The sequence below is a fragment of the Oncorhynchus nerka genome, linkage group LG23 (genome assembly GCF_034236695.1).
Source record: "Oncorhynchus nerka isolate Pitt River linkage group LG23, Oner_Uvic_2.0, whole genome shotgun sequence".
Classification (NCBI taxonomy): Eukaryota; Metazoa; Chordata; class Actinopteri; order Salmoniformes; family Salmonidae; genus Oncorhynchus; species Oncorhynchus nerka.
In genome coordinates this window covers 45,401,279-45,466,661 of record NC_088418.1, presented here as the reverse complement: position 1 = coordinate 45,466,661, position 65,383 = coordinate 45,401,279, and the positions used below count along the sequence as shown (strand labels likewise).

General features: G+C 44.2%; 2 protein-coding genes across 3 annotated transcripts; both read right to left on the bottom strand.

Moving 5' to 3' along the window:
- Window positions 1-33,018: 33,018 nt before the first annotated feature.
- On the bottom strand, window positions 33,019-50,472 carry LOC135563968 (uncharacterized). 2 transcript variants are annotated; one of them, XM_065008150.1, is made up of 6 exons: window positions 50,055-50,472; window positions 46,870-47,017; window positions 38,181-38,228; window positions 37,259-37,474; window positions 36,945-37,079; window positions 33,019-33,326 (listed from the first exon to the last, which is right to left on the bottom strand). In XM_065008150.1, the coding sequence occupies exons 1-5, from the start codon at window positions 50,199-50,201 to the stop codon at window positions 36,949-36,951; spliced, it is 690 nt and encodes a 229-aa protein (XP_064864222.1). In that variant the 5' UTR covers window positions 50,202-50,472; the 3' UTR covers window positions 33,019-33,326; window positions 36,945-36,948. The 2 variants fall into 2 exon arrangements, 1 of the variants encoding a protein (XP_064864222.1); XR_010460720.1 differs by lacking the exons at window positions 36,945-37,079; window positions 37,259-37,474; window positions 38,181-38,228 and having other exon boundaries at window positions 50,055-50,442.
- Window positions 50,473-54,172: 3,700 nt separating this feature from the next.
- Window positions 54,173-65,039, bottom strand: LOC115106915 (interferon-related developmental regulator 1). Its single transcript, XM_029630125.2, has 11 exons — window positions 64,815-65,039; window positions 63,026-63,130; window positions 62,704-62,785; window positions 62,329-62,453; window positions 59,874-60,031; window positions 58,759-58,809; window positions 58,354-58,532; window positions 58,017-58,125; window positions 56,146-56,280; window positions 55,686-55,910; window positions 54,173-55,092 (listed from the first exon to the last, which is right to left on the bottom strand). The coding sequence occupies exons 1-11, from the start codon at window positions 64,843-64,845 to the stop codon at window positions 55,006-55,008; spliced, it is 1,287 nt and encodes a 428-aa protein (XP_029485985.1). The 5' UTR covers window positions 64,846-65,039; the 3' UTR covers window positions 54,173-55,005.
- Between the last annotated feature and the right edge of the window lie 344 nt (window positions 65,040-65,383).

Below are 65,383 nucleotides of genomic sequence, written 5' to 3'. Positions count from 1 at the left end.
TAAATGACATCAAGAATGATAGTAGATAGGAGAATGATCCAGCACCTTAAAGCACCTTAAATGAAATTTGTGGGAAAAAGGCAAACTCAGCTCAATCACTTATTGAATCAGATGGCTCATTCATCACAAAACTGATCTTGCCAACTACTTTAATGATTTTTTTCCATTGGCAATATTAGCAAACTTAGGCATGACATGCCAGCAACAAATGTTGACACTACATATCCAAGTATATCTGACCAAATTATGAAAGCCAAGCATTGTCATTTTTAATTCCGTAAACTGAGTGTGGAAGAAGTCTATCAATAATGACAAGCCACTGGGGTCTGACAACTTGGATGGAAAATTACTGAGGATAATAGTGGATGATATTGCCACTCTTATTTGCCATATTTTAAATTAAGCCTACTAGAAAGTGTGTGCCCCCAGACCTGGAGGGAAGCAAAAGTAATTCACAACCTAAGAATAGTAAAGCCTCCTTTACTGGCTCAAATAGCCGACTAATCAACCTGTTGCCAACCCTTAGTAAACTTTTGGAAAGAATTGTGTTTGACCAGATACAATGCTATTTTACAGTAAACAAATTGACAACAGATTTTCAGCAAGCTTATAGGAAGGACATTCAACAAGCACAGCACTTCCACAAATGACTGATGATTGGCTGAGAGGAATTGACTTCAGTATGGCTTTTGACATTATCATTCATAGTCTGCCGCTGGAAAAACATATATGTTATGGCTTTACACCCCCTGCTCTATTGTTGATAAAGTGTTACCTGCCTAACAGAACACAGATGGTGTTCTTTAACTTCTTGGTGACAGGGGGCAGTATTTTCACTTCCTGATGAAATGCATGCCCAAATTCAACTGCCTGCTACTCATCCCCAGAAGATAAGATATGCATTATATTAGTAGATTTGGATAGAAAACACTCTGAAGTTTCTAAAACTGTTTGAATCATGTCTGTGAGTATAACAGACCTTATGTAGCAGGCGAAACCCAGAGGAAAAAACATTCAGATTCTTTTTTTTTTTAGGTCACTCTCTTCAATGGGTTTTCATTGGGAATCCAGATTTCTAAGGGACCTTCTTGCTGTTCCTACCGCTTCCACTGGATGTCACCAGTCTTTAGAAATTGGTTGAGGTTTTTCCTTTGTGTAATGAAGAAGTAGCCCTGTTCAAAACGAGGGTCACTCTCACTGTTTGTTAGAGGCGCGTGACCAGAAAGATAGCGTCAGTTTGTTTTCTTCCTGTATTGAACACAGATCATCCTGTCTTCAATTTTATCGATTGTTTACTTTAAAAAAATACCTAAAGTTGTATTACAAAAGTAGTTTTAAATGTTTTTGCAAAGTTTACAGGTAACTTTTGAGATATTTTGTAGTCACGTTGCGCAAGTTGGAACCAGTGTTTGTCTGGATCTAACGTGGCAAATAAATGGACATTTTGGATATATATCGACAGAATTAATCGAACAACAGGACCATTTGTGATGTTTATGGGACTTATTGGAGTGCCGACAGAAGAAGCTCGTCAAAGGTAAGGCATGATTTATATTTTTATTTCTGCGTTTTGTGTCGCGCCTGCATGGTTGAAATATGCTTCTAGGTGCTATCCTCAGATAATAGCATCGTTTGCTTTCACCGAAAAGCCTTTTTGAAATCTGACATGTTGGCTGGATTCACAGCGCGTGTAGCTTTAACCCTTTCACACGTACCATCACACGGGTGTGATCGTTCTACAGTGGTCCCTGAAGCGTACGATCACACCTGTGTGTTTAGAACACTCATTTAGAATGCTCGTTTAGAACGGCAGTTTCGGAATGACGCAACAATCAGCGTTTGAGCTGGCCACACTTTTTTCAGAAACTATTTACACAAACACAGTCCTTACAAAGTTATGTCCAGAATGTCAGCAGTTTATTTTTGGATGGATTGTTCAGATATTCACAGAAGATATAGCATAACACAATCATCCTAACCGGAAAAATGTAGGCTACATTTGTCCTAGCGCTGAGGAAAGATTGACCCAACACAAGCAGTCATATTTTCTAACTCTCGGCTGACGTAAACTACAATATGAATTAGCTAATAGCAATTACTGTATATAATTAATCACATCACGGGTGAGTGAGCTCACCATTGATCGAAATAACTAGGTAAAACACTTTATAGAAATCGAAAGTAATCCGACATTAGTTTCAGTGCGCAGCCATGCATTTTTTCCTCACAGAAACCGAAGATAATAAGAGAAGACGAGATGAGTTTGGTCTGTTTGTAGTATGCATGTTGAAGGGGTGTGTCATCTACCGTCGTTCACATTCCACCATGAATTTCCGGAAGTCCTCAAAAAATTAGTGAACTCTTACTCACCTCATTTTGTTATAACATCTTTGGTCAAACAGACGTGAATCCCAGAATGCATTGTATGTCAACAAACATGGATACACAGCTGGAATTAGCTTAGCTCATCATAATCAGTACAACCTTCAAAAAGGTATTTTACACACATAATATGTGCCCATTACAATCTGTGCAAGAATCGGAATGCATGATTTGTCACCTAGAATTGAAAACATGTGAATAAAATCGTAAATACACAAATAATTACCACACAAAACATTTTCTGATAGTGATTTATTGATACAAGTAGCGCGTGCCGGCAGTCAACCACGTAACCTCCCACTCTGCGCCATTCAGTGTTGTTGCAGCCATGATACTATGCCTTAGAGATGGGGTGGAAATGCAGTTGTTGTTCAGTCACTGCATGGATATTAAATATGGGTTATGCATATTCAGTTTTTTGTCCTCTAGTAAAACAAGTTGTTGAACCAACTACCAGTACTGCAATAAAATAGATTAATATTACATATTGGCATATGTGTTTTCTTGCTGTGTTTTCATCCAGTACAACTGTTAAGGAGTGTACGTTAGCATACAAAAGCTGTCCTCATTCTTCAGCTCCAAAGATGTCCAGCTCCAGTTATGATATTGACAAATAATGTTTCTGGTTTCTGAAAGTACAGAATAAAGAGGAATTATTCATTAGAATACAATATAAGGATATAGCAATAAAACAATACTACAAAGAAGTAACATAATAAACACTGCTATAAAAAAAAAAAGTTTATTGCATTGACAAAATCACAGATTTGAGTTATAACAGTAAGAAATTAACTTTTGAGCTCCACAAGGGGGCAAGGCAGGGCAGAACAGAGCTATGCTGAATAGACCAAATAAACAAACCATGGTCATATCTTTTATTTATTTAACTAGGCAAGTAATTTAAGAACAAATTAGTATTTACAATGATGGCCTACACACCGCCAAACTCGGACAACGCTGGGCCAATTGTGCGCTGCAATATGGGACGCCCAATCACAGCCAGTTGTGATACAGCCTGGATTTGAACCAGGGTGTCTGTAGTGCCATAGACCGCTGCGCCACTTGGAAGTCATAAGGCCAGGGTAGCTTCAAAATACAACACAAGCTAATAGTTTTCTGACGCAACTAGCATCGTTTTACAGAGCTAATAGAATAATGTAGCTAGGTAAGCATGATTGACAATAACACCATAAAGGTTATAACATGTGTAACGTTACCTCACGTGTCCGCAGTTATAAGGAATATATTATGATCTACAGCTACAGCAGAAACTATTATTATAACTATTATAACGTAATAAGGCACTTACTTTGATGGAAACGCAGCCTGGATTTGAACCAGGGAGTCTGTAGTGACGCCTCTAGTACTGATGTGCTGTGCCTTTGACCGCTGCACCACTTGAGAGTCATAAGGCCATGGTAGCTTCAAAATGCAACACAAGATAATACTTCTCTGACGCATTTAGCATTGTTTTACAGAGCTAATAGAAGAATGTGGCTACGTAAGCACGATTGACTATAACACCATAAAGGTTATAAAATGAGTAACGTTACCTCACGTGTCCGCGGTGATAAAGAATATACACAAATATATTATGCTCCATACATACAGTACGCTACAATAGAAATGTGGAATAGAAAATGTGAACACGTGTGCAGATCCTGTTCTGACGGGAGATGAGCAAATGTCTGCAGACGTGAACTGCACAAACAATTGGGTAGTGCTTGGGGAATTTTGTCCGTGTCAGAAATGTCCCAAAAATGTAATTATCCGCAAAAGTAAAAATGACTATTTTTATGTGAATGAATGAGGAGGCGTAACACACCTAAATTCAAACTGTTTTTAGAAAATAAAAACTTGTTTGAAAATCATTTGAAATTGAAGTTAAAACAACCTATAAATATAAACAGGCTGCGTGCTTTAGTTTGAGGGCAGCGCGGATAAAATGTACTGTTACGTATCAATCACATTCTGGAATGGAGAGAACATTCTAACATCACGTGCATAAAAAAACTCACGCTGGGGCGACCGTTAGAGATATTTGGAACTCACGCATGAAAGGGTTAATTTGATATCTTACATGTGTAATTTCATGAAAGTTAGATTTTTATAGTAATTTATTTGAATTTGGCGCTTTGCATTTTCTCTGGCTTTTGGCCAGGTGGGCCGCTAGCGTCCCACATATCCCAGAGAGGTTAATGGAAGCTTCTCCAACAAAATCCACGTAGAATCAGGAATTCCCCAGGGCAGCTGTCTAGGTTCCTTACTTTCTTCAGGTTTACTAACGACATGCCACTGGCTTGAGTAAAACCTCAACACTATACACGTCAGCTGCTACAGCGACTGCAATGACTGCAACACTTAACAAAGAGCTGAAGTTAGTTTCAGAGTGGATGGCAAGGAATAAGTTAGTCCTAAATATTTCTAAAACTAAAAGCATTGTATTTGGGACAAATCATTCACTAAACCCTAAACCTCAACTAAATCTTGTAATCTATCATATGGAAATTGAGCAAGTTGAGGTGACTAAACCGCTTGGAGTAACCCTGGATTGTAAACTGTCAAGGTCAAAACATATTGATACAACAGTAGCTAAGATGGGGAGAAGTCTGTTCATAATAAAGCGTTACTCTACCTTCTTAACAGCACTATCAACAAGGCAGGTCCTACAGGCCCTAGTTTTTTCACACCTGGACTACTGTTCAGTCGTGTGGTCAAGTGCCACAAAAAGGGACTTGCAATTGGCTCAGAACAGGGCTGCACGGCTGGCCCTTGGATGTACACAGACCTAACATTAATAATATGCATGTCAATCTCTCCTGGCTCAAAGTGGAGGAGAGATTGACTTCATCACTACTTGTATTTACGAGAGGTAATGACATGTTAAATGCACCGAGCTGTCTGTTTGAACTACTGATGCACAGCTCGGACACCCATGCATACCCCACAAGACATGCCACAGAGGTCTTTTCACAGTCCCCAAGTCCAAAACAGACTACGGGAGGCGCACAGTACTACATAGGGCCATGACTACATGGAACTCTATTCCACATCAAGTAACTGATGCAAGTAGTAAGATTAGATTTTAAATAACAGACAAAAATACACCTTATGGATCAGCAGGGACTGTGAAGCAACACAAACATAGGCACAGACACATGCATACACACACACGATAACATATGCACTATGCACACACATACACACGGATTTTGTATTTTTGATGTGTGGTAGTGGTGGGAGTAGTGGCCTGAGGGCACACAGTGTGTTGTGAAATCTGTGAATGTATTGTATTGCTTTTCAAATTGTATAACTGCCTTAATTTTGCTGGACCCCAGGAAGAGTAGCTGCTGCCTTGGCAGCATAATAATAAATACAAAAACAAATACCAACCTGGTTAGCTGTGTGATAAAATGAAACTGTTTTCAACACATCAACTGTTTTAGACTTTTTTTAACCACGTAAATAAGTAAACATTCAAACAGTACTGAGTGAATGAACAACAAACAAAATTGGAGTGAAAGCTGTCATCACCAGTGTCAAGTTGACATACATCTAACAGAGTTCTTAGCGTAACAGTTAGCGTCACCGCCCTGGGATTTGAAATTCCTGGCTTTTCCTACCAGAGGGGACATTTTGACCATTCTCTTTTTTGAATGGACACACACACACACACACTGGCTCACACACGCACGTGATGCCTGGGTACTAGTGTGGGCGTCTTGCTACTACGGAGGAAGGTACAGTGGAAGTGTTTAAATGATACATCTTTCCTACAATGGGCGAAGATGTAACATGCTTTTCCAAAAAACACCATGCAAAGGTAACGGTCTCTAACTGCGTTGTTGTAGCATGTGTCAATACTGATAGGATCGAAAGAAAGTAAGCACTGCTCTCAGATAAGCTTTCTCCATTCAAATCGTTCTTTAACATTGGAATTATTTCACAATACTGTCGACGGATCAGCTACTAGAGAGATATTACCACCTACGGCTGCAAATATTGAGGAGACTTATTCTAATCACCTATTTGGCATATCATTGGCATATCATTGTGCATACACATCAGACAGTAGCCTACAAGTAGCAAAATAGAACATGAAATACTGTATATTTCAATATGATTGAAATTGGCCTATAGCTTACTGTTTATATTTTGATGCAGTCGTTTAGGTTTTCATTTGAAGCATCTTTTTATACGTCACTTATTTGTATCAATTGCGAAGACATTGGCACCTTTGTATTTGTAGTCAACTTTGTTCTGAAGTTAACACGTTCACAGAGAGACGGATAACCCATGTGATTCTATGTTTAGCAGAGATCTTCTGTGTAGAAAGTGACACGGGATGGCAAAGAAGCGTCTAACCAAGCACTTAGCTGTTCTATGAGAAGTCTGAGGCAGGCGTTAGCTTACGAGCGTTTTCAAGTGCAACTTTGATAAGGATGGTTTTGGTAAACAACTCAGAGATTTAACGATGCTCCAACAAAAATTCTAACAGTTAATTTAGCCTTATAATGCTCATGGCAAACCGGGTCCAGGGGGGGGGCCTAAGAGGGTTTTATAATAAGCATCAACCAGTGGGTCTTCAGGTGGGTATACAGAGATTACCAGTTTACAGAAGATTATAGAGTGCATTGACTTGTCCTATTGGTGGCAAATCTGATGGCCGAAAGGTTAAGCACATCTAGCCAGTCGAAATCTCCTGTCAGTGTTATCTCCCAGAGGCCCACTTTAAGTTCACACAGACACAATAGAGAGTTATAAGAACCCTTTATTCTGTTGCATAAAACAACCATTTGATGCAATACAAGTATTATAACATAATCTTGTAATTTACACCATATTACTTCAAGCTCTAAACCCTCAGAGGTAGTAATCACACCTGTGGGGAGAGGGGCATTCTTCTTACCAAACCTCATTACCTTTGTTTGGGAAGTGTTCAGAACAAGGCTAAGGGCAGAGAAAGCTTTAATGTAGAGTGTTTAACACAAAATCCAGGGAAGGCCCAGCTGAGTACAAGACTGTATCATCTGCATATGAATGGATGAGAGAGCTTCCTACTGCCTGATCTATCTTGTTGATGTAACTTGAGAAGAGCATGGGGCCTAGAATTAAGTCTTGGGGTACACTCTTGGTGACAGGCAGTGGCTAAGACAGCAGATGTTCTGACTTTATACACTGCACTCTTTGAGAGAGGTAGTTAGCAAACCAGGCCAAAGACACCTCAGAGACACCAATTCTCCTTAGCCGGCCCACAAGAATGGAATGGTCTACCGTATCAAAAGCTTTGGCCAAGTCAATAAAAATAGCAGCACAGCATTGCTTAGAATCAAGGGCAATGGTGACATCATTGAGGACATTTAAGGTTGCAGTGACACATCCATAACCTGAGCGGGAACCAGATTGCATACCAGAGAGAATACTATAGACATCAAGAAAGCCCGTCAGTTGATTATTAACACGTTTTTCCAACACTTTTTATAAACAGGGCAAAATATAAATAGGCCTATAACAGTTAGGATCAGCTTGATCTCCCCCTTGAAATAAAGGATGAACTGTGGCTGCCTTCCAAGCAATGGGAACCTCCCCAGAGAGGAGAGACAAGTTAAAAAGGTCAGAGATAGGCTTGACGATTATAGGGGCAGCAACCTTAAGGAAGAAAGGATCTAAACCATCTGACCCAGATGTTTTTTTGTGGTCAAGTTTAAGGAGCTCCTTTAGCACCTCGGACTCAGTGACCACCTGCAGGGAGAAACTTTGTAGCGGGGCAGGGGAAAAAGAGGGAGGAGCGTCAGGGCTAGTCGAATTAGAAAGGGTGGGAGATGAGAAAATGTTGGGCGGGCAAGGAAGCATGGCTGAGTCAAATAGGAATCCTGACTTAATGAAGTGGTGATTAAAAAGCTCAGCCATGTGCTTCTTATCAGGTACAATCACATCATCAACTTTAAGGGACATGGGTAGCTGTGAGGAGGAGGGTTTATTCTCCAGGTCTTAAAACATTTTTGGGATAGGGGGCAGCATTTTCACTTTTGGATGAATAGTGTGCCCAGAGTGAACTGCCTCCTACTCTGTCCCAGATGGTAATATATGCATATTATTATTAGTATTGGATAGAAAACACGCTGAAGTTTCTAAAACGGTTTGAATGATGTCTGTCAGTATAACAGAACTCATATGGCAGGTGAAAACCTGAGAAAAATCCAACCAGGAAGTGGGACATCTGAGGTTTGTAGTTTTTCAAAACTTTGCCTACTGAGTACACATTTAGATATGGATGAGGTTGCACTTCCTAGGGCTTCCACTAGATGTCAACTGTCTTTTGAAAGTTGAATGAGGATTCTACTATAAATGAGGGGCTCATGAGACCTGTTTGAGTCAGTGGTCTGGCATAGTGCCTCGGTCTTATGACGCGCGCTCCCGACAGAGTTACCTCTCGTTCCAGTGCCTTTTCTGAAGACAAAGGAGTTCTCCGGTTGGAACATTATTGATGTTTTATGTTAAAAATATCCTAACAATTGATTCCATACATCGTTTGACATGTTTCTAAAGGACTGTAACGGAACTTTTTGAGTTTTTGTCTGGATGAAATGCTCGTGCCTCATGAAGATGGATTACTGGGCTGTACACGCTAACAACAAGTGGCTATTTGGACATAGATGATGGAACCTTATGGAACAAATCAGTCATTTATTGTCGAACTGGGATTCCTGGGAGTGCCTTCTGATGAAGATCATCAAAGGTAAGTGAATATTTATGGTGTTGTTTCTAACTTTGTTGATTCCAAAATGGCGGCTATTCCTCTGGCTGTTTTGGGTTCTGAGCGCCGTTCTCAGATTATGCTTTTTCCGTAAAGTAAAAAAAAAATCTGACACAGCGTTTGCATCTTTAATTCTGTGAATAACACTAGTATCGTCACGTTCTGACCTTAGTTCTTTTATTATGTCTTTGTTTTAGTATGGTCGGGTGAGTTGGGTGGGTTGTCTATGTTCTTTTTTCTATTGATTTGGGATTGCTGTGTTCGGCCTGGTATGGTTCTCAATCAGAGGCAGCTGTCAATCGTTGTCCCTAATTGAGAATCATACTTAGGGAGCCTAGTTTCACTTTTGAGTTGTGGGTGTTTATTTTCCGTGTTGGTGCCACACGGGACTGTTTCGGTTTGATTACTTCACGTTTATTGTTTTGTTCAGTGTTCATTACTTTATTAAAAAACATGAACACTTACCACGCTGCGCTTTGGTCCTCACCTTCTTCCATCACAGATGATCGCTAGAAGTATCTTTTATCAATGTTTATTATGAGTATTTCTGCTAAAATCACCGGATGTTTTGGAATCAAAACATTACTGCCCGTAAGGCGCCAATATAAACTGAGATTTTTGGATATAAATATGCACATTATCGAACAAAACATACATGTATTGTGTAACATGATGTCCTATGAGTGTCATCTGATGAAGATCATCAAAGGTTAGTGATTCATCTTTATCTATATTTCTGTGTTTTGTGACTCCTATCTTTGGCAGGGAAAATGGATGTGTGTTTTTTGTCGACTTGGCGGGGATCTAACATAATCATATGTTGTGCTTTAACTGTAAAGCATTTTTTAAATCGGACACGATGGGTAGATTAACAAGATGTTTATCTTTCATTTGCTCTATTTGCTGTATTTGCTGTTAATGTGTGAAAGTTACACATTTAGAAAAAATATTTTTGAATTTCGCGCGCTGCCTTTTCAGCGGAATGTTGTCGAGGTGTTCCGCTTTATTGAGGTATCAGGGAAAGTTGTGTGCTTAGTGTGCAAAGAGAGCATCGCTGTCTTGAAAGACTACAACTTGTCCCGACACTTCCAGACGAAGCATGCAGAGAAATATAGGAATACATTAATGCTGACACAGGGATCTAACCAAAGAAACAGACAGATATAGGAGGGGCAATCAACACAGTGATGGAGTCCATGTGGGTCCAATGAAGGGCAGGTGCGCATAACGATGGTGACAGGTGTGCGTAATGATAGGCAGCCTGGAGCCCTTGAGCTCCAGAGAGGGAGAGTGGGAGCTGGCGTGACACACAGGCAGTTTGTCTTACTGTTGGAAGAGACAGAGTCGGGTGTTGCAGATCTCCCCTACCACACAAATGTGAGATGGCTGAGTTTGGGGAAGGTGTTTAAAAGGGTGTGGGACCTGAAGTCTGAGATTGCTGAGTTTTTGCAAATGAAACGAAAATATGTTGATTTCCCTCAACTGCAAGATAAAGAATGGTTGGCTGATTTTGTCTTCACTGGGGACATCATGGCCCTCATGGATGAACTGAATTCCAAATGACAAGGGAAGGGCCTTTTTGCACAGCCTTGTCATGTACAGCCTTGTCAAAGCCTTCAAGGGAAATGACTCCTCCTGACCCGCCAAGTAGAAGACAACAATCTCACCCACCTTCCGACACAACTAGTCTGTTCCCTATCAGATGACCAACGGGAGAAGTATACCTCGCTGCTGCGTGCTTTGAAAGGTGAGTTTTCACATCGTTTTGAGGATTTCAAAGTGTTTCAAATTTACATGCAGTTGGTTTCCTCTCCTTTCACCTTCAATGTGGATAACGCTCTCATTGGCCTGCAAGTTGAGCTTATCCATCTTCAGTCTGATGCAGTGATTGGAGAACTATTCAAAATGATGACACTGACGAGGTTCTATGCATCTCTCAGAAATCCTACGCATTGCGACGTCAGAAACTATACCTGACTTCACTGCTCTAGTCAATGCCCATCAGTCTTCACTCCTCACACTGATTGAGTAGTTTAAATGTAATGTTGAGCTTTCTCTCTTTCTTGTGTTTTTGTGCATACCCGTTAACAAGAGTTCTGTCCGTGGTGCTGAATTCACAGTGTACTTTTCCCTCCGTGTACTTCATTGCATGTTTAATAATGAAAATACCCACCAAAAGGAGAACATGGATGTGGTTTATTTCTTTGCATGTTAAAAAAATAGTAAAATAAGTAGTATATCTGGACGTGATTTACAGTAGATATATCTGTCAACACAGTCATACACATGATGTATAATCCTGTGATATGATTCTAGCCCACGATGGCAAAAATATATTCTAATGTGGCCCTCCATGGAAAATAATTGCCCAGGCCTGGAGGAAAGGGTCTGAACACTTATGTAAATATGATATTTCAGTTTTGAATTTTTAATAAATTTGCACCAAAAAATTGCTTTGACATTATGGGGTATTTATTGTGTGTAGACTGATGAAGGAAAAAACAACAATTTAGGCTGTAAAGTAACAAAATGTGGAAAAAGTCAAGGGGTCTGAATACTTTCCAAATGCACTGTATAATATATACATTTACAAACTGCACTATATCCAATGAATACGTTTTATTGTAAATGTCATATTTTGTAATAACTCACTATTGTTTATAGGTAAAGTAGTTTTAGGCCTTTCTTCAGTAAACTTTAAAGCACATTTTCATGTCTTTAGTTAATGGGTACAAATGAACTATTTGAAAGTACTTTAAGCTAGGCTGTTTGAGAATGTTTGAATCCTAAGCAAGAGACCAACATAGCTACTGTAGTAGGTCAAAGCTGTGTGCTGGAAAACCTTGGTTGAGCATTGGTGAAGTACGCAATGTGGGTGTCATGTGAATTTCCTGACTTTTTTGGCTTCAAACCAATGCCTACTTCTCACTTAAAACATGTTTTTAATATAAGTAACATTGACTGATTGAATGTATTCAAAGAGGCATGGGGTGTCTCTTTATTAAGTACACGCATTTCTGTCTTTGGGGAATTGGACACTTCAAAGCAGTCAGTTATGAGAGGAGCTTTTGATTTGTCAGGATTAGAGAAAGGCAACCCCTAACTGACATGATCAAATGTACTTTACACCATCATCTCTAGTGGAGGTTGAAAGGCAGAGCAGTAGGTAAGAGGCAAGGGGCAATCACATCTCTCATATTTACACTACTGAAATGGGTACAATGTTTTCAAACACATGAATTTATCAGGAACACATTCAATCCAGTGTCAGGTGTAAATGGACTGTCTTTTGAGCTTTTTGAGAATCACGACGAAACAAAAGGCAGGTCCTTGTGAGCCACATGCAGAGATTGCCTGTTGGTATATTTTCTTTGTTGACTTGTCAACCTAGGTGTCTGGCTAGACTGTAAACTCTCCTTCCAGACTCATATCAAACATCTCCAATCGAAAATCAAATCTAGAGTCGGCTTTCTATTCCACAACAAAGCCTCCTTCACTCACGCCGCCAAACTTACCCTAGTAAAACTGACTATCCTACCAATCCTCGACTTCGGCGATGTCATCTACAAAATTGCTTCCAACACTCTACTCAGCAAACTGGATGCAGTTTATCACAGTGCCATCCGTTTTGTCACTAAAGCACCTTATACCACCCACCACTGTGACCTGTATGCTCTAGTCGGCTGGCCCTCGCTACATATTCGTCGCCAGACCCAGTGGCTCCAGGTCATCTACAAGTCCATGCTAGGTAAAGCTCCGCCTTATCTCAGTTCACTGGTCACGATGGCAACACCCATCCATAGCACGCGCTCCAGCAGGTGTATCTCACTGATCATCCCTAAAGCCAACACCTCATTTGGCCGCCTTTCGTTACAGTTCTCTGCTACCTGTGACAGACTCCCCTTTTTTTCTACTGTGTTATTGACTTGTTAATTGTTTACTCCATGTGTAACTCTGTGTTGTCTGTTCACACTGCTATGCTTTATCTTGGCCAGGTCGCAGTTGTAAATGAGAACTTGTTCTCAACTAGCCTACCTGGTTAAATAAAGGTGAAATAAAAATAAAAAATAAATATATATGTTTACCACACAATGACAGATTGAAGTTGTGACATCAGGGACCTACTATATTACCCAAGGGCCTTTTGTATTCTGAGGTCTCACCACTGTGAAAAGCTTTCCATCGATTGGCAACAAACTAGCAGAGAGGATTTAGCACTGTAGAGAAATACAGCACAAGCCATTTCCCTGGATTGAATATTCAAACAGGTAGAAATTCACTGGGGGAATGGTGGTCCAAAGTAGGGGAGGGTTGTCCAATTTTTCTTTCCATTGGGAAGAGTTCTGTGATTTTCTGGGGGGCACAGGGAAGGGTTGTGGCTTTTCCCCTGGTTTACATTTGCTCTTCTGCTCGTATTTTCCCTACAAAAATGACTTTACTTACTTTTGATATAACCCTAATAAAGTTTTGAAAAGTTTGTGAAGGTTTGGTATGGTGTGGCTATTATTAAGCTTTAGTTACTGCAAGCCTTTGATATGAAGGCAGTGCGCCCCGGCGTAAAACAGTTTCAGGTCTACCATAGTTATTCACATTAATATAATGTTATAACAAACTACCCTCTTTCTGTACGTCTGTATCTGTACAGCAGACACTGTAGCCATCTGACATAAAGTAATTAATGTCGGTGTCGTAGCAAGCCACTGGCATATATCTATCTCATGATAGCTTCTGAAGCTTCTTGCTTCTGAAGCTAAGCAGGGTTGGTCCTGGTCAGTCCCTGGATGGGAGACCAGATGCTACTGGAAGTAGAGTTGGAGGGCCTGTAGGAGGCAGTCTTTCCTCTGGTCTAAAAAAAAATATCCCAATGCCCCAGAGCAGTGATTGGGGACATTGCCGTGTGTAGGGTGTCGTCTTTTGGATGGGACGTTAAACGGGTGTCCTGACTCTCTGAGCTCATTAAAGATCCCATGGCACTTATCGTAAGAGTAGTGGTGTTAACCCCCGTGTCCTGGCTAAATTCCCAATCTGACCCTCAAACCATCACGGTCACCTAATAATCCCCAGTTTACAATTGGCTCATTCATCCCCCTCCTCTCCCCTCTAACTATTCCCCAGTACGTTGCTGCAAATGAGAACGTGTTCTCAGTCAACTTACCTGGTAAAATAACGAATAAATGAATATCTCTCTGGGGCTAGGCCAAAGCTTCGCTTCCTTTAAGTTGGCTTTATACACAATATATACAAAAGTATATGGACACCCCTTCAAATTAGTGCATTCGGCTATTTCAGCCACACCCGTTGTTGACAGGTGTATCAAATCGAGCACACAGCTATGCAATCGCCATAGACAAACATTAGCAGTAGAATGGCTCGTACTGAAGAGGTCAGTGACTTTCAACGCGACACCGTCATAGGATGCCACCTTTCTAACATGTCAGTTTGTCAAATTTCTGCCCTACCAGAGCTGCCGCAGTCAACTGTAAGTGCTGTTATTGTGAAGTGTAAACTTCTAGGAGCAACAATGGCTCAGCCACGAAGGGGTAGGCCACACAAGCTCACAGAATGGTTGCAAGTTCAAATCCCCGAGTTGACAAGGTATAATCTGTCGTTCTGCCCCTGAACAAGGCAGTTAACCCACTGTTCCTAGGCCGTCATTGAAAATAAGAATTTGTTCTTGAACCTCCTCATCTTATTTCAGTGCGACCAGAGGGAGACCATAGTCACACAGTGGTAGGTGAACCTCCTCATCTTATTCCAGTGTGACCAGAGGGAGTCCATAGTCACACAGTGGTAGGTGAACCTCCTCATCTTATTCCAGTGCGACCAGAGGGAGACCATAGTCACACAGTGGTAGGTAAACCTCCTCATCTTATTTCAGTGCGACCAGAGGGAGACCATAGTCACACAGTGGTAGGTGAACCTCCTCATCTTATTCCAGTGTGACCAGAGGGAGTCCGTAGTCACACAGTGGTAGGTGAACCTCCTCATCTTATTCCAGTGCGACCAGAGGGAGACCATAGTCACACAGTGGTAGGTGAACCTCCTCATCTTATTTCAGTGCGACCAGAGGGAGACCATAGTCACACAGTGGTAGGTGAACGTCCTCATCTTATTCCAGTGCGACCAGAGGGAGACCATAGTCACACAGTGGTAGGTGAACCTCCTCATCTTATTCCAGTGCGACCAGAGGGAGACCATAGTCACACAGTGGTAGGTGAACCTCCTCATCTTATTCCAGTGCGACCAGAGGGAGACCATAGTCACACAGTGGTAGGTAAACCTCCTCATCTTATTTCAGTGCGACCAGAGGGAGACCATAGTCACACAGTGGTAGGTGAACCTCCTCATCTTATTCCAGTGTGACCAGAGGGAGTCCATAGTCACACAGTGGTAGGTGAACCTCCTCATCTTATTCCAGTGCGACCAGAGGGAGACCATAGTCACACAGTGGTAGGTGAACCTCCTCATCTTATTTCAGTGCGACCAGAGGGAGACCATAGTCACACAGTGGTAGGTGAACGTCCTCATCTTATTCCAGTGCGACCAGAGGGAGACCATAGTCACACAGTGGTAGGTGAACCTCCTCATCTTATTCCAGTGCGACCAGAGGGAGACCATAGTCACACAGTGGTAGGTGAACCTCCTCATCTTATTCCAGTGCGACCAGAGGGAGACCATAGTCACACAGTGGTAGGTGAACCTCCTCATCTTATTCCAGTGCGACCAGAGGGAGACCATAGTCACACAGTGGTAGGTGAACCTCCTCATCTTATTCCAGTGCGACCAGAGGGAGACCATAGTCACACAGTGGTAGGTGAACCTCCTCATCTTATTCCAGTGCGACCAGAGGGAGACCATAGTCACACAGTGGTAGGTAAACCTCCTCATCTTATTCCAGTGCGACCAGAGGGAGACCATAGTCACACAGTGGTAGGTGAACCTCCTCATCTTATTCCAGTGCGACCAGAGGGAGACCATAGTCACACAGTGGTAGGTGAACCTCCTCATCTTATTCCAGTGCGACCAGAGGGAGACCACAGTCACACAGTGGTAGGTAAACCTCCTCATCTTATTCCAGTGCGACCAGAGGGAGACCATAGTCACACAGTGGTAGGTGAACCTCCTCATCTTATTCCAGTGCGACCAGAGGGAGACCATAGTCACACAGTGGTAGGTGAACCTCCTCATCTTATTCCAGTGTGACCAGAGGGAGACCATAGTCACACAGTGGTAGGTGAACCTCCTCATCTTATTCCAGTGCGACCAGAGGGAGACCATAGTCACACAGTGGTAGGTGAACCTCCTCATCTTATTCCAGTGCGACCAGAGGGAGACCATAGTTACACAGTGGTAGGTGAACCTCCTCATCTTATTCCAGTGCGACCAGAGGGAGACCATAGTCAGTAAGCTGTCCTTCTCACCAGCCTTATTATCAGTTAAACATGGATTTAGAGGCCCCTAATGTATGCTTCAGACACACATCCTCAGCCACTGTACAGAATACTGAACCCCGAGTGTGACTTTCAATATGGCCTCCATGAGAGTATCAGCTATAGACGATATTTGAGTGTGAGCTATTAACCAGTGTGAGCTATTACTGCGTCCAACATCATCCATACCACACCATTCATTCCCATCAATAACATGCGTGCAGGGCTGACTGCATCTTTATATATATATATATATATATGTGTGTGTGTGTGTGTGTGTGTGTGTGTGTGTGTGTGTGTGTGTGTGTGTGTGTGTGTGTGTGTGTGTGTGTGTGTGTGCGTGCGTGCGTGCGTGCGTGCGTGCGTGCGTGCGTGCGTGCGTGTGTGTGTGTGAGAGAGCGTTTCAACCATTTTTGAAGACCGAAGGGATCCCCTCCAGCAGCCCAGCCTAGCCCCTGTGGTGAGTGTGGTCAGCAACCATGTTCCAGTGATATTATTGAGTTGATTTATATGTTGGGAAACACTGTGCTCCCCCCCTCCCCCTAATAGAGCTTTAAGACAGGATGATGGAGAGCTCTTCTGGATAGACTGTGTTGTTGCATTTCTCCACCATTAAAAGCAGCTGGATTTATTGTCGCTCTGATGTGATGAATTAAGCGCTCAGGCAAATTTCGCTTGTGACCTTTTTCATTCTAATCAGCAAAGCAGGCGACCAAGCCATATACGTATATCCACACTGATTCTGCAGAACAGGTGTGTTTGGTTCGATACAAGAGGCAAATCAACATCGGGCTTGGGTCACAGTTCCACATTTCACCTCTTTGAGAAAGCCATACTGAAAGCAATCAATGAAGCTATGGGTCACTGTAGCCTGCCAAACAACATTCTGGTGATTTTAAGCCAATTAAGAACCCAAAATCAGCTCAGTCTATTTGCATATGGACCACATGTACAATGCCGCAGATTGGCTGGGAGATCATTGGACCCCCTCAGCCAGATGACAACAGACTGATTGACCTGCGTTGACATTCTCGACAATGTCGGACTAAGCCCTCCACCCGCTTAAAGCCAATCAGCCAGAGATATGCACAGGCACATCTGAAGGATCTTGAGAGTTGAGACTGTAAGGGAGGGGTTCAGCTGCCCTAACAGGTCACCCCGTCTTGATCTAAAAACCAGCCACTCTGTAGAAGAGATGCGCCGGAGAGCCCAGCAAAGGCTAATTTCGAGAATTAAATTGCTTTCACTTAAAAAGGCCAGACGGTGTTACGACCCAAGCCCCTCGCAGTGTGAGATTAATTAATTTAGTCTATCCCCAAAAAATGCAATAGAATGATTACATCGTTTGCGGCAAAACTTTTTGGGCCCCCATCGCTCCCCTACCGTCTGCACTTTTCCTGCTTTAAACCAAATATCTTGTTTGTCAATATTGTTCTGGCACTCACCTTGCAGCTCTTGTGGGTACAACGGTAAAACTGGAAATAAAGTCCTGTTGTCACACTCTCCCTCTCTTAGAGTTTCTCTGAGTGAAGGGGCCTCTTGCCGCTCTCAGGGTCTTCGGAGCTGGTCTGTACCACAGGGAGCGGATTTCTTATTTGTTGCATCAGTGGTTCGGGATGAGCTGAGAGTAGAGGCGTAGGAGGAAAGGAGAGGAGCAGAGGAGGGGAGGACAGGGGACCTCCAGGACTAGCAGTGTCCCTGACCTTCAGGAACTTTATTGGCTTTCACAAATGGCTCTGCAGGATGTCGTCTCCAGCAAGCCTCAGCCACTACTGGCCCGACGCCACCTCCACCACTAACCCCTTTAATGATTACAGCTATAGGCCCGGTTTGTCATATCTGAAGCAGAGCTGAGGCCTTTATAATGTGGACGCAGCACTTTTCTGTCGCATCTTGACTTTATCAAGACTTTACGTCTTGTTAAAACAATTCAAACACTTTGTTTTCAGCCTTCATATGAACCTGCTGGGTCTGGAGAGGCCTACAATTCGTTGTTGTTGTTTTTTTTTACACATAATGACCTGAGAATTGCTGTTACTTTGACTACTACAGGTACAAATAGCTTCTGGATGAAAGCCAGCCTTCTGTACAGCAGCAGAGAAAAACTAATATAGATGACTTTATCATTTTTGCCTGGTGACCTTTCTGGCTCCCCCCCCCTCTATTTCTCTCCTCTCCATGCCTTCTCTTCCACCTCTACCTCTCCTCACAATCTGTGTGGTTCTATTATTACCCATTATCTACCTCTCTCCCTGTCTTTGTCTACATCCCTTTCTCTCTCCTCTTTCTTCCTCCCTTTGTTTCTCTCACTCCTTCTCTCTAGTTTTCCCTCTCTCCATCTCTCCCACACTATCACTCCCCCTCCTTCCCTCTATCCCCTCCTTCTTCCTCTCCCCCTCTATCGCTCCCTCCCTTTCTCTCCCTCTCTCTCTCCCTCTCTCAGGAGAATTATTCATAGAGGCACTGAATAGGGTTTCAAGGTTAAGTGCCAGTGCGTTCAGCGGTCGTCCTGAGTTGTGTTCCCTGTGTCTGATCGCTGTACCATTGGGGGGGGGGGGGGGTTGTTGGATGGGAGACAGCCTATCACATCGTCGCACTACAAACAGGAAGGCCGTGCCTGGCCTGGAGTGAGAAACGCAATCACAGGCAATCAATAGGTTCAATATGGCCCGCCGCAGGCTGGAAATGAAACTCAATTTTATTTCTCAATCTGGTGCATTTATTAGATGAGCGGATATTGATGGAGAAAATAGCCCTGGTGGTGCTCTGTCCAATACACACACCAGCTGGGTCTGGTTTATAGGCAGATTTCTTGAGCCAAGATGAGATGAGAGTTTTTTGTTAATGGATGCTACACTGTAAATAGATCAATATACAAATACAATGTTGATGTATGCAAAACATCAATTAGATTAGATACTGTTATGGGATTTTTATGAATAATGACTAAATGATGTATGCATTTAATGTAGAATTATAACTAATATAATTCTATCCTGTCATATGAAGAATGCTTGTCCATAAGAAAGAGGGACTGTTAGCAGGCAGGGAACTGTGGCAGACAACTTGGGAGCACTGTGAAACGGATAACAGGGAAGGAAGTCTCCCCATACAGGGAGAGGAGAAACCTTGGACTTGCAGTAGATTGTGTAACGTGTTGCAGGATGTGATGAAAAATGTATGCATAGGAGAAGACTTGTAAACTATATTGTCATTGTCTGAGAGGAGGAGGGACATTTATGACGAAATGAGAAGTATATAAACCAACGTACAGGGTATTATGATTAGAGCTCTCGAGAATAAACGCTATTGGCTAATTTTGGTGGCTGGTCCCTGTCCATTTTATGCAAATAAGAACCTTAGAAATTCTTAGAAATGGACAGAGTGTTTTAATTGAATTGGTTAATGAACACATAAGAACTAAATTAATCTAACAGATACTTCTCAGAAGAATACTCACTCCCCACTGTTTGAATGAAATTACATTGAACCAACATGGAATAGACTGTGCCCATTGGGTCATCTGACGTCTGTATTTTACTAGTCTTTCCTCCTAACCCTTCAATCATATACCTGTGGACAGTCAAGGTAATCAAAGTAGAGACCTTCCTTCCATGTAGTGACTTTGGTTAATCAAGAGTCACAGCCCCACAGCAGATGCTAGAAGTGAACTTCCATCCCACAGATCCCGCAGGGCCTATCGGGAGTTAACACGATTAAAGTGGATCAAGGCTGATTGTGCCTAATTCACCAGTTAAGTAATCAGGAATACTATAGCAGATGGTGCTCTTTTCTCCATCTACTATTGCTTTCTACACTTTGCTTTCATCCTCCTCTCTCTGTCTCCCCCCCCTTCCCCACCACCACCACCACCACCACACACACACACTTTCCCTCACTCTATCAACCAAGGATGGGGTCAGGGGGTCGAGATGTGTAGGTGGTGCTTATGTGTGTCTGGCTGTGCTGTTGGGCACTATGATATATGGTGTAGTTAACTATAGTGGTGGTGATTGTGGTGGTGATGGTGGTGGTAGTGGTGATGGTAGTGGTGGTGGAAGTAGTGGTAGTAGTGGTGTTGATGGTAGTGGTGGTGGTAGTGGTGATGGTAGTAGTAGTGGTGGTGGTGGTGGCAATGGTGGTAGTGGTGGTGATGGTGGTGGTGATGGTAGTGGTGGTGCTGGTGATGATGGTAGTGGTGGTGGTGATGGTAGTGGTGGTGTTGGTGGCAATGGTGGTAGTAGTGGTGATTGTGATGGTGGTGGTGGTGGTGGTGGTGATGGTAGTGGTAGTGGTGGTGTTGGTGGTGATGGTAGTGTTGGTGGTGGTGTTGGTGGTGGTGGCAATGGTGGGGGTAGTGGTTGTGGTGGTGGTGGTTGTTGTAGTGGTGTTAGATGGTGATGGTGGTGGTGGTGGTAGTGCTGGTGCTGGTGGTAGTGCTGGTAGTGGTGGTGGTGGTGATGGTAGTGGTGTTGGGAATGGTGGCGGTGGTGGTGGTGATGGTGGTGGTGGTGATGGTAGTTGTAGTGGTGGTAGTGGTGGTGGTGGAGCATGTAGCTTTTGTGGTGGCGGTGATGGTAGTGATGATGGTAGTGGTGGTGGTGATGGTAGTGGTAGTGGTGGTGATGGTAATGGTGATGGTAGTGGTGTTGGTGTTGGTTATTGTGATGGTGGTGATGGTGGTGGTGGTGGTGGTAGTGGTGGTGGTGGTGATGGTAGTTGTAGTGGTAGAGGTGGTGATGGTAGTTGTAGTGGTGGTGGTGGTGGTGGTGCATGTAGCTGTTGTGGTGGTGGTGATGGTAGTGGTGATGGTAATGGTAGTGGTGGTGGTGATGGTGGTGGTGTTGGTTATTGTGATGGTGGTGATGGTGATGGTAGTGGTGGTGGTGGTGGTGATCGTAGTGGTAGTGGTAGTGGTAGTGATGGTAGTGGTGGTGTTGGTGGTGGTGGCAATGGTGGTGGAGGTAGTGGTTGTGGTGGTGATGATGGTAGTGGTGGTGGTGATAGTGGTGGTGGTGGTGTTGGTAGTGGTTGTGGTTGTGGAGGTGGTGGTGATGGTAGTTGTGGTGATGGTGGTGGTGTTAGTGGTAGTGGTGGTGATGGTGGTGGTGGTAGTGTTGGTAGTGGTGGTGGTGATGGTGGTGGTTGTGGTTATTGTGATGGTGGTGGGGATGGTAGTTATAGTGTTGGTGATGGTGGTGGTGATGGTAGTGGTGGTGGTGATGTTGGTGGTGGTAGTGGTGGTGGTGATGGTAGTGGTGGTGGTGATTGTGGTGGTGGTAGTCGTATTCTTTCTTTGTTCTTGTTTCCTTATTAGGATGCCGGTGGGCAGAGTAGGAAGGGTCGTCAGCTACATGGGAAAAACCTGGGCTCGGTGTGTCCCAGGATAAATACACCACTTCCCCATTCATGGAAGAGACATTCTCCATGCAAACACCTTTATAGATTTTGTTGTGTATCTTGGTGGTTTTTGGTTGTTTGCTTTGGCACCTTTCAACACCCTGCATTATCACATTCATGCATGCCAAAACACTCACTTACACTACTGATTACTGATTACACACACCATTGTATATTGTACTTAGTTTACTTTATTTAATAAATGTATGTTTTGTTACTCCTTATCTCCACATTGTCTCCCTTTTGTTACAGGCTTTGAGCCGGTTCGTGACAGTAGTGGTGGTTATGGTGGTGGTGGTGGTGGTGATGGTGGTAGTGGTGTTGGTTATTGTGATGGTGGTGATGGTAGTGGTAGTGGTACTGATAGTAGTGGTAGTGTTGGTGATGGTGGTGGTGCTAGTTGTAGTGGTGGTGGTGGTGGTGGTGGTGATGGTATTGGTCGTGGTTGTGGTGATGGTGGTGATGGTAGCGTTGGTGGTAGTGGTTATGGTGGTGGTTATGGTGGTAGTGGTAGTTGTAGTGGTGGTGATAGTGGTGGTTGTGGGGATGGTAGTGGTTGTGGTGGTGGTGATGGTAGTTGTAGTGATAGTAGTGGTAGTAGTGGTAGTGGTGGCGTTGGTGGGGGTGGGGCTGGCAATGGTGGTGGTGATGGTGATGGTAGTGGTGGTCATGGTGGTGGTGGTGATGGTAGTGGTGGTGGTGATGGTAGTGGTTGTGGTGATGGTGGTGGTGGTAGTTGTGGTGATGGTAGTGGTGGTGATGGTGAGGGTTGTGTTGGTTATTGTGATGGTGGTGATGGTAGTGGTGGTGGTGGTGATGGTAGTGGTAGTGGTACTGATGTTAGTGGTAGTGTTGGTGTTTGTGGTGATGGTGATTGTAGTGGTGGTGGTGATGGTAGTGGTGATGGTAGTGGTGGTGGTGGTGATGGTAGTGGTAGTAGTACTGTTGTTAGTGGTAGTGTTGGTGTTTGTGGTGGTGGTGATGGTGGTGGTAGTGGTGGTGGTGGTTGTTGTGGTAATGGTAGTGGTGGTAGTTGTAGTGGTGGTGATGGTAGTGGAGGTGGTAGAGGTGGTGATGGTAGTTGTAGTGGTGGTGGTTGTGGTGGTGGTAGTTGTAGTGGTGGTGATGGTGGTGATGGTAGTGGTAGTGGTGTTGATGGTGGTGGTGGTGGTGGTGGTAGTGTTGGTTATTGTGATGGTGGTGTTGGTGGTGATGGTAGTGATGGTAGTGGTGATGTTGGTGATGGTGGCAATGGTGGTAGTGGTTGTGGTGGTGGTGGTGATGGTGGTGGTGTTGGTTGTTGTAGTGGTGGTGATGGTGACGGTAGTTGTAGTGCTGGTAGTGGTGGTGATGGTGGTGGTGTTGGGGATGGTAATGATGGTGGTAGTGGTGGTGGTGATGGTGGAGGTGGTAGAGGTGGTGATGGTAGTTGTAGTGGTGGTGGTGGTTGTTGTGGTAATGGTAGTGGTGGTAGTTGTAGTGGTGGTGATGGTAGTGGAGGTGGTAGAGGTGGTGATGGTAGTTGTAGTGGTGGTGGTTGTGGTGGTGGTAGTTGTAGTGGTGGTGATGGTGGTGATGGTAGTGGTAGTGGTGTTGATGGTGATGGTGGTGGTGGTGGTGGTGGTAGTGTTGGTTATTGTGATGGTGGTGTTGGTGGTGATGGTAGTGATGGTAGTGGTGATGTTGGTGATGGTGGCAATGGTGGTAGTGGTTGTGGTGGTGGTGGTGATGGTGGTGGTGTTGGTTGTTGTAGTGGTGGTGATGGTGACGGTAGTTGTAGTGCTGGTAGTGGTGGTGATGGTGGTGGTGTTGGGGATGGTAGTGATGGTGGTAGTGGTGGTGGTGATGGTGGAGGTGGTAGAGGTGGTGATGGTAGTTGTAGTGGTGGTGGTTGTGGTGGTGGTAGTTGTGGTGGTGGTGATGGTAGTGGTGGTGATGGTGGTGGTGATGGTAGTGGTGGTAGTTGTAGTGGTGGTGATGGTGGTGATGGTGGTGATGTTGGTGGTGGTGGTGGTGATAGTGGTATAGGTGGTGATGGTAGTTTTATTGGTGGTTGTGGTGGTGGTGATTGAGATGGTGGAGATGGTAGTGGTGGAGGTGATGGTGGTGTTGATGGTAGGGGTCGTGGTGGTGTCAGTGACTGCAGGGATGGGATTGGTTGTGATTGTTGCTGTTGGTTGTGGTATACTGTATTTGTTGTTTATATTGGTTGTGGTATAAAGCTACTTTACAAAAGTTGCACGTTTCAGTCGCGTTGTGGAATTTTTGCATTTTAGCTAACCCTTAATCCAATTATCCTTATGTGCTATGTTCATTTCTATTAACCTGCTGTGTAAGTTCTCCTAACCTGCTATAAAAGTAAATCTATCCATAGTTGTATAGCTTACTATCTAAAACCAATGGAGTTAGTGTTGTGTTGAGGGGAAGTTGGGGAGTATCTGAGCATTAAGCTCACCTATGATGACTGCATGCACAGCAACTGACCAGGAACCTGTAGCACATTAACCCTCCACAGCCCCTCTAATGGATCGACTGGTCTCACCACTGATACAGGATGAATTATGACCCTCGTTGGATGACGTACTGTATGATTCACAATGCCAAACTGAGCCAAACCATGCCGAGCTGAACTGGCCTGATTACGCATTCACCATAGCTGCTGTAACAATGCTGTAGAAGACAGTTAGAAAAGGAAATATCAGAGAAACCACAGTGTACAGTTCGTTCGGGCCTATGAAGTGAATCATGTATAATGGTCCTCCTTGGTTTCACTACTGATCCAGGGTGAGTTATGGCCATGGTGGGATGACACACTGTATCTAATGTCTGAAGGGGACTCATCAGGTTGGAGTTTGTCCAACAGATACCTGTCTCCATCTTTAACCCAGCATGCATCTCTTTAGAAATCTAATCGCACATTAAGGGGCAACAACCTTGAGATCCAAACAAGTCTCCCTTCATATGAACTCCCCATTACTAATATGTTGTCAGGGAGGGACACCAATATGGTGAGTTAGGGGAGGAGAAGGAGAAGGAGGAGGATTGAGTTACCGATTTGAACTCTCTTCCTGTCCCGTGCTCATTTTCAGCATCAAATTACCTCGGGAGCGCATCACCGTGCAATAACTGTAAATCACCAAATGAGAAGAAATGATTTAGCAATTTCTAAAGGGCAAAAGAGCTCAGCCGATGAATTACAAGGTAGGGGATCTAACTGAAGCAAAAGACTAATTAGAAGACATCAATAACCAGGCGTGGAGGAGAGCTGTCCACGGCCAGCAGACCAAAGGTTAATAGATAAAAGGATAGCGATCCCACTCTATGGGTTTTCAGTGACACCCGCTTTGACTCTGAATATTCAACGACTTGTATTCATCCCTTTGACATGCTGTCAAAATGGAAATCTATCATTTGAATTGCAAGCAGTCAAGCAGTAGCTTTCATATTTGAGTGCGAGGGTGTTTGTGATTTTTGTCAAAGACAGGTGTTCTCTGTAGGCCGGGCGGATGCAACTTGAGAGTGTTATTTTGGAAGATATTATGCGTCATTCTTTTCCTGGTGGATAGTTGTTATAGCGACTGCTTGACTAGTTGAGAGAGGAAGTGATTTGTACAGCTGAAGGAGTAAACCACTGATGAGTAGTAAGGCTAATTATAATTCCCTCTATGATTTTAGTTCCACAGAGCAGTGAAGTTCGCTTCTCTTGGGTATTTTGACAGCGCAGGAAGAAGCGATTTATCAACCACATTTTTATGATGAGATTATCCTCGCTGATTTATGCATGAAATACTAGATGTGGTTTGGGTATTACACGGGGGAATGCAAATCAATTGGATGTGCAATGTAGTAAACTTAACGTCAAACCAACAATATCCCTCTACTAACCACTACTAAGCCACTCAAATAATGAATGGTTATATTTTCCCAATTTTTCCTCTATTTCATTGTCAACGTGACTTTGTATTTTCATGTTCTTTCTGTGGCTGGCTGAGTCTGTGGTCAGAAGTCAGTGTCTTAGCATCACCAGGCTCAGTAGTGTGTGTACTGCATAGCAGAGAGAGAGAGAGAGAGAGAGAGAGAGAGAGAGAGAGATCAAATTAGCCTGTCTGATATCATTCCCAGAGACCGTTGGACTGTAATGATGTTCTTGTCATCTGAATTTGCATCTGAAGGGCCATTCTTCACAATCAAATCAAATCATATCACAGAAACACACACACTCACACACATACATGCACAGATATGTACACACAGACATGTACACACATACACACAAGCATGTGCACAAGCACTCATACACACAAAGACAGACAAACAGACAGACATAGACGCACTCACAGAGAGAGTCATACATAACATTAGACACACACACACACACACATTCCCTCAGGTGAGGGGATAACATAATGCATCAGCTGAGGGATATTGCATGAAACCGGAGCGTTCGTCTGATTACCATTTTGATGACTCTTCTCATTTCTTCCTCTGGATTATCTATGAGATTTTCATTTGTTACATGTCTACCAGCTGTGATGAAAATCATGTTTTTTTTAATGACGAATCCAGTGCCTTTTTCCTGGTCTAGCTAGTCATCTGCTTTCTCTTTTGTGTGCAATAACTGGGGGAAGCAGAGAATTCAAATGCCAGTCACATCATCTGAATATCGCGGTTCAAAAGGTCACATGTGGGCCGAGCCTGGAGCTGAGCAGTAGTCTGTTAGTGTGCTTCAGGAAGGAACTCAAAGTCAGACCAGAACATCCTTCAGCAGTACAGAGGCAGACCAGAACATCCTTCAGCAATACAGAGGCAGACCAGAACATCATTCACCAATACAGAGGCAGACCAGAACATCCTTCACCAATACAGAGGCAGACCAGAACATCCTTCAGCAGCACAAAGGCAGACCAGATCATCCTTCACCAATACAGAGGCAGACCAGAACATCCTTCACCAATACAGAGGCAGACCAGAACATCCTTCAGCAGCACAAAGGCAGACCAGAACATCCTTCACCAATACAGAGGCAGACCAGAACATCCTTCAGCAGTACAGAGGCAGACCAGAACATCCTTCACCAATACAGAGGCAGACCAGAACATCCTTCAGCAGCACAAAGGCAGACCAGATCATCCTTCAGCAATAGAGGCAGACCAGAACATCCTTCAGCAGTACAGAGGCAGACCAGAACATCCTTCAGCAATACAGAGGCAGACCAGAACATCCTTCACCAATACAGAGGCAGACCAGAACATCCTTCACCAATACAGAGGCAGACCAGAACATCCTTCAGCAGTACAAAGGCAGACCAGAACATCATTCACCAATACAGAGGCAGACCAGAACATCCTTCAGCAGTACAGAGGCAGACCAGAACATCCTTCAGCAATACAGAGGCAGACCAGAACATCCTTCAGGAGTACAGAGGCAGACCAGAACATCATTCACCAATACAGAGGCAAACCAGAACATCCTTCAGCAATACAGAGGCAGACCAGAACATCCTTCAGCAATTCAGAGGCAGACCAGAACATCCTTCAGCAATACAGAGGCAGACCAGAACATCCTTCAGCAATACAGAGGCAGACCAGAACATCCTTCAGCAATACAGAGGCAGACCAAAACATCCTTCAGCAATACAGAGACAGACCAGAACATCCTTCACCAATACAGAGGCAGACCAGATCATCCTTCACCAATACAGAGGCAGACCAGAACATCCTTCACCAATACAGAGGCAGACCAGAACATCCTTCACCAATACAGAGGCAGACCAGAACATCCTTCAGCAGCACAAAGGCAGACCAGATCATCCTTCACCAATACAGAGGCAGACCAGAACATCCTTCACCAATACAGAGGCAGACCAGAACATCCTTCAGCAGCACAAAGGCAGACCAGAACATCCTTCACCAATACAGAGGCAGACCAGAACATCCTTCAGCAGTACAGAGGCAGACCAGAACATCCTTCACCAATACAGAGGCAGACCAGAACATCCTTCAGCAGCACAAAGGCAGACCAGATCATCCTTCAGCAATAGAGGCAGACCAGAACATCCTTCAGCAGTACAGAGGCAGACCAGAACATCCTTCAGCAATACAGAGGCAGACCAGAACATCCTTCACCAATACAGAGGCAGACCAGAACATCCTTCACCAATACAGAGGCAGACCAGAACATCCTTCAGCAGTACAAAGGCAGACCAGAACATCATTCACCAATACAGAGGCAGACCAGAACATCCTTCAGCAGTACAGAGGCAGACCAGAACATCCTTCAGCAATACAGAGGCAGACCAGAACATCCTTCAGCAGTACAGAGGCAGACCAGAACATCATTCACCAATACAGAGGCAAACCAGAACATCCTTCAGCAATACAGAGGCAGACCAGAACATCCTTCAGCAATTCAGAGGCAGACCAGAACATCCTTCAGCAATACAGAGGCAGACCAGAACATCCTTCAGCAATACAGAGGCAGACCAGAACATCCTTCAGCAATACAGAGGCAGACCAAAACATCCTTCAGCAATACAGAGACAGACCAGAACATCCTTCAGCAGTACAGAGGCAGACCAGAACATCCTTCAGCAATACAGAGGCAGACCAGGACATCTTTCAGCAATACAGAGGTAGACCAGGGTTAGGGTGACTATGCAGCTACTCACTGTTTCCTGTTAGAGAGGAAAACAAAATGTTACAGTAAACTGGAAAGCAGTGACAGTGCTGATGGAAAGTGAAACGTCCGCCATAAATAATGGCAATGTATTTACTGCCCTTGTAAAGAAATATGATGGAATACATTTGAACCCTGAATGCATAGTAAAATGAGTTGAAGGATATATGGCGGATGGCTAACTGACTGTAATTGCGCCTTAGCAATAGGCCTTTCCTTTAAAGTGTGTGTGTGTGTGGAGTAGTAAAGATAAGTTTATCTATTGTAGAGGGGTGTTCAGACGGCTGACATGCTGTATGGGAGTATTCCTTTAGAGGAAATCATTGCTGCCAGCCTGGCACTTGATGACCTTGTTAAATTCACTGGCACACTCTTGCCGAGAGACACGTGCGCAAGCGCACAAACTCACACACGCACACTCAAATGTGCAGACCAGCCACACACTTGCATGCATACATGCTCCCACACACATATATACACACACACACACACACACACACACACACACACACCAGCCCCCCAAGGCAAGACATCTCAGTCCACAGTGTTATCAGCAACCAGAAGCCACAGACAAGGAAGCTGTGTGAAGTAAACGGTCTAATCTACAGTCTACATAGATTTGGCTGTGTTCAAGGATCCTCTCGTGTTAATACACAGTTATCTATTTCTGCCTCACACAGCTAACCTTCGTGTCCTTTGATCAAGTAAAGATCGCAGAATGTTATAAAATCCCTCCTTTTACAGAAAGTACAACGTTTCCACCCACACTGTTCTGTGATCTGGGCATAATGATACACTCATCATTTGTGTGATTACGATCCCGAGGATAGATCTGTCAGATGGAAGTGAGTGTCCCTCACCTTGGCTACTGTACTGTAGTGCTGATATAAACCTAATTAAAAGAGGATGGGCTGTGTGGGCTGATGGGGAGTGTAATGAGAGAACCAGTGGTTGGTGGGGGAGATGGGGGAAAAAACAAGTGACAGTTTTTCTCAATTGCTAAAACACAATTTCTGAAACCTTGCTCCATTTCCTGAAAACATTAAACACAAAACCTCATCTTCAAGAACTATTTACATAACCTCTGAGTCCTCTCGCAAAATGAAACATTCGCCTCAAAACAGTTTTACCTGTGTTCAAAATCAAACACTGCTCTCAAATCATAAACAAAGTGATCAAAATGATATACACTCTCGAGCAGTCAGTAAACAATACACCGAAAAATAGAAAACACATTGTTCAAAACATACAATTCTCAGGGAGAAGTACATTTTTTATCTAAAAAAAGATTCTTATTTTTCCGTTATTGTCTTTTGATGAACGAAAACATGTTCTATCATAGTAGCTCAAAATTGATCAGAAATGACTCTGCTTAGCTCTTTGCAATTTTGTTTTTTGTTCTTCCTCCTCCTTGTACCCCTATTTTTACAGTACTGTACCCTGCATCTCACAAACTTGTCCTTTGTCTCTGTGATACTGTAATTCTTGTTCTTTGTTGATATGAACCTGCAACCAGTCAAAATCTATTGAGAAGTCATTACTGTTAATAAATGGAAAGCACAATGTTCAGGGCCATACAATTTGTTCATTGTACAGTATACAGCCTACAATGCACTGTACTACAGTATACAATACTAAAAGGGACAAAAAGGAGTAAACATGTGATCAATGTGCTTCTTCTTGTCTGTGGGCTGGGTCAGGCCAGAGCACTTCGTCGACATCACAAGCAATATTGAGGCAACAGGGGAAGAAGCCTCTTGTGTGCTGTATCCAGCCCTGACATGATTCCTCACCTACTGTATATCACCACAGGCTAAATCCATGGCTTGCAGCAGATTTATTCTGGTGTAGAGTTGTCTATCATACACTTTCCATCTCCAAGAGGAGAAAAACTCCTCAATCGGATTCAGGAAAGGCGAGTATGGAGGGAGGTACAAGTTCTTAAACTGCCCATTGATGTTAAACCATTCCCTTACCTGAGCAGCTCAGTTGAAACTGACATTGTCCCACACTATCACATAGGTGGGAATGGGATTCTCATTTAGCTCTTGACCCTGCTGCTCTAGAACCTGCTGCTCAAATAAAATATCTCTTAGATTGGCAATAAATCTTAGAAGGTGCTGGGTGTTATATGGCCCGAGTGTAACATGGTGATGTAGAAAACCATGGTTGCTGATAGCAGCACAGATTGTGACATTGCCACCTCGTTGACCAGGGACTTCAACAATGGCCCGCTGTCCAATCATGTTTCGGCCTCTCCTTCTCCTCTTTGTTAGATTGAAGCCTGCTACATCGACAAAGATGAACTCATGGGGTCTGTCCAAGGATTCCAAGTCAAATATTGTCTGTGTAGAAATACAATATACTGTATGTAGGATTTTGTATGTCGTACAGAGACAGTTCTATACTGTAGAGTACAATTAGGCTTCTGATTCACATACATTGTATGTATTGAAGAGTAATGTCATTCACATAGTATGTGTTAGTACTGTAGACAATCTGGATTAAAGTAAATGTTTCCGAATGTACACTTACTTGCACATACTGAGCTCGCAGTTCTTTCACCCTTGGTGAGTTGCACTCAAAAGGTACTCTGTATACTTGTTTCATTCGCATCCTGTTACGATGGAGGACACGTTCAATTGTGGAAATGCTCACACTGTCGATTCCCTGGAAGTGTGTGTTGTCTTGTATCACTTGTTCCTTCCTTGAAGGACCATGCCAACTATAATGGCCTCTTGCTCCCGAGTGAATATAGCTGTCCTTCCACCTGCATGTGGCTGCCTTGCAATTCTACAAAAAGTAGACGTGCAGTTACAAAACATATTCATGCAGTACAATACATACAGTGATTAACTTTACAAATGTCTATTGAAATAGCTGCGTATAGTGTAGTACAGTAAATTTGCAATTACAAATATACAGTAGTATACTGTACCTGTTCTCTTCTCTGAATGTCCTTACTATGGTGGACACAGAAAATCGGCTCGAAATTGGGTTGCACTCTAAGTCCTGCTTCCCTCATTGTCAGTCCATGGACAAGAACATGGTCTATAACTGTTGCTAAAATTTCATCAGATATTTCCACTCTTTGTCTTCCTCTTCCTCTTCGTCCTCCTCTTCCTCTTCGTCCTCCTCTTCCTCTTTCTTGCCCTCCTCTTCCTCCTCGTCGCCCACCTCGCATACGCACTCGTCCTCGTCCTCCCACATTGTTTCTTCTATCCATTCTCAGACTTTCTCCTTCCCACCTTCAACAACCTGTTTGCTCTCTGAACTGTCGTATATTGGTTGTGTCGCATCATTTGAAACAGGTTAAATCAATTTGTGGTGAGAATGTGTTGAACTGAGAACTTTGTTCAGCCAATGGGTTTTTAGTGTTTTAGCAATTGAGAAAAACTGTAAAAGGTTCCTGTATTAGAAGAGAGAGAGAAGACCGTCTGACTGGTGGGGGAATCTCCAGTCATGGGAATGAGCCAATCAGCTTGCTCTCTCCCTCTGAGCCACTTGGCAACAACCTCCTCGGCAAAGGCTAGCTTCTGTGTGTGAGGAGTGTGTGTGTGCGGGCGTGTTAATCATAGGACAGCCAGTACATGTACTCCTCTGTATTCAGGTATTGTATGAGAGCCAGCTGTTTAATGCACTCAGGTTAGACTAAACACACATGTGCGCACACACACACACACACACACACACACTTTAATTTGTGCTATAAAATGCATGATTTAGGGGTGACCACTTCCATCCCATGATTGACAGATAAATGGATGACCTCATGAATTTATAATGAAGGTCCAGCTATAAGTAGACATGGCATTATAGTCTGTATAGTTGGGGCCAGAATCTACAATGAACCTTTACAAGCTACGGTATAAACTGATGTCACAAGTCCAATACAGAAAACATAAAGAAGAATTGAACAAGATGATTATTTTCTACCTGCAGCCAATACATATGCAAGATTCATAGAATACTCTTGTAATAGCCGACGGACTGTTAATGTTGCATGTGTTGTATTAAGACCATAGAAGAGACATGCAAGCTAAGTCTTCTACGGTCTCACACGCCATATCTATGAAGGAAAATCACCACAGCCCTGTATTCAACTCAAATCAGATGTATTTAAAAAGCCCGTTTTACACCAGCGGATGTCACAAAGCTTATACAGTATTCAATCGTGTTGCCACATAGGCATTTAAGTTACTGTAACACGTATACAAATACACCACTGACATATATTCAGCCGTACAAGATTCTTATTTGACTTTGATTATTCTTTTCCTTATGGGTTTATACTTTATATCCTTTATCGTGTATCCAGGTTAGTCCTATTGAGATACTGACATCTCGATTATACTGTATAAGGAAACCCAGGGCAAGAGGAAGTATAATAATGTTTTTATTAACCAGTGTAAGGAGGCTACAAAAGGGTACAGAATAGTCTCACTCACCAGCATATTAAGGGAATGAAAGGGTGTTTAGCACATGATATAGGTAAAGTTTTCAGTATTGGCCCCTGTCTCTCCCTTCCTGTCAGGGTGGCTGTGTTTTGGGCTCCTAGGCAATGTTTCTAAAGAGGAGATAAAGTCGGGTTCCCGCTGAGGCGTTGGCTCCACTGCCAGAGCGCTAGCTGGCTCGTGCTGCTCACTCACAGGTGTCTTCCAATGCACCCTGGCCTCCTGTATCTGGCAGATACACACAAACAGTTGTCAGCCTCAACGGGGGCCTGTGTGTGTCACTGGCCTCCATCATGGGAGAGAGGGGAGTGGATGGAGGGAGAGGGGGGTAGTGAGGAATGGGGAGTGTGTGTGTGTGTGTGTGTGTGTGTGTGTGTGTGTGTGTGTGTGTGTGTGTGTGTGTGTGCGTGCGTGCGCGTGCGTGCGTGCGTGCGTGCGTGCGTGCGTGTGTGTGTGTGTACATGCTTCACTGGGTGAACATCTAAGTCACACTGCCGCACAGAGTAGGAGCTACAATGCATCTGTGCCCAGCATGACAAATGCGTACAAAGTGGATTCATTCAACAAACGATTTAATTGGTCTGTTAAGTGATTATATCATCAGATTAAAACAAAAATGCACATATTTTCTTATGGCAAACAAACATTGTTTTCACAAATTCAGTGCAGTAGATCTGCGTCTGTTGAATGTTTATAGAAGGGCAAATGAGATAAATCAAATTTTATTGGTCACATACATATGTTTAGCAGATGTTATTGCGGGTGTAGCGAAATGCTTGTGTTTCTAGCTCCAACAGCAAAGTAATTTCTAACAATTTCACAACATTAAACACAATACACACACATTTAAAGTAAAGGAATGGAATTAAGAATATATAAATATTTGGATGAGCAAGTCGGAGCGGCATAGACTAAATTATAGTAGAATAGAATATAATAAGGTATATACATATGAGACGAGTAATGCAACATATGTAGACATTATTAAAGTGACAAGTGTTCCAATTATTAAAGTGGCCAGTCATTTCAAGTCTATGTCTATAGGGCAGCAGCCTCTAAGGTTCATTTCATTTTTTATTTCACCTTTATTTAACCAGGTAGGCTAGTTGAGAACAAGTTCTCATTTGCAACTGCGACCTGGCCAAGATAAAGCATAGCAATTCGACACAATACAACAACACAAAGTTACACATGGAATTAACAAAACATAGTCAATAATACAGTAGAACAAAAGAAAACAAAAAAGTCTATATACAGTGAGTACAAATGAGGTAAGATAAGGGAGTTAAGGCAATAAATCAGGCCATGGTGGCGAAGTAATTACAATATAGCAATTACACATGGGAATGGTAGATGTGCAGAAGATGAATGTGCAAGTAGAGATACTGGGGTGCAAAGGAGCAAGATAAATAAATAAATACAGTATGGGGATGAGGTAGGTAGATAGATGGTGTCACGTTCTGACCTTTATTTCCTTTGTTTTGTCTTTATTTAGTATGGTCAGGGCACGAGTTGGGGTGGGCAGTCTATGTTTGTTTTTCTATGTTGGTTTTTGTGTTCAACCTAGTATGGTTCTCAATCAGAGGCAGGTGTCGTTAGTTGTCTCTGATTGAGAATCATACTTAGGTAGCCTGGGTTTCACTGTTGGTTTGTGGGTGTTTGTTTCCATGTGAGTGTTTGTCGACACACGGTACTGTTTCGGTTTTCATCACATCGTTTATTGTTTTGTATTTCAGTGTTCAGTTCGTTTTTAATAAATCGTCATGAACACTTACCACGTTGCATCTTGGTCCGATCCTTACTCCTCTTCAGACGAAGAGGAAATCTGCTGTTACAGATGGGCTGTTTACAGATGGGCTATGTACAGGTGCTGTGATCTGTGAGCTGCTCTGATAGCTGGCGCTTAAAGTTAGTGAGGGAGATATGAGTATTCCAGCTTCAGAGATTATTGCAGTTCGTTCCAGTCATTGGCAGCAGAGAACTGGAAGGAAAGACGACCAAAGGAGGAATTGGCTTTGGGGTTGACCAGTGAGATATACCTGCTGGAGCGCGTGCTACGAGTGGGTGCTGCTATGGTGACCTGAGCTGAGATAAGGCGGGGCTTTACCTAGCAGAGACTTATAGATAACCTGTAGCCAGTGGGTTTGGCGACAAGTATGAAGCGAGGGCCAACCAACGAGACCATACAGGTCGCAATGGTGGGTAGTGTATGGGGCTTTGGTGACAAAACGGATGGCACTGTGATAGACTGCATCCAGTTTGTTGAATAGGGTGTTGTCATCTATAAAATAGCCTCCATCACCGAAATCGAGGATCGGTAGGATGGTCAGTTTTACGAGGGTATGTTTGGCAGCATGAGTGAAGGATGCTTTGTTGCAATATAGGAAGCCAATTCTAGATTTAATTTTGGATTGAAGATGCTTAATGTGAGTCTGGAAAGAGAGTTTACAGTCTAACCAGACACCTAGGTATTTGTAGTTGTCCACGTATTCTAAGTCAGAGCCGTCCAGAGTAGTGATGCTGGATGGGCGAGCAGGTGCGGGCAGTGATCGGCTGAATAGCATGCATTTAGTTTTACTTGCATTTAAGGTGCTAGTGATGGCTATTTAAAAGTCTGATGGCCTTGAGATAGAAGCTGTTTTTCAGTCTCACGGTCCCAGCTTTGATGTACCTGTACTGACCTCGCCTTCTGGATGATAGCGGGGTGGACAGGCAGTGTCTCGGGTAGTTGTTGTCCTTGATGATCTTTTTGGCTTTCCTGTGACATCGGGTGCTGTAGGTGTCCTTGTGGGCAGGTAGTTTGCCCCAGGTGTATGCGTTGGGCAGACCGCACCACCCTCTTGAGAGCCCTGCATTTTCCGCCGGTGCAGTTGCCATACCAGGTGGTGATACAGCCCAACAGGATGCTCTCAATTGTGCATCTGTCAAAGTTTGTTAGGGTTTTAGGTGCAAAGACACATTTCTTCAGTCCCCTGAGGTTGAAGAGGCACCGTTGCTCCTTCTACACCACACTATCTGTGTGGGTGGACCATTTCAGTTTGCCAGTGATGTGTACGCCTAGGAACTTTAAGTTGTCCACCTTCTCCACTGCGGTCCCGTCAGTGTGGATAGGGGGGTTCTCCCTATCCACAGTGGAGTAGTTTCAGAAGTGAAAGAAGCACCAATGTGATATTCCCAAGGCTCTCTATTTGTACAGTATAGTGCATAAAGATTCCATTCAGTTTAATGGTAAATAACTGCCACCTGCTGGTGAAAAATAAAAACTACAGTCTGCTTGACATTACTCAGACATGCACTCAGAAAATGTAAATGTTTTTTAAAAATGATAAAGATGAATACATCATGTTTAAAATAATGCCAAATACAACGCATTCAAATACCACCTATTATAAATGTAGATTATACAGCAGTACAGTACAGTATCCCTTCACCCCCGTTATAATCATTTATTTGATTAAAACATGCTCTAAATAATCCACTGTGTCATTCTCTCCTCACATAACCTACAATAACAGAACCTGGATGATATGGGAGAGGAGGAGGAGAGGAGAGGGACAGTCACAGAGCCATATCATCAAGAAATAAATGGTGCCATCAACCCATACAGGCTCTTTTGAGATAAGTGCTCTGTTCAAGTAGGCCCTGCATCAAGCACAGCAGACAGCACCAGGACAAATGTCTTGTGTCAAAACCCTTTCTAAGAACTGCTTAGGAGGCTGACAATGAGTAACCGACCCTCTCTCTTTGGCAAGCATGCCGTTTCAACATGCGTTCTGTCTGTGTAAAGTGGACTATGAGCCACACTCTCTTGTGAGAGTTGAGCGGAAGACTGAAGAGAAGCGGTACCTCACTATGAGCAGTGGTTCTGGCTGAGGTCCAGGTACTGCTGAAGGAGAGTCTTCCACTGTCTCATCTCCTCCTGGTAAGTCCTCTCCACCTCACTAACGCCTGCTAACTCACCCATCCTAGATGCTGTCTCGACTGAGGACACAACATAGAAAGATAGAGATGATTGAATGATTGCTTGAATGAATGAATAGGGTTATCAATATGTTGCATAGCATATTGTTTGCATAGCCTAAAGCAGGTAAGATTGGGTTTCTTGAGTGATGTAGGCCTATAGCATTTGAAATAATGTATGTAGGATATTGCTAGGTTACCCATGAGTAAGACAGTGTAGGCAGACAGCACCAGGATCAGCAGCAGAGCCAAAGTCGGGAGGATGAAGAGGATGAGGAACAGTCTGGGTCGAGGGTGAGTGTGTGATGTTTTACTGCCCTCCTCTACATCACTGGTGTGTAGAGTCTTGATGCGCTCCTCTTCGATGCCAACAGCACTGTGTACATTTACCAGCTGCGTCACACCACCCAGGCAGTCTGGGAGATGAATAAATACTTGAACCTTTTCTTCGAAGGGTTATCGTTGAGCTTCATGTTTTGTTTGTAGAGGTAGATGGAGACGCTGCCTCTGGCTCTTTTAGTAACTTTTGTGTGTGTCAAGGAGCCTTATCTATGTCTTTTGATAGTACTTTGATTGATCCCTGGTAAATTAGTAGGAATAAATTCACAGGTGTCATGGACATATTTTTTAAACATATAATTAGGCATAATAATTAGATTGCAGGAAAAATATGTTTCAGGTGTTTGAAAAATACTAAATTCAGCGAACTCCCCCTCCATCCTCACATACTTTGTGCCTCTTCTACAATAATGGGTGCATGACGCCCCTGAATATATTTGTATGCTGTTGCTGCCCTAACCTGCTGCAGGCCCGTGTTATGATACTGATGATTTGTCGCCACAGATGGTTTAAGTTATAACATTGTGGCTCGATGGAGTAGGCCTACAGCTCTATCTACTGGTCACGTCGGGGACAACAGTGCTTGACAACTGTAGCATTGAAGCTAAGCCTTACCCTAACCCTTTTCCTAAGCATAACCTCATTCTCCTAACCTGCTACTTTAATTCACCTAACCTGCCACGTTAATGATCCTAACCAGCAACGTTAGTTATCCTAACTTGCTTTGTAAACAAACCATACCATCAGTATCACCACACTGGTCATTGCTGTTGGCATTCTTACCGCTTCTTTCCCCAGCAGTGGGTGTGGTCTGAGAGCTCATTGGCTGTTCTGAAATCAACCAGAGGAGAGGACAGTCAGTGCCTACTACTATATCTATCCAGAACTCTTAAAGACCAATCACACTACCATAGAAAATAAGCCATGGCATTATAAAGACGATACAATTCATATTCTGGACCATCATGACGGGAACATTTATAACTCAATCTGGTATAACTGATTCCAGACAAACCATGTCAGGGACATTTTATTACCTGGATTCTGTCAGATCTTCGTCGATGATCAAAATAAATACATGCCTCTCACCATGAGGGATTATTGATATGCACATATTAATAATCAGAGTACACAATATGAATATCTGAGTACATACAACATGTACAGTACATTTTGCACATACAGTACCAGTCAAAAGTTTGGACACACCTAGTCTTTAAAGGGTTGTTCTTTATTTTTTGTTATTTTTTATTATGTTCTACATTGTGGAATAATATTGAAGACATCAAAACTATGAAATAACACATACATTTTAGATTATAAATGATAAATTCTTCAAAGTAGCCACCCTTTGCCTTGATGACAGCTTTGCAGACTTGGGATTCTCTCAACCAGCTTCATGTGGAATGCTTTTCCAACATTCTTGAAGGAGTTCCCACATATCCTGAGCTCTTTTCCTTTACTCTGCGGTCCAACTCATCCCAAACCATCTCAATTGGGTTATGGTCAGGTGATTATGGAGGCCAAGGCATCTGATGCAGCACTCCATCACTCTCCTTCTTGGTCAAATAGCCCATACACAGCCTGGAAGTGTGTTGGGTCATTGTCCTGTTGAAAAACAAATGATAGTCCCACTAAGCTCAAACCAAATGGAATGGCGTATTACTGCAGAATGCTGTGGTAGCCATGGTGGTTAAGTGTTCCTTGAATTCTAAATAAATCACAGACAGTGTCACCAGCAAAGCACCCCCACACCATCACACCTCCTCCTCCATGCTTCACGGTGGGAACCACATAGGCAGAGATCATCCATTCACCTACTCTGCATCTCACAAAGAAATCAAATCAAATTTTATTTGTCACATACACATGGTTAGCAGATGTTAATGCGAGTGTAGCGAAATGCTTGTGCTTCTAGTTCCGACAATGCAGTGATAACCAACAAGTAATCTAACTAACAATTCTAAAACTACTGTCTTATACACAGTGTAAGGGGATAAAGAATATGTACATAAGGATATATGAGTGAGTGATGGTACAGAGCAGCATACAGTAGATGGTATCGAGTACAGTATATACATATGAGATGAGTATGTAGACAAAGTAAACAAAGTGGCATAGTTAAAGTGGCTAGTGATACATGTATTACATAAGGATGCAGTCGATGATGTAGAGTACAGTATGCATATGAGATGAATAATGTAGGGTAAGTAACATTATATAAGGTAGCATTGTTTAAAGTGGCTAGTGATATATTTACATCATTTCCCATCAATTCCCATTATTAAAGTGGCTGGAGTTGGGTCAGTGTCAATGACAGAGTGTTGGCAGCAGCCACTCAATGGTGGCTGTTTAACAGTCTGATAGCCTTGAGATAGAAGCTGTTTTTCAGTCTCTCAGTCCCAGCTTTGATGCACCTGTACTGACCTCGCCTTCTGGATGATAGCGGGGTGAACAGGCAGTGGTTCGGGTGGTTGATGTCCTTGATGATCTTTATGGCCTTCCTGTAACATCGGGTGGTGTAGGTGTCCTGGAGGGCAGGTAGTTTGCCCCCGGTGATGCGTTGTGCAGACCTCACTACCCTCTGGAGAGCCTTACGGTTGAGGGCGGAGCAGTTGCCGTACCAGGCGGTGATACAGCCCGCCAGGATGCTCTCGATTGTGCATCTGTAGAAGTTCGTGAGTGCTTTTGGTGACAAGCCGAATTTCTTCAGCCTCCTGAGGTTGAAGAGGCGCTGCTGCGCCTTCTTCACGACGCTGTCAGTGTGAGTGGACCAATTCAGTTTGTCTGTGATGTGTATGCCGAGGAACTTAAAACTTGCTACCCTCTCCACTACTGTTCCATCGATGTGGATAGGGGTGTTCCCTCTGCTGTTTCCTGAAGTCCACAATCATCTCCTTAGTTTTGTTGACGTTGAGTGTGAGGTTATTTTCCTGACACCACACTCCGAGGGCCCTCACCTCCTCCCTGTAGGCCGTCTCGTCGTTGTTGGTAATCAAGCCTACCACTGTTGTGTCGTCCGCAAACTTGATGATTGAGTTGGAGGCGTGCGTGGCCACGCAGTCGTGGGTGAACAGGAGTACAGGAGAGGGCTCAGAACGCACCCTTGTGGGGCCCCGTGTTGAGGATCAGCGGGGAGGAGATGTTGTTGCCTACCCTCACCACCTGGGGCGGCCCGTCAGGAAGTCCAGTACCCAGTTGCACAGGGCGGGGTCGAGACCCAGGGTCTCGAGCTTGATGACGAGCTTGGAGGGTACTATGGTGTTGAATGCCGAGCTGTAGTCGATGAACAGCATTCTCACATAGGTATTCCTCTTGTCCAGGTGGGTTAGGGCAGTGTGCAGTGTGGTTGAGATTGCATCGTCTGTGGACCTATTTGGGCGGTAAGCAAATTGGAGTGGGTCTAGGGTGTCAGGTAGGGTGGAGGTGATATGGTCCTTGACTAGTCTCTCAAAGCACTTCATGATGACGGAAGTGAGTGCTACGGGGCGGTAGTCGTTTAGCTCAGTTACCTTAGCTTTCTTGGGAACAGGAACAATGGTGGCCCTCTTGAAGCATGTGGGAACAGCAGACTGGTATAGGGATTGATTGAATATGTCCGTAAACACACCGGCCAGCTGGTCTGCGCATGCTCTGAGGGCGCGGCTGGGGATGCCGTCTGGGCCTGCAGCCTTGCGAGGGTTAACACGTTTAAATGTCTTACTCACCTCGGCTGCAGTGAAGGAGAGACCGCATGTTTTCGTTGCAGGCCGTGTCAGTGGCACTGTATTGTCCTCAAAGCGGGCAAAAAGTTATTTAGTCTGCCTGGGAGCAAGACATCCTGGTCCGTGACTGGGCTGGGTTTCTTCTTGTAGTCCGTGATTGACTGTAGACCCTGCCACATGCCTCTTGTGTCTGAGCCATTGAATTGAGATTCCACTTTGTCCCTGTACTGACGCTTAGCTTGTTTAATAGCCTTGCGGAGGGAATAGCTGCATTGTTTATATTCGGACATATTACCAGACACCTTGCCCTGATTAAAAGCAGTGGTTCGCGCTTTCAGTTTCACGCGAATGCTGCCATCAATCCACGGTTTCTGGTTTGGGAATGTTTTTATCGTTGCTATGGGAACGACATCTTCGACGCAAGTTCTAATGAACTCGCACACCGAATCAGCGTATTCGTCAATATTTTCATCTGACGCAATACGAAACATGTCCCAGTCCACGTGATGGAAGCAGTCTTGGAGTGTGGAGTCAGATTGGTCTGACCAGCGTTGGACAGACCTCAGCGTGGGAGCCTCTTGTTTAAGTTTCTGCCTGTAGGCAGGGATCAACAAAATGGAGTCGTGGTCAGCTTTTCCGAAAGGGGGGCGGGGCAGGGCCTTATATGCGTCGCGGAAGTTAGAGTAACAATGATCCAAGGTTTTACCACCCCTGGTTGCGCAATCGATATGCTGATAAAATTTAGGGAGTCTTGTTTTCAGATTAGCTTTGTTAAAATCCCCAGCTACAATGAATGCAGCCTCCGGATAAATGGTTTCCAGTTTGCAAAGAGTTAAATAAAGTTCGTTCAGAGCCATCGATGTGTCTGCTTGGGGGATATATACGGCTGTGATTATAATCGAAGAGAATTCTCTTGGAAGATAATGCGGTCTACATTTGATTGTGAGGAATTCTAAATCAGGTGAACAGAAGGATTTGAGTTCCTGTATGTTTCCTTCATCACACCATGTCTTGTTAGTCATGAGGCATACGCCCCGCCGCTCTTCTTACCAGAAATATGTTTGTTTCTGTCGGCGCGATGCGTGGAGAAACCCGTTGGCTGCACCGCATCGGATAGCGTCTTCCCAGTAAGCCATGTTTCCGTGAAGCAGAGAACATTGCAGTCTCTGATGTCCCTCTGGAATGCTACCCTTGCTCGGATTTCATCAACCTTGTTGTCAAGAGACTGGACATTGGCAAGAAGAATGCTGGGGAGTGGTGCGCGATGTGCCCTTGTCCGGAGTCTGACCAGAAGACCGCTACGTTTCCCTCTTTTTCGGAGTTGTTTTCTTGGGTCGCTGCATGCGATCCATTCCGTTGTCCTGTTTGTAAGGCAGAACACAGGATCCGCGTCGCGGAAAACATATTCTTGGTCGTACTGATGGTGAGTTGACGCTGATCGTACTCACCACTGTGGTACTCACCACTGTGGTACTCACCACAGTGGTTGGAACCAAACATCACAAATTTGGACTCAGAAGACAAAAGTACAGATATCCACGGGTCTAATGTCCATTGCTCATGTTTCTTGGCCCAAGCAAGTCTCTTCTTATTATTGGTGTCCTTTAGTAGTGGTTTCTTTGCAGCAAATCGACCATAAAGGCCTGATTCATGCAGTCTCATCTGAACAGTTGATGTTGAGATGTGTCTCTTACTTGAACTCTGTGAAGCATTTATTTGGGCTGCAATTTCTGAGGCTGGTAACTCTAACAAACGTATCCTCTGCAGCAGAGGTAACTCTGGGTCTTCCTTTTCTGTGATTGTCCTCATGAGAGCCAGTTTCATCATAGCGCTTGATGGTTTTTGCGACTGCACTTGAAGAAACGTTAAAAGTTCTAGAAATTTTCCGAATTGACTAACCTTCATGTCTTAAATTAATGATGGACTGTCATTTCTGTTTATTTGGACTTGGTCTTTTACCAAATAGGACTATCTTCTGTATACCACCCTCACCTTGTCACAACACAACTGATTGGCTCAAATGCATTAAGAAGGAAAGAAATTCAACAAATTAACTTTTAACAAGGCACCCTGTTAATTGAAATGCATTCCAGGTGAATACCTGATGAAGCTGGTTGAGAGAATGCCAAGAGTGTGCAGAGCTGTGACCAAGGAAAGGGGTGGCTACTTTGAAGAATCTCAGATATAAAATATATTTAGAATTTTTTCTAACACTTTTTTTGGTTACTACATGATTCCATATGTGTTATTTCATAGTTTTGATGTCTTCACTATTATTCTACAATGTAGAAAATATAAAGAAAAACCATTGTATGAGTAGATGTGTCCAAACTTTTGACTGGTACTGTATGTATGTATGTATGTATGTATGCATGTATGTATGTATGTATGTATGTATGTATGTATGTCTGTCTGTCTGTCTGTCTGTCTGTCTGTCTGTGTCTGTCTGTCTGGTTTCTTGTTGATGAGGAAAGAAAATTATAAACTCTTCCTTCATTCCTTCACCGTATTCGTTCATGCTCAGTCTCAATACATAATTTCCTCCTTCCATCATATTTCCTTCTGTAAAAGAAGATTGATATCCACCATCTTGAAACCAGGTCAGTAAAAACACTTCACTGTGAGCCTATATGTGTACCTGCACCTCTCAGTGAATGTTTCTCTGACACAACCACAGCCCCACCCACACTTCCTTTGTGCCTTGTCACTATGGCAGAGAGGCTCAAGGCCAGAGCTGACTAATTATACCCCAGCGGAGGTGACACACTAACAGGTGGCCGCTCTCCCAGTCTCCCTAGAGACATGGACAGCTGTGCCACCCCTGCAGCCAGCCAGCACTCTGCTCGGCTCTGTTTTTTTCTTGCTCTTACAGTACCTCTGAAGACTAATTTGCTGCGTCTGATTTATAGGCACCCAACACTCGCCACCGTGGAGAGGTTCAGATTAGATATGCTGTATATGCTAGGAGTCACCTGGACATTGTGAAAGCAATGCATGCATCTCCCAGTGTGTTTACATCCATCAGCGGGAGCTGCCATTTTGTCAACACAGCAACACACACAACACAACTGAGAAGAAAACATGAGGAGTAAGGCGTTCTGTGACAATTCTTTTATTGTGATAGGCAGCAGAGCTGGCTGGCTCCAGGGCCAACTCTATACAGGGTTGGAGGGCTGGTGGGGGGGGACAGTGTGAGTGTGTGTGGGGTGGGGGGGGGGGGGGGGGATAAATGCTATAGAGATGAAAGTGGTTAGCATGGAAGTGGTTAGCATGAAAGTGGTTAGCATCCATCTGGAAGTGTGTCAAATCAAATCAAATTGTATTTGTCACATACACATGGTTAGCAGATGTTAATGCGAGTGTAGCGAAATGCTTGTGCTTCTAGTTCCGACAATGCAGTAATAACCAACGAGTAATCTAGCCTAACATCTAACCTAACAATTCCACAACTACTACCTTATACACACAAGTGTAAAGGGATAACGAATATGTACATAAAGATATATGAATGAGTGATGGTACAGAACGGCATAGGCAAGATGCAGTAGATGGTATCGAGTACAGTATATACATATGAGATGAGGAACATTCCTTCTGTAGGGTATGTAAACACAAAAGTGGCATAGTGATACATGTATTACATAAAGATGGCAAGATGCAGTAGATGATATAGAGTACAGTATATACATATGAGATGTATGTAAACATTATACAGTATTAAGTGACATTGGTTAAAGTGGCTAGTGATACATTTTTTTCCATTATTAAAGTGAGCTGGAGTTGAGTCAGTATGTTGGCAGCAGCCACTCAATGTTAGTGGTGGCTGTTTAACAGTCTGATGGCCTTGAGATAGAAGCTGTTTTTCAGTCTCTCGGTCCCTGCTTTGATGCACCTGTACTGACCTCGCCTTCTGGATGATAGCGGGGTGAACAGGCAGTGGCTCGGGTGGTTGTTATCCTTGATGATCTTTATGGCCTTCCTGTGACATCGGGTGGTGTAGGTGTTCTGGGGGGCAGGTAGTTTGCCCCTGGTGATGCGTTGTGCAGACCTCACTACCCTCTGGTGAGCCTTATGGTTGTGGGCGGAGCAGTTGCCGTACCAGGCGGTGATACAGCCCGACAGGATGCTCTCGATTGTGCATCTGTAGAAATTTGTGAGTACTTTTCGTGACAAGCCGAATTTCTCCAGCCTCCTGAGGTTGAAGAGGCTGCTGCGCCTTCTTCACAACGCTGTCTGTGTGGGTGGACCAATTCAGTTTGTCCGTGGTGTGTACGCCGAGGAACTTAAAACTTACTACCCTCTCCACTACTGTCCTGTCGATGTGGATAGGGGGGTGCTCCCTCTGCTGTTTCCTGAAGTCCACAATCATCTCCTTTGTTTTGTTGACGTTGAGTGTGAGGTTATTTTCCTGACAACTCCTCCCTGTAGGCCGTCTCGTCGTTGTTGGTAATCAAGCCTACCACTGTAGTGTGGTCCGCAAACTTGATGATAGAGTTGGAGGCGTGCATGGCCACGCAGTCGTGGGTGAACAGGGAGTACAGGAGAGGGCTCAGAACGCACCCTTGTGGGGCCCCAGTGTTGAGGATCAGCGGGGTGGCCCGTCAGGAAGTCCAGTACCCAGTTGCACAGGGCGGGGTCGTGATCCAGGGTCTCGAGCTTGATGACGAGTTTGGAGGGTACTATGGTGTTAAATGCTGAGCTGTAGTCGATGAACAGCATTCTCACATAGGTATTCCTCTTGTCCAGATGGGTTAGGGCAGTGTGCAGTGTGGTTGCGATTGCGTTGTCTGTGGACCTATTGGGGCGGTAAGCAAATTGGAGTGGGTCTAGGGTGTCAGGTAGGGTGGAGGTGATATAGTCCTTGACTAGTCTCTCAAAGCATTTCATGATGACGGAAGTGAGTGCTACGGGGCGGTCGTTGTTTAGCTCAGTTACCTTTCTTGGGAACAGGAACAATGGTGGCCCTCTTGTAGCATGTTGGAACAGCAGACTGGGATAAGGATTGATTATGCCCGTAAACACACCAGCCAGCTGGTCTGCGCATGCTCCTAGGACGCGTCTGGGCCTGCAGCCTTGCGAGGGTTAACACGTTTAAATGTTTATGTGTGTGTGTGTGTGTGTGTGTGTGTGTGTGTGTGTGTGTGTGTGTGTGTGTGTGTGTGTGCGTATGTGTGTTTGTGTGTGTGCGTATGTGTGTGTGTGTGTGCGTATGTATGTGTGTGTGTGTATGTGTGCGTGTGTGTGTGCGTGCGTGTGTGCGTGCGAGGACATGGTCACACCTGTTCTTAGGCTTCGATAGGCTGGACGCCTCTATTACCCTGGGGGGACTAACTCTAACATGACTGGAGACTGGAGCATAACTACTCATTACTATCAGCTATTCCATGCTGTTCAGACTTTCAAGCTCTCAAAAGGTCTAGACAATATTGTCGTTCACCAAGGAAAGCACATATTGGTAATCCTAGAGAGGTTTAGTGAAGAGAAAGTGCTAAGTCATTCAGTGAAACAAGGACAGCTATTGAGTCTAGACAAAAGTGAGGTGAGGTCAGAGAATGCATTCAATAGCCTGATGGAAGTTGTACCCTCCGAGGAACATTCCTTCTTCTTTGTATCTCAAACTGAATAACCCACAGATAGATAAAGAGCGTATATATTGTAAGATTCCACACAGCCTCAAGAGAATAGTGTCTGTGGACTGACTGACCTACAGTCTGCATGCATATGATGTGGGAATGAATATGACAATTCATTCATTAATAAACACCAACCTGTGAGTTTCAGCAGGTCCTTGGGGTCGGAGCACACGTTCATCTTGTGGAGGTCGTTCAGTGATTCTGCCGAGTACAGTTTCCTCTCCTCGTCGAAGCAGTCCAGGTGTAGACATATCTCTGTCATCGTCTCTGATGTTAGGGCCATCTTGAAGACAGGAAAGTCTCTCTCAATGGAGTGTTATCACAAACTTAACCAGAGACCGCCAATTCCATCCCTTAAACCTGAGCCCCTTCCATAAACCAGATACTTTCAAAACAAATGGACTTCAAAATTAGTTGAATCCAAAAATAGTCAAAATTAAGAGGCAAACATTCTGTTTTTTTAAGTGAGTCTAAAAGCCTAGCTTTAGTAATGGGTCACCCAGTGGCCCCTGAGAAATGGGGCCAGGGCATGGACCCCCTGGGGAGGTATGTGGGGCATGACCCTCAGCAGGTCCACCCGGTCAGGGCCATGGAGGGAGAATGACAGTGTTATAGGGCCATGGAGGGAGGAATGACAGTGTCAGGGCCATGGAGGGAGAATGACAGTGTTAGGGCCATGGAGAGAGAATGACAGTGTTATGGCCATGGAAGGAGGAATGACAGTGTTAGGGCCATGGAGGGAGGAATGACAGTGTTAGGGCCATGGAGGGAGGAATGACAGTGTCAGGGCCATGGAGGGAGAATGACAGTGTTAGGGCCATGGAGGGAGAATGACAGTGTCAGGGCCATGGAGGGAGGAATGACAGTGTTAGGGCCATGGAGGGAGGAATGACAGTGTTAGGGCCATGGAGGGAGAATGACAGTGTTAGGGCCATGGAGGGAGAATGACAGTGTTAGGGCCATGGAGGGAGAATGACAGTGTTAGGGCCATGGAGGGAGAATGACAGTGTTAGGGCCATGGAGGGAGAATGACAGTGTTAGGGCCATGGAGGGAGAATGACAGTGTCAGGGCCATGGAGGGAGGAATGACAGTGTTAGGGCCATGGAGGGAGGAATGACAGTGTTAGGGCCATGGAGGGAGAATGACAGTGTTAGGGCCATGGAGGAGAATGACAGTGTTAGGGCCATGGAGGGAGAATGACAGTGTTAGGGCCATGGAGGGAGAATGACAGTGTTAGGGCCATGGAGGGAGAATGACAGTGTTAGGGCCATGGAGGGAGGAATGACAGTGTTATGGCCATGGAGGGAGAATGACAGTGTTAGGGCCATGGAAGGAGGAATGACAGTGTTAGGGCCATGGAAGGAGGAATGACAGTGTTAGGGCCATGGAGGGAGAATGACAGTGTTAGGGCCATGGAGGGAGAATGACAGTGTTAGGGCCATGGAGGGAGAATGACAGTGTTAGGGCCATGGAGGGAGAATGACAGTGTTAGGGCCATGGAGGGAGGAATGACAGTGTTAGGGCCATGGAGGGAGAATGACAGTGTTAGGGCCATGGAGGGAGGAATGACAGTGTTAGGGCCATGGAGGGAGGAATGACAGTGTTAGGGCCATGGAGGGAGAATGACAGTGTTAGGGCCATGGAGGGAGGAATGACAGTGTTAGGGCCATGGAGGGAGAATGACAGTGTTAGGGCCATGGAGGGAGAATGACAGTGTTAGGGCCATGGAGGGAGGAATGACAGTGTTAGGGCCATGGAGGGAGGAATGACAGTGTTAGGGCCATGGAGGGAGAATGACAGTGTCAGGGCCATGGAGGGAGAATGACAGTGTCTGGCACTGCCATCCCCTATATCCCTCCGTCATTCCCGATTCGTCTGACTGATAGACAGACAGCTGTGCCCTTGTCTTTTCCCCTGGGTCCCTGATAAATGACAGCTCGGAGGGTTTTAGAGAATGCTATTTGCCATACCAGAAGGGTCTCACGTATCAGAATTCACACATTAAAGGGTCAGTCCATGTCCATTAGCACACAGCCTTCACACCCATTAACACTGATACTGTAGGTCTATCAGTCTCTGGTTCCAAGTGCCTTATAAAGTGACACGTACAGTAGACTGGTCCACGATCTGTATGTGGTTTATTCAATTCCGCTGAGAATCATTGTTATACATACATTATATATCATGATAACAATAGACTGGGGAGTGAGTTCTCCAGAGCACACAGTAGTGATTTGGGGCCAGGCTAGTGTTGATTATGCACCAAATTGCACACAAGGACCAGTTCCACACAATAGGGCAGGTCAAGGAAGGATGTTAATCATTTGATAATAATGATAATAATTCAGTGTGTTTTAAAAAAAATGGAATTACAGCTGCATAGCTAATGTTATTTTTTGGTGTAAAAACACATTTTCATATCTGTATTGTACATACACGTGATTGTAAAGGTTTTGTATATTTTGGTTTGGTCCATCACGTGTTATCTGTATTTCCGTACTCCCTTATTGTTCTCTTTTGCCTGACCTTCGGCCAGCGAGATATGTTGTCCTTGGCACCGCATTTTTTCAATATAAAACCGTGGTAATGTTACACAATGTACTGTTATGCAACCATACGTTTTGTTACAATGTGGACAATATAAAGATGTATGTTAACAACTTTCACCGAGCTCGCTAACTAGGGTACCTATTGTAACTTGTGAGTACTTGGGACAGTGTTTGAGTGAGTCTCTATGTGCTCGCGCAGGTGTCTGAGAGCTGTGACTGCGCCAAGGGCTAAAAAATTGTGTCGTCTCTTCGTGTGCAGGTATGTCATTTATTTTGTCCGAATTATGTTGCATCTCATTTTACATTGTATTGTATGGTGTGCTGTTGTGCACTGAATGTGTGCACGCAGCACCTGTTATTTCTTTTTGGCGCTCTCTTTTGCCTGACCTTCGGCTAGCGAGGTGCCTGAGGTCTGTGACTGCGCCAAGGGCTAACATTGTGTGTTGTCGCTTCGTGTGCAGGGCAAATAAAAAAATCCAACCAGCAGACCTCCAGTTGTGGCAGTGTCCTACTTAAATCACAACACGCAGAATGAACCACGCTACACTAGCAAGTACTGTCGTCAAAACAAAATCAACAGAAAGTGTTGATCATTAGCTAAGCTGGTTTGACAACAAAGATACGTTGTCCCCCACCGTTAAGAATCACTGGCTGAGATTGCTAATTTACATACTGTTAGTCCTAATTGTAAAACTATCAGTTATCTATTGCCTGCCTTGCTCTACAGTTTTCTGTCAGCAAGTGTATTGTTTTTCTATCACTGTACTTACCAGTTTGCAGGAGAAAAATGAAGCCCGAAAGATACAGGATTTCCAAGCTGGATCCCAATAAACTTGTGTGGTTGTTACCTCAATAACCCCGGCGTGTGTTATTATCACAGCATTGTGTGTGTGTCCTCCTTTTGCGTGAGGATCCATTTATCCCGACTAAATTTGTCTCGAGAGACAGAGCAGAGGATCGGGTTTCCAAATAGGCCCACTACTACCTGCCAGAACTTTAGATGGAGACCATTCCGTTGCCAACGTAAGTGGAAACCCTAGGCATGAAAGATGCATCTGACTATTTGTTCCTAACTTGGTGTACCGCTTTCATAGCCTAAAGTTCAAGGCTTTGGTAGACTAAAGGGATAGTTTACCAAGTCTATGGACAAGGTATGACAGTCAATGGTACACTATATACACAAGGTATGTGGACACCCCTTCAAATCAGTGGATTCAGCTATTTCGGCCGCACATCTTCATAGACAAACACTTGCAGTAGAATGGCCTTTACTGAAGAGCTCAGTGACTTTCAACGCGGCACCGTCATAGGGTGTCACCTTTCCAACAAGTCAGGTCGTCAAATGTCTGCCTTGCTAGAGCTGCCCCGGTCAACAGTAAGTGCTGTTATTGTGAAGTGTAAAAGTCTAGGAGCAACAACGGCTCAGCCGCGAAGTAGTAGGCCACACAAGCTCACAGAACGGGACTGCCGAGTACTGAAGCGCGTACCGCTTAAAAATCACTCACTACCGAGTTCCAAACCGTCTCTGGAAGCAACGTCAGCACCAGAACTGTTCGTCGGGAGCTTCATGAAATGGGTTTCCATGGCCAAGCAGCCGCACACAAGCCTAAGATCACCGTGCGCAATGACAATCGTCGGCTGGAGTGGTGTAAAGCTCACTACCGTTTGGACTCTGGAGAAGTGGAAAAATGTTCTCTGGAGTGATGAATCATGCTTCACCATCTGGCAGTATGACGGATTAATCTGGGTTTGGTGGATGCCAGTAGAACGCTACCTGCCCAAATACATAGTTACAACTGTTAAGTTTGGTGGAGGAGGATTAATGGTTTTCATGGTTCATGCTAGGTCCGTTAGTTCCAGTGAAGGGAAATCTTAACGCTACAGCACACAATGACATTCTAGACGATTCTGCTCTTCCAACTTTGTGGCAACAGTTTGGGGAAGCCCTTTCCTGTTTCAGCATCACAATGCCCCCATACACAAAGCGAGGTCCATACAGAAATGGTTTGTCGAGATCGGTGTGGAAGAACTTGATTGGCCTGCACAGAGCTCTGACTTCAACCCCATTGAACATTGGAATGAATTGGAATGCCGACTGCGAGCCAGGCCTAATCGCCCAACATCAGTGCCTGACCTCACTAATGCTCGAGGCTGAATGGATGCAAGTCCCCGCAGCAATGTTCCAAAATCTAGTGGAAAGCCTTCCCAGAAGAGTAGAGGCTGTTATGGCAGCAACTCCATATTAAATCCCATGATTTTGGAATGAGATGTTCGATTTTGGTCATGTAGTGTAACTACTGTATGTTAGCATGTTCACATCCAAATTATCTATAAATAACTTGACTCACACAGAATATTTTTACACTTAAGGTTGATTTGGACATGAAGCACAAAAATGATTATATAGGTACCGTTTACTTGCGTTGGTGCAATATGTCATTTTGCAATTTGGTTGAACTGTCCCTTAAAGATAGACTCCTTCGTTGCTACATCCAGTTTATACCCACTGCTTCTTGAAAAATAAAACACCTGAGCTTAGTTCAAATGTCATACTGCATCAGAACCCAAAATATAAGCTTGTTTTCCTCCATTTGTAAACAATGTAAAACACGGTATAGCCTCAAAACATGGTTAAAACAATACTTTTACTGTCATTGATGGTCAGTCACTGCATCCCACACCGCTGTCTGAATTTGAGAGTTGTTACATTTCCCGGTAACAATTCATTTGGATAGACTTGTCTCTTGATGCTCTACAGACAATCAGTAACAGTTCAACGACCTACTAACACTAACGATGGGCTATCCAAATAAAGCGTGGCCCATTTCTCCAGGCCCATCCCCCAGCTTTGTACCAAAACAGGCAGGTGAGCACATCGCTTAAGGTCTCTAGAAATATATATTTGTTTATATACACTGCTCAAAAAAATAAAGGGAACACTTAAACAACACAATGTAACTCCAAGTCAATCACACTTCTGTGAAATCAAACTGTCCACTTAGGAAGCAACACTGATTGACAAATTTCACATGCTGTTGTGCAAATGGATTTAGACAACAGGTGGAAATTATAGGCAATTAGCAAGACACCCCCAATAAAGGAGTGGTTCTGCAGGTGGGGACCACAGACCACTTCTCAGTTCCTATGCTTCCTGGCTGATGTTTTGGTCACTTTTGAATGCTGGCGGTGCTTTCACTCTAGTGGTCGCATGAGACTGAGTCTAGAACCCACACAAGTGGCTCAGGTAGTGCAGCTCATCCAAGATGGCACATCAATGCGAGCTGTGGCAAGAAGGTTTGCTGTGTCTGTCAGCGTAGTGTCCAGAGCATGGAGGCGCTACCAGGAGACAGGCCAGTACATCAGGAGACGTGGAGGAGGCCGTAGGAGGGCAACAACCCAGCAGCAGGACTGCTACCTCCACCTTTGTGCAAGGAGGAGCACTGCCAGAGCCCTGCAAAATGACCTCCAGCAGGCCACAAATGTGCATGTGTCTGCTCAAACGGTCAGAAACAGACTCCATGAGGGTGGTATGAGGGCCCGACGTCCACAGGTGGGGGTTGTGCTTACAGCCCAACACCGTGCAGGACGTTTGGCATTTGCCAGAGAACACCAAGATTGGCAAATTCGCCACTGGCGCCCTGTGCTCTTCACAGATGAAAGCAGGTTCACACTGAGCACGTGACAGTCTGGAGACGCCGTGGAGAACGTTCTGCTGCCTGCAACATCCTCCAGCATGACCAGTTTGGCGGTGGGTCAGTCATGGTGTGGGGTGGCATTTCTTTGAGGGGCCGCACAGCCCTCCATGTGCTCGCCAGAGGTAGCCTGACTGCCATTAGGTACCGAGATGAGATCCTCAGACCCCTTGTGAGACCATATGCTGGTGCGGTTGGCCCTGGGTTCCTCCTAATGGACAACAATGCTAGACCTCATGTGGCTGGAGTGTGTCAGCAGTTCCTGCAAGAGGAAGGCATTGATGCTATGGACTGGCCCGCCCGTTCCCCAGAGCTGAATCCAATTGAGCACATCTGGGACATCATGTCTCGCTCCATCCACCAACGCCACGTTGCACCAGACTGTCCAGGAGTTGGCGGATGCTTTTATCCAGGTCTGGGAGATCCCTCAGGAGACCATCCGCCACCTCATCAGGAGCATGCCCAGATGTTGTAGGGAGGTCATACAGGCACGGGGAGGCCACACACACTACTGAGCCTCATTTTGAGGTGTTGGTAGTGTTTGGGGTCCAAACTCCAGAGAAGCAGGAGCTCGTGGATATTTGACTATACAGGCACGTGGAGGCCACACACACTACTGAGCCTCATTTTGAGGTGTTGGTAGTGTTTGGGGTCCAAACTCCAGAGAAACAGGAGCTCGTGGATATTTGACTAGTTACTTAATCATGAGTCACTGCTGTGCTGCGTTAGTGTTCTATTACAAGTCATACTTGTGGGAAGAACATCAAGTACTGTAATGCCGCAAAATCTTCTTCCCCAGTCTGTTCCTCACTCAGCTTACACAAGGACTAAAGCGGATATCTCTGGAGGACCCATTTGACAGCCATATGTACAAACGTCAACATTCTCTGAAAAACGTGTTCAGCTGTGGCGTGTCAACGTGACCATTTCATAGGCAACTGTAAAGCAGTTCTTCAAATGTGAAATCAGCTTCCAGGAAAAGCTGAGAGAAGAGAGTAAATTAGCCAGAAGTCCATTTGGTTGTCTGCTAATTGGGCTCTGCTCTTCTACTCATTTTGTGTGTCAGAGAAACCCATTACATAATACGACACACCTCAGCTTAACATGGGTCTTATCCTAACTGGTCTGCTTTAGGACTAGTCATAACAATGATTGACTGGGTGACATGTACTGAACATCAAGAAACACACATTGAGACTAGTTCAGTTAGTATTTATTTGAGTTTCTCACATCCAATAGACAAACTACACTGAGTGTACAAAACATTAACACCCCCCTCTTTACATGACAAACTGACCAGGTGAAAGCTATGAGCCCTTATTGATGTCACTTGTTAAAGCCTCTTCCACCAGTGTAGATGAAGGGGATGAGATGGGTTAAAGAGTGATTTTTAAGCCTTGAGACGTGGATTGTGTCATGTGTGCTATTCAGAAGATAAACAGGCAAGAGATTGAAATGCCCTTGAACAGGGTATTGCAGTACGTGCCAGGCGCACCGGTTTGTGTCAAGAACTGCAACACGTTTCCCCGTGTGTATCAGGAATGCTCCACCACCCAAAGGACACCCAGCCAACGTGACAACATTGGAGTCGAAATGAGCCAGCATCCATGTGGTAGACTTGTAGTCCATGCCCCGGCGAATTGAGGCTGTTCTGAGGGCGACTAAATACTAGGAAGGCATCCTAATGCTTGGTATAATCTGTGTATAACAAAACACCAGACAATAAACCAGGGTCCACGGAGAAGTCCATAGGAAACGTTAACCAATTAGTGCATTTTCAAATATTATAACTCAATGTTAATGGTACACAAACATTAAAACAGAGCAAAGTCTACATCTCACATAACTTTATTCCCTACATAGACACTGGCAAGCCTATGGGGAATAGAGAATCACTTGAGACAGACATGATTATTCATATTTACAAATACCAAACACTTAACTGGATAAATTAGGGATAGTAACAGTGATATTCAAGAAGGTTCAATTGATGGTTATTAAAAGAGCAGGTTGGACCCATTAAATCACATCAAAACTCCCCGACGTCAACCCTCTTGTCTCTGAACTTGTTCCTGGCCTTTGTCCGAGCCTTGAATGCAGCCGCATTGTAGAGATGCTGGAAAAGAAAACCACAATGTTAACACAATAAGAGACAGGTTCTTTTTTGCGTTGGTATATCCATTTGAAATGGTCAAAGACTTATTAACCCGAGTCCAACCGCGACATGATTTACACTTCTAGCCCCTTTTAAAACAGTGTACGTTTCAGCTACTGACTGCTGGGTTGTACCATTGGATAAATCCATTGGTCTGCGTGATTAACGGAGGGGTGGGGTGAGCTAGAGCGGTGTTTGTGAGACATGGGCAGATCCCGAAGGGGCTGGGTCTTTTTTACGAAAACTTCTGTAGAGTCCAAATGGTTTGAGCAAAAAAAGAAAAATGGAATTTGTCAAAAACTCATGAACGCAACGTTTTATGTCAAGTTGTTTTGTGATGCACTTGTAGATCTGGTTGTCCTGAAAATAAAGTGGTAAAACACTTCATGGTGAGGCTAAATATAAAGGGCTGGACATTAAAGTCGGATGAGACACCAGCCAAAATCGTCTCGAGACTGATCGGGTTAATTGAAAGAAAATGCACTTGTGACCTTTTCAAAAAGTTAGAGTTTAATTAGTCAAAGAAAAGTACGCAGTCTAGTAAGGATACTTGCCCTTTCGAAGCGGGAGATTTTCATGGACTTCAGTGTGGCCGCGTCAACCAGCATGGGGGGTCCCAGTTGAAACACGTCACGAATAAACTCATTGGCCTGTAGGTGGTAGTTCATGCCAGAGCCCACAAACTCCCTGAAGGCGTCGTAAGTCCTCTTCCTCACCCAGCTGTCGATGGTCATACGCTCGGTGCTGAAGCGGATTGTCTCAGTCTGAAAGTCTCTCTCCTAACACACACACACACGTCAGCTGAGGCAAGGCTACACTGTTCTGGATTCTCACAAGACAACAAAATGGGTAAACGTTATTGATACCAAGGGTAGATTAGGTTGGCAATGGCAACCAGCTGCCAACACAGGCACACAGAATTCCCACCATGAGTCAGCAATGAGTCATCACATGAAATTCAAATTCTATTCCCCAGACAGCGCTCATCTACTATTGTATAATCTGCCCGCTCACCTCCACAGCCTTGAGCACGTCCCTGAACACAGACCTCTGCTTCCTCTTGTCAGTCTTGGCACGGTGTTTGTTGCAGTCGGTGGCCAGAGAGTTGAGCTTGTCACACAGGGGCTCCCAGTCGTCATACTCAAACTCCTGAGAACGTCACAACAGAGCATGGGTCAGTCATCACTCAAGTGTTTACAGGTTAACATGCTATGCTGGCACTGCATTTCGGTAAAATGCCATTTTAATTCAGTACAGGATGGGGATGTGCACAGCCAGACGAATATCCAAACTGGCGTTAGTATTCAAAATATGGAGTATTCATTCGAGCAAAAACTACTTATAGGTAGGTATATTTTAACTGAAAAAGGCTTTCTCTACATTAAAATAACCATGTGACATTGTGACATACAAGGATAACATGACAACAAATTATAGAACACATTTAAACAGTTTATGAAGTTCCCCAATTAAAAAATAAAAACTGTAGCCTTCACGTGTAGCTTGTTGGCCAATCAAAGCAGCTCCATGTTTAGCATATGTAGAGAGTTCACTAATGCAAGATGGAATAAAGTTACAGAATTATAAAAGTGACGGAGTAGGCTACAACGAGCAATTAACCCAGCTAGCTATTCAAGGCTACTCCAGCCAAAACAGGCTGAGGGAAGGCTATATGGGGATAAATAACAGCCAAGACTAGCTATCTCTGCCGCCGTCTGCTAGCACCTATCTAACCGGCACTTCCCAGGACAAAAGTACACCCCATTTTATATACAGACAACCAGTCAATAGTTTGGACACCTACTCATTCAAGGGCTTTTCTTTATTTGTACTATTTTCTACAGTGTAGAATAATAGTGAAGACAAGCGATGGCATGACATATGGAATCATGTAGTAACCAAAAAAATAACTGACTTGAACAAGCTTCATGGAAGTAGTCACCTGGAATGCATTTCAATTAACAGGTGTGCCTTGTTCAAAGTTCATTTGTGTAATTTCTTTCCTAAATGCATTTGAGCCAATCAGTTGTGTTGTGACATGGTAGGGGTGGTATACAGAAGATGGTCTTTTACCAAATAGGGCTAAGCACTCTGAAACTGGCTCTCATGAGAACCGCCACAGGAAAGAAAAGACCCAGAGTTAACTCTGCTGTGGAGGATAAGTTAATCAGTTACCAGCCTCAGATTGATGCATTTATTTGGGCTGCAGAGTTCAAATAACAGACACATCAACTGTTCAGAGTAGACTGCATGAATGAGGCCTTCATGGTCAAATTTCTGCAAAGAAATCACTACTAAAGGACACCAATAAGAGGAGACTTGCTTGGGCCAAGAAATAAGCAATGGACATTCGACAGGTGGAAATCGGTCCTTTGTTCTGATGAGTCCAAATTTGAGATTTTTGGTTCCACTTGCCGTGTCTTTGAGACAGAGTAGATGAACGGATGATCGCCACTTGTGTGGTTCCCAAGAGAAGAATGGCGGTGGTGTGATGGTGCTACTCTGGTGACACGGTTTGATTTATTTAAAATTCAAGGCACACATATCTACCACATTCTGCAGCGATACACCAATCCATCTGCCTGGCACATAACGGGACAATCATTTGGTTTTTTTCAACAGGACAATGACCTAACACACCTCAAGGCTGTAGAAAAAGCCTCAAATGAGCAGGTGGGTCCAAACTGTTGACTGGTACTGTACATTTAGAATGTCCGGATATCCAACAAATTCATGATACTGGTCGAATAGTGAAATCCCCCATTTCCTAGTACAACGGGATTGAAAATCCAATGAGATTTGAACTTCCTAAATGAAATCTGATTGAATCTCCTGAATTTAAATGGAACTGAGCCACACAGACCAAAGAACAGGTGAGCACTTACAGGGTCCATGTCCCTAGCCAGCTCAAACAGCAGAGCGATGGTCTCTCCCGCGGCTATCCTCATGTTGACGTCATCATTCTCCAACAACCGGGGAAGTTTGGGCAGGTGCCTGAAAGACAAAACATTTCAGTCAAAAACAAGTAGACTTTCTATTTAAGGCTTCCCAACGCCATGATATTTCCTTCATCCACACTGGTAAGACAACTGGACAGGTAAGGACGTCAGGAACACACATTCACTATATTGTTTTGATCAGAAGCATCCAAAGACCTAGAGGCTGAAATGGACTGAAAGTCGTGTCCCAGAGGGACTCAAGAGGTTCGAGTTAAGTACATACTTGTGTGTGACTGCTTTGACCTGGCTGCCTGTGCAGATTGTGAGCAGCAGGGCCCAGGAGAGGAGGGCGTTGGTGTGGAGCAGGGTGGTCTGGGGGTTGAGAGAGGGGCGACTCCCATCCTCCTTCACATAGGAACGCATGAACAAACTCTCAAAGCTTTCCATGGTGGCATACACATCCTAGATACCCAGAGAGAAAGAGGTTCATCATTTATGTTTAACCAGGGTGTGAGATTGGACTATGCAGTCATTTTGAGAGAGGACTTGGTTTCTGTACCTCTGTTTCTGTATGCTGAACAGAATAAATGTTAGACAGAATGTCTCTTGTGCTGTTGAAGAATTTGGCAAAGTAGTTCCACATACAATCAAGCATAGTCACATTGGAATGTCAAACATAGCCACATACCAGGATGTCATCTTCCGCCACCAGAGTGCACAGGCCCAAACTTGTTGCACACTATAAAAGAAACAAAGGGCCACTTATAAACTCAGCAAATAAAGAAACGTCCCTTTTTCAGGACCCTGTCTTTGAAATAACTTCACAGATCTTCATTGTAAAGGGTTTAAACACCGTTTCCCATGCTTGTTCAAATAACCATAATCAATTAATGAACATGCACCTGTGGAACGGTCATTAAGACTAACAGCTTACAGACTGTGGGCAATTAAGGTCACAGTTATGAAAACTTAGGACACTAAAAAGAGGCCTTTCTACTGACTCTGAAAAACACCAAAAGAAAGATGCCCAGGGTCCCTGCTTATCTGGATGAACGAGCCCTAGGCATGCTGCAAGGAGGCATGAGGACTGCAGCTGTGGCCAGGGCAATAAATTAAAGTCCATACTGTGAGACAGGATGGACAGCTGATTGTCCTTGCAGTGGCAGACCACATGTAACACCTGCACAGGATCGATACATCCAAACATCACACCCGCAGGACAGGTACAGGATGGCAACAACAACTTCCTGAGTTGCACCAGGAACGCACAATCCCTCCATCAGTACTCAGACTGTCCGCAATAGGCTGAGAGGCTGGACTGAGGGCCTGTTGTAAGGCAGGTCCTCACCAGACATCACCGGCAACAATGTGACCTATGGGCACAAACCCACCATCGCTGGACCAGACAGGACTCGCAAAAAGTGCTCTCCATTGACGAGTCGCGGTTTTGTCTCACCAGGTGTGATGGTCGGATTCATCTCACAGCAAGAACTGGCAAATCTGGTGCAGTCCATGAGGAGATGCACTGCAGTACTTAATGCAGCCAGTGGCCACACCAGATACTGACTGTTAATTTTGAACCCCCCCCTCTTGTTCAGGGACACATTCCATTTCTGTTAGTCACATGTCTGTGGAACTTGTTCAGTTTATGTCTCAGTTGTTAAATCTTATGTTGATACAAATATTTACACATGTTAAGTTTGCTGAAAATAAACGCAGTTGACAGTGAGAGGACGTTTCTTTTTTTTGCTGAGTTTAGCAAACAAAACCTATTTTAATGACAGGGTCCAGGCAGATACTCACAGCTTGTCTGGCTTGGATGTTGGCTGCTCCATCCAACAGAATGTTCTTGAAGATGGGTTTGAGGGTCTTGAACACCTCTTCGCTCTCAACGCCTGAGCCCAGCTGAATACACAGCAGACAGGCCAGGGAGGCTGCTGCACACTGCTCCGGTCCTTTACCTGAGAGAGGGATTTGATTTATTAGGATCCCCATTAGCAACAGCTAGTCTTACTGGGGTCTGACAAAGCACACATTAGACAAGACTTTACATGCATTTAAAAAAAAAAACAGCATGTGCACATCTATCAGTTAGACATACATATCAGTACATACACAACAAGTAGGTCACATGGGGGAGAGGCATTGCATTTGTTTTTTGAAACCAGGTTTGCGGTTCACTTGCGCTATATAAGATGGAAGGGAGTTCCATGCACTCATGGCTCAGGATAATACTGTACATTTCCCTGAATTTATTCTGTACCTGGGAACTGTGAAAAGACCCTTGGGGTGAACCTTGTGTGCGTTTAAGTTGCCTCTGCAAATAATTGAGAATTTCAAACAGATGAATGTTTCGTATAAAAACAAGTGACGCAGTCAGTCTTTCCTCAACTCGTAGCCAACAGAGACTGGCATGCGGTGTCCCTAAACCGGGACAGTTGTTGCTCAATATGCGACTAGAATGACATTGTAAACAGCCAACTTTCCTGGACACAGACATGTCTTATGAGCAGAAAGCTTAAATAATTGTTAATCGAACTGCTGTGTCCAATTTACAGTAGTTATTACAGCAAAAAAAAACACCATGCTATTGTTTGAGGATAGTGCGCAACAACTAAACACTCATCAGAGCAACTGGTTTGATACATTCACCTCTGAATGGTAGTTTGACCCCACTGCCACCTCACCCACCCCACCCAGCCATCTAGATGAGAAGGTTAGTGTCTTTTCTGTAGGGAAGCTAATGAGTCATCATGTATGACATTCTAGGGAGCATCCAAACTCACCATATTATTTTTGTATGTTAACTATAGTTATGTATGGACGAGCGGGGGGCGGCAGGGTAGCCTAGTGGTTAGAGAGTTGGGCTAGTAACCGAAAGGTTGCAAGTTCATATCCCGAGTACAAATCTGTCGTTCTGCCCCTGAACAGGCAGTTAACCCACTATTCCTAGGCCGTCATTGAAAATAAGAATTTGTTCTTAACTGACTTGCCTTGTTAAATAAAGGCGAAATAAAATGTACATGTATAACTTGACCATTTCGGCACATTTGAGCAAACTCCTGGCAGACCGGATACAAAATAGTGTAGTGATGTAATTCTTTACTGGATCAGTCTGAAATTGCACACGCTGCTGCCATCTTGTGGACATCTAAATTACACATAGAATCCTACATCACCGTCTGGCCTCTTGCATTTCAAAGATGCAAACAAAAATAGAAAACACGTATTTTTATATTTTACCAGATCTAATTTGTTACATTCTCCTACATTAATTTTACATTTCCACAAACTTCTAAATGTTTCCTTTCAAAAGGTATCAAGAACATGCATATAATTGAATCACGTCATGAGCTGAGGGAGTTAGATTTGGGTGTTATTTTAGGCAGAAATTAAAAATTAAAAAAGGCTCCAATCCTTGAGGTTAACTAGGTCTTTTGTTGCAACACTTGACCATATGACTGGACAATCAAGAAAACTTTTAATGGTCACGTATTCCAAAACAGACTGCAACACTTAAGGTTTTCAGTGACTTCATTAGCTGTGGTTGATGATACGTATATGGTTTAGTCAGCACACATGGAGACATGCTTTGTTTAATGCCAGGGTCATTGGTAAAAATAGAAAAGAGTAGTGGGCCTAGAGAGCTGCCCTGCGGTACACCACACTTTACATGTTTGACAAAAGCTTCCATTAAAGAAAACCCTAGAGTTCAATTAGATAAATCTGAATCCACAATATGGTAGAGGATGAAAAGCCATAACAAAATTCAACAGGTTATGGTCAATAATATCAAAGGCTGCACTGAAATCTAATAGTACAGCTCCCACAAACTTCTTAATATTAATTTATTTTCAACAAATAAGTCAATTGTGTAAGTGCAGTACATTTTTAGTTCCCTTCTCTATAAGTCTTAATCTGTTCACAGAGAAGTAGCATTGGATTGATTTTTTTTTTTAATTGCTCAGCACTGGCAGCCAGCCGATTGGTCTACTTTACCACTCTTGGGTAGCGGAATGACTAGCTTCCATCCAGACCTGAGGACAAAGACTTTATTCTAGGCCCAGATTAAAAGATATGACAGGAGTACCTATAGAGTCAGCTACCATCCTCAGTAACTTTGAGGGGTTATAGTAACTACTGGACCAGAACTAAAGATTCAAACACTCAATACAACAATACAATGTGGGTCTGTATTGGTATTCAGGGAATATGAAGCATGAATTGGTGAAAGCCTGTAGTAGCGGTAGTAGCTAACCTTTCTTGAGACAGCGCTCAATGCTGTCAGTGATGGTCATCCTCCTGTCTGAAATGAACTCGTACAGGATCCTAGTTGCCATGGCAGCCTTCAGCCCATCCAGGGCTCCCTGTCTGGTCTTGGCACTGTCGACGAGGTAGAACAGTAAAGATTTAGACCTAGTATCTGCAGTAGCTTATGTAACAGCTACACAATTCAATTATCAGCAGCAATCTGTGAATGGAAAGGATGACGTCTTGTTGCATTGTGTTCATTATATAGCATCTCAGGTTTCGTCGACCCGGTCCTAGGCCTCTGGTTCCATCTCGTCTGAAAGTGAGACAGCTAACAGAGAAATAGCAGGTAGATCAGTTTCCCACAGTGGTTTAGACTTGCCTCTTATCCACAGTGCTGTCAATGAAAACCTTCAGCTTGTACTGTAAATCCTCCTGGGCTGTCTCCTCACCAGCCTCCCCTCCTACACATATGAAGATGAATACAACACACCCTGAGAAATACAGAGTTGTACTAGGCTATTCCCTTTGTAGATTGTATTATTTGAACCATTTAAGATAAAAGCATAACATAAAAGGGCTGTAAGACATTTATAACTTGACAGGTCAAAAGTTTGTCTTTTTATTTTTTACTTTTTACCTTGCCCTTTGTTGTTACTTTATGACTGGGACACAGGCAAGCATATGTACATACAATCACATACCTTCCTCTGCCACACTCATGGCATCACTGAAGCTGCTGCAGCGGCTGAGGGTCTCGATGGAGGCATCCTCATCGCTGAAAGGCTGCACAGCTCCGTGCTGCCCCCCTGAAACGATTACATGTCCCACGCCCGACCCCCCAACAAATCATACATTAGGTCATGGTAGGTACAATGTGTGCATTTTACTCCAGGGGCTTAACTAGTACACTTCCATGCAATCACAACGCATAACTTTATATGCAAAACCTTGACAGAAGAAAAGCCAGATGGCTACCCTTATGGGATATGCACTTGATATTCTCTCCCCTCAAAGTCAAGGGCTCCCCAGTCTTCTGCTGAATGTGCAAACAGCACAGCTCCTTGGGTGGGTAGCTGGCCAGGCAGTGACATAATCTAAACCCAGCTGGTGCAGTTTATTACGATAAAACTGTTCCCATCTGAGAGGGAGGGCCACACTGTCTGCTCTGCAGTGTGTAAACGTGACCATGTTCACGTGGCAATCCATTGCTTCCTTTTCAGACCATAGCACTGAACAAACTATTCTGAAAAAGAGGCAGACACCACCCAAATAGCTAGTCGACTAACACGATCCTGCTTCATAGCATAGCTGGCCCAATAAAACGTGTGCCGGCAATGTAGCTAGCTTGCTGTAATGTGAATAACTAGTTACCGAGCTAGCTAGTCAAGCGAGTGTTATATAACCATGACGGGATTAGATTAATCTGTCACGGTCAAGCATGTTACACTGGGTGAAAGTTGATAGCATTCATTTCGGAACCGGGCCTCCCGGGCGTGAGCCAGGTGCCCCGTTCAAAGTCCAGGGCGAAGTTCAGTAGTAAACGTTAAGCACGTGCAGTTATGAGTAGGATTCGGTGTCCCACATTCAAAACTGATTGCTTTGATAACGTAGTATCTGCCTTCCCAGTGAAAACTAGTTCAATGTAAACGTATTTTATGGAAAAGCATGTTGTACGTTTCTGGACGATGCACCATGCTGCCTTGTTCAAAGCATGAGATGGGCGGCGGCGCGCCCCCCATCATCATCATCATCGTTTTTGCCAGCTGACGTCACGGCAGGCAAGTTCGTTAAGAAAAAAACGTAATTTTCAATGACGGCCAGGGACAGTGGGTTAAGAACGGCCTTGTTCGGGGTCAGAACGACATTTTTACCTTGTCAGCTCGGGGATTCGAGTGTGCAACCTTTCGGTTACTAGACCAACGCTCACTATGCTAACGTTACCTGCCGCTCAGCATAATCGAATCATCCCATTATTTGACCTGATCGACTGTCGATCTCACTCAAATGTTGTGGCGTCCTTCCAACTAAACTTCGTGTCCTCAAAACAACCTATCCTTTTACAGGAAGGGAACCAAATAGAACTCGCTAAAAACTAACACATATGAGCAACACTGGCCAACGGACGTTAGTTGCTAGGTAACAAATTCGTTTCAAAAGTCAGTCTAAAAACAAAACAAAAAAAATAATGTAATCGCGGTTTCGGGGGTCGTTTCTATAATCACAATACTCATACAATAATATCGGCAAACAATATCATGTTGAAGTTAATTAAAATTATTTTAAGAGAAAGCGAGAGTTCTTTGTCTGGAAGCTCTGATTTCAACCACAAAACATGGGCAGCGATGCCACACTTTTGTAGTTCTGTTAGACATTACCAGTCGTTGAGCTCAACACGCTGTAAGAATGTACAGAACTACAACTCCTACAACGCACAAAACTCAAACCACGAGAGTAGGCCAAAACAACCCGGTCTGTAGCGACTTTACTTACCCCTGGAACTCCTCTTCTTGGACCTTGGCATTTTCGTGTAGATACGTATGAAAATGAGCAAAAATCAGCCGATACACGACCAGTTTTTATTAAACTGTCTCATAAATTGACAATCTTCCCGTGGCACGGTAGAGAAAAAGGAATTAAAAGCGATCCTGGAGAAAGACTGTTGGCGAAGACGATACATTTTCCCTCAAAAAAAAACTAGGGTTGCGTTAATGTGGTGAGGTTCTAAGTATTTATACGACCGACGTCACATGATCAAATATGGGTTTTACCCCTGCACCACCGACCAATCATGTTGTATAAGTGTATGACGCGATGTGATTGGCATCTCTTCGCTGTCTTGGGGGTTATGTTTTCTGTGGTCATGTTCTTTGATAGCCACATGAGGGTGCTGCTACCCTGTCCGTATCGGTCGTTGCTCTAGATTTCTTTGGAAGTCCAACTGATGTCACCCTGTAAAAGTTGAAAATTGTTTAAGGTTAGGTAAGGGTTATGGTTCAGTTTAGGGCAGGGTAGGGATGTCCCAAAGATCCTGGATAGCACTAACTCGGATGAAAAAAGCA

What these genes read in the sequence shown, in the direction of transcription:
- LOC135563968 (XM_065008150.1), bottom strand. Translation starts at nt 50,201, where the DNA reads ATGGATCCTCACGCAAAAGGAGGACACACACACAATGCTGTGATAATA. An exon ending in GGACCTGCTGAAACTCACAG is followed by an intron (nt 38,229 to 46,869) that starts GTTGGTGTTTAT and finishes GGTTGATTTCAG; the next exon opens with AACAGCCAATGAGCTCTCAG. An exon ending in CACTGCTGGGGAAAGAAGCG is followed by an intron (nt 37,475 to 38,180) that starts GTAAGAATGCCA and finishes TTCATCTCCCAG; the next exon opens with ACTGCCTGGGTGGTGTGACG.
- LOC115106915 (XM_029630125.2), bottom strand. Translation starts at nt 64,845, where the DNA reads ATGCCAAGGTCCAAGAAGAGGAGTTCCAGGG. An exon ending in CATGAGTGTGGCAGAGGAAG is followed by an intron (nt 62,786 to 63,025) that starts GTATGTGATTGT and finishes TCATATGTGTAG; the next exon opens with GAGGGGAGGCTGGTGAGGAG. An exon ending in TGAGCGCTGTCTCAAGAAAG is followed by an intron (nt 60,032 to 62,328) that starts GTTAGCTACTAC and finishes TCCCTCTCTCAG; the next exon opens with GTAAAGGACCGGAGCAGTGT.